The sequence below is a fragment of the Lactuca virosa genome, chromosome 8, assembly GCF_052849685.1.
Source record: "Lactuca virosa cultivar CGN04683 chromosome 8, Lactuca_virosa_CGN04683_v6, whole genome shotgun sequence".
Taxonomy (NCBI): Eukaryota; Viridiplantae; Streptophyta; class Magnoliopsida; order Asterales; family Asteraceae; genus Lactuca; species Lactuca virosa.
The window spans coordinates 120,781,004-120,853,092 of NC_136433.1; the positions used below are offsets into that span (position 1 = coordinate 120,781,004).

General features: G+C 40.6%; 4 protein-coding genes across 8 annotated transcripts; 1 reads left to right on the plus strand and 3 right to left on the minus strand.

Moving 5' to 3' along the window:
- The first annotated feature begins 14,208 nt into the window (after positions 1-14,208).
- LOC145133519 (zinc finger CCCH domain-containing protein 14-like) lies at positions 14,209-16,609 on the plus strand. 2 transcript variants are annotated; one of them, XM_079068455.1, is made up of 3 exons: positions 14,209-14,401; positions 15,080-15,128; positions 15,765-16,609. In XM_079068455.1, the coding sequence occupies exons 1-3, from the start codon at positions 14,335-14,337 to the stop codon at positions 16,513-16,515; spliced, it is 867 nt and encodes a 288-aa protein (XP_078924581.1). In that variant the 5' UTR covers positions 14,209-14,334; the 3' UTR covers positions 16,516-16,609. The 2 variants fall into 2 exon arrangements, with proteins under 2 accessions (XP_078924581.1, XP_078924582.1); XM_079068456.1 differs by lacking the exon at positions 15,080-15,128 and having other exon boundaries at positions 14,219-14,401.
- A 1,381-nt stretch (positions 16,610-17,990) lies between these two features.
- On the minus strand, positions 17,991-18,723 carry LEA4-5 (Late Embryogenesis Abundant 4-5). Its single transcript, XM_079068208.1, has 2 exons — positions 18,591-18,723; positions 17,991-18,514 (listed from the first exon to the last, which is right to left on the minus strand). Exons 1-2 carry the CDS (start codon positions 18,696-18,698, stop codon positions 18,143-18,145), a joined length of 480 nt encoding a protein of 159 aa, XP_078924334.1. The 5' UTR covers positions 18,699-18,723; the 3' UTR covers positions 17,991-18,142.
- Positions 18,724-23,018: 4,295 nt separating this feature from the next.
- On the minus strand, positions 23,019-24,670 carry LOC145128785 (P-loop containing nucleoside triphosphate hydrolases superfamily protein). 4 transcript variants are annotated; one of them, XM_079063586.1, is made up of 4 exons: positions 24,501-24,670; positions 23,928-23,970; positions 23,767-23,846; positions 23,019-23,658 (listed from the first exon to the last, which is right to left on the minus strand). In XM_079063586.1, the coding sequence occupies exons 2-4, from the start codon at positions 23,966-23,968 to the stop codon at positions 23,252-23,254; spliced, it is 528 nt and encodes a 175-aa protein (XP_078919712.1). In that variant the 5' UTR covers positions 23,969-23,970; positions 24,501-24,670; the 3' UTR covers positions 23,019-23,251. The 4 variants fall into 4 exon arrangements, with proteins under 4 accessions (XP_078919712.1, XP_078919714.1, XP_078919713.1 ...); XM_079063588.1 differs by having other exon boundaries at positions 23,019-23,662; XM_079063587.1 differs by lacking the exon at positions 24,501-24,670 and having other exon boundaries at positions 23,928-24,487.
- Positions 24,671-62,288: 37,618 nt separating this feature from the next.
- Positions 62,289-64,151, minus strand: LOC145130794 (uncharacterized). The gene has a single exon (XM_079065558.1). It carries the CDS (start codon positions 64,149-64,151, stop codon positions 62,289-62,291), a length of 1,863 nt encoding a protein of 620 aa, XP_078921684.1.
- Between the last annotated feature and the right edge of the window lie 7,938 nt (positions 64,152-72,089).

A 72,089-nucleotide genomic window follows, 5' to 3' on the forward strand; every position in this document is an offset into this window, starting at 1 on the left:
ATAAAGGTGAATGGTCAATGTTGTAAGTAGAAATACTAATAATATGTAATAAAAGGCAATGGTTATGAAAAATTCAAATCAAAGTTAAAGGGTTGTTTGTGAACAAAAACATAAAGGTGAACGGTCAATGTTGTAAGTAGTGGAGGACCAAAAAAGACAAAAAATGTGTCATTTTACTGTTAAAATTTTTCACAATCTTAATATATATATATAATAATTGGGAAAAATTCTATTTTATTATTTTTTTTCTCTAACCACAAATAGGACGTAGAGTTATCACTCTAACCCATATAACAGGTTTCATGGTTAATTCCGTTATTGTATTATTATTATTATTATTATTTTGCAAAATCAATCATAAAATTGGGTTTAAAGTTCAAATTTGGTCCATGTAGTTTGCAAAAAATTACACCACATGTCAAAAACTTGGTTTTATGTTTTTTAACTTCTTTATTTTCATTTATTTTTATTATTTTTAGTCAAAACTACACTTGGTTTTATATTTATTTTCCATTTTTTTTAATATTTTTCGTATTTTTTTGTTTTTTTTGTTTTTTTTTTGTTTTTCGATTTTTTCTAAAATTTTTTCGTATTTATTTTTTAATTTTTTTGTATTTATTTTCATGAATTTGATAACTTTTTCTTGAAAATAAAAAAGTTAAAAAAACATAAAACCGAAAAAATACAAAACACGTAAAAAAACAAAAAACGTAAAAAAAAATACAAAAAAAAAACAAAATAAATACAAAAAAAACGAAAATAAATACGAAATAAACTTAAAAACCAAAAACGTAAAAAAAACAAAAAAACAAAAAATATTAAAAAAATAAAAGATATATATAAAACCAAGTTTAGTTGACTAAAAAAATAGAAAATAAATAAAAATAAAGAAGTTAAAAAACATAAAACTGAGTTTTAGAAATGTGGTGTAATTTTTTGCAAACTACAGGGACCAAATTTAAACTTTAAACTTAATTTTAGGACTGATTTTGAAAAAAAGATAACGGAGTAAACCATGAAACATGTTAAATGACTAGAGTGACGTCCCATTTGTGGCCAGAGCCAACAAAATAAAAATAATAGGAATTTTTTCAAATATGCACGAATATATTATGGGTTTTATGTATTTGTCATTTCATAAAAACTTTTAGAGATGATAAAACGGGGCAAAGTGAACCGACCCATGGGCTGGTATGAAAGACAGTAGGCCCAAGCTCGTTCCAATATATATATATATATATATATATATATATATATATATATATATATATATATATATATATATATATATATATATATATATATATATATATATATATATTTTGGTTTGCCATACCAACAAATAAAAAAATTTAAATTGGATATAAACGTATAGCAAAGCTATCTTTCATTCTTTTGGCTTAGTGGTTTAGGTGTCTGGTTTAGGTGTCTTCAAGTTTTGTGGAGGAAAATAGATATGGAAAAGGTATAAAATTGAAATTGAACTATAAGTTAATGTGGTTTGATCATTCGATTGATCAAACACAAGTTTTTTTTTTTTTTTTTTTTTTTGGTGTGTGTGCATGAAGTTTTTAACCCTCCTCCCCCTTTTTTTTTCTCACACATAGAGTGTCTTCCTCTTGATTGCTATCGTTTAATTCTACGAAAAAGGAGTGATGCATAACACCAAGGAAGATTTAAGCAATACCCAAACAGTTGACTTAGGTGTTGTTTGTTTTGGAAGTGGTTAAATGTCTTTTGTCTTTTTTCATGTTTGCGGAAGAAGATGTGCACTTGAGAAACGTCTACCCGCCAGAAGGGAAAAGTGCTCAAAAAGTACTTTTGTAGAAAAACAAACGAGGCCTTAGTGTATGGAGATATGTATGTATGTATATTGTTACCCCGTGGCCATAGCCCATTAGACCTTATTGTAATTTGTATATAATTACCATTAATATATCTAGTTTATGGGAAAAGGATTGTTCCGTACGGTATCAAAGCAAAATACATAATTCGTACTCTCTCACTCTCTCTCTTCTTTGTGTCACGATCTCTATATGCACCTACTTCCTATATTCTTTCTGATTATCAATGATCACCATGGGCAACGAAGATGGTCTCTTCAAACCCTCCACCCTCTAAAAAACCATACGAAATAAACCAAAATCAAAGCTTTCATTCCTTTTATCCTTGATCTTAAGTGACTAGATTATGACGCCCGGTGAGAACTATTCGAGACACATTGCATGGAATTTGGCACAATAGATAATGTTGTTGCCTCCATGGATGCTCAAGCAGCGAGACCAACTAACTTAAAGTTGACGAAAATCAATTTTATCGTAAACTCTGGATCTAAAGTACATCCCAATCTCTACTTCATATGAAATTAAATAGTAATGTCACTACCCGAACAATCCAGATAAACCTCAAAAATCTGTTTCGAGACAACAAAGATGTGAAATCAATTCCAATTATAAACAAATTAAGAACATTAGCACTAAAGACTCAAGTAACACAAACTGTGATGACGAGGATTGCACGGACAATGTTTGAAAACTCAAACCTTGAATTAAACACGACAATAGTTGCTAATAAATATTTCAATCAAGTCTGGAGGAACCAGTCAAGCCTTGAAGATGATAACTCAACAAAGTGCTCAAAATATTAAACTAAAGTATGAACAATGAACAAAGACAAAGAAGAATGTTAGAGAAAACGATTGACTGAATGATTCTTTAGTTGATATTCCAAAGGTGAAAGTGATAAATAATTACATGGGGAAGGGTCCTATATATACTATCTTAGGACCAATCATGTGAGGATACATTTATACTAAAAGCTACTTACAGATCAACCACTTGACACATTGGTGTGGTTCACTCTTGTCTCCTACATGCGCTACTGAACTAAAGACAAATTACATAGAGACATAACGGTACAATCATAGAGTCATCAATCTCTAAACATAACTTCAGATTACAGACAATTTCGGACATTCGTCAATCCCAGAATAAATTCGATCGAACAAAACAACAATAAGCTTGGATTATAGAATTCTAGATTGCCAAGGGATCACTTGTTTTGAACTAACAATCTCCCCGTAAGTAAATTTGGCAATCAGAGAGCCTTTATACTTGATCTACAAAAACGAACAGATAAGCAGTCTGCAACCAGTTCTTAACTTCAATCCACCAACTAAGTTGTTTGATCAATTGTTCCTTGACTTGTTTGGAAGCATCAGACTTGGCAATTTTGGAAATAATCTTTCCGAAGCACACTGGTGTGAACCAAGTGCTTTTGTCCAGCTCTGAAGAATTCCTTCTTCTCTGAATTATTCCTCTTGTAGATATATCCAAGTTCTGGTTCTGAAATTGGACCTTCATTCAACAAGTTAATTTCTTCCAGCTTAGTGTCAACTGGAGCAATGAGCTTCTCGGTCTTGAATAATGGAGCAAATTCAACATCTGATCGATTGAATTCAGCAATATAATATTTCAAAAAGTTCATTGTTGCACTATAAGCTCCAATGCTTGTTTCACTATCTTGTTTGTCTTTGAGGTTTGTTGCAGTCATGAGTACATCATTTGGATTGATCGTTGGGAAATTAGAATCCGAGATTATGAGTTGCTTCTCAGTATTCCGAGTGATGTGGTAGCTGCGTAGAAGGCAGTCTTGTCCGAACTTGCTCAGTACCTTCATTCCATATCCACTGATTTAAGTGATTCGTCATTTGGACCACACTTGTTTTTTTGAAAGAGCGTTTGTGGTGTAGAAAGTACTTAGTTGTTCTCTTTCTATTTGGATGAGAATATCCTGATTGTCTTCTGGATGCAGTTCTTGGAGGCGGAACTATTTCGTAGCTGCTTCAAAAGTTGTAACCCTATATGTTGCATGCACGCTATTTATAGACTAAATAATACATCAATTCCGAACATGGACATGCCCTATTTCGGAATCGGAATTAAACATAAATCTGAAATCAACTATTTGACACAACACTAAATTAGACTTAACAAAATGATGTAATCGAATCCTGAGTTCAGACTAAATTAAATCCGTAATGGAAATTGGTTTATAATAAAACATATTCAAACCAAGAATCCGAACAAGACATAAGCATAAATGGGTTTAAATAAAAAAAGGTCAAAATGGATTAAGTTGAGTCCGAACATTGGAGTGAATCCGAACAAAATGGATTCATGTGTTGATTCGTCGGACAAAAGAAAATAGGTGGGGTATTACATCGGATAAGTGGCATTTCAATAATGGAATCCGAGAAACCTATTTGGGTCATCTTTGTTCGGAACAAGAGTGACCTACCCAAAAGGCGACAAATTCAATAAATGTGGCAACATCTTGAAAGCCACATGCAAAAGCCGACAAGAAGGAAGGATGGCAAGCAGTTGGCATGAGGAGACAAGAGTTGGACATAGCAGAGCATTAAATAGGGTAGTCATGATAGTTGTGAAGAGAAAGACAAAAACACCTTTTCTTTGAAGCAAGTGGGACTCGACTGTTGGCAAAAGGTCTCACAATATTGTAAGTGTGTGCTCTACATGAAAAAAGAAGACAAATGGTGTTTGGAGACCTCCTATTCTCGGACGTCCTCACCAGACAATAAATGCACCGCAGTCCCCACACATGGCTATACGTAATGCTCGACAAGAAAGAGTAATCCGCCAAGCCCTCACATGCGGCTGTTAATGCATGTACCATTAGCTCTATCAACTCATACTCCTGGAAAATAATTGCCTAGTCACACTAAAAACCATTTCATCCGAACTCCATACCCTCTCTTCAAATCTTTAACTCCATAACAATATTTTTTCCTTTTCAAAACACTTTTTTTTGTATGGGATAAACAGATCAAACACTATCTTTGTAGCAAGAACTTCATCTTCTTCAGCACAAAATAATATTCTTCATAACTCAGATTTAACAACAACAAAATGCATATGAACCAAACAACATAATTTTTATTTTTCAAGCAACATCACCAACAAAAACAGTAAAAAACTCACATACAAATTTTCAATTGTGAAGGTTAAGAAAATATTCAAGATAATAAACCTATCAGGATCGTTCCCTTGAAATAATCAGTTAGATCTTCAAGTTTAAGCTCTGATACCACTTGTAGGTTCTCATTTTATCGATTGGATTGGTGAAGAATAATAATATGAGGAAGATAATCGTGTATGAATATGAAGAACAAGAACATGTGAGTAAATTGTGATGAATAGATAGAGAGATATAACATATTACATAAAGACACTCATGGCTAAGGAAAATTCCCCAACCAAACTCTCTCTAACTAAATGTCTACATGGGTGCACTCTCATAAAATAAATAACCACTCACCTCCACTCCATATACCAGTGGAGGGAATATGCTCTCATACAAAGAATATTCTATCATAATAAATCACTCATCATTGTAGATCATTTCTTGCTCCAACACAACCTATTATATGTGTATCAAATATTTCTCTGTCCTTCTCAACAATACCAACTCACAAATACCAAAAAAAACTTGGTCACATACATGATCAACAACCTCTCCCATAAGTATGGTATATAACAATTGTCCATGTCGACGCATATATGAATAAATGCTTTATTTTTATGAATTTAGAAAAAATATAGAAAGAAATAGATGAAAAAATGGAATGAATAAATAATAAATAGAATATTGTTTACCTATATCTCAATTGGTCAAATTCGAAGCACATATCTCTTTTCGACGGACGTCTGGAAAAAATTAAAGCATTCTATATTATTCATTTCTTTATGGGTTTCAACCAAAAAAAGAAATATAAATGCACACAACCCCCTCCTAATTGAAACCCTTCCTTTCATGATGGATGGTTTCCATATTCATCTTTCCCTTCCCAATTCTCCATCTTTAATGAAAAGCAGCCAATGTCAGTTACTTATTAATTGATTTTGATGCAACCATGTGTGAAATTCACCACGAGCTCGCAACCCCCTTCACGCAAGTATGAAAAGGATGAATATGCGCATCGGAAGACAGGGCACACAGTTGAGGATCGTCCCCTTACTCACGAGTCAACCCTAAGAAATCGAGGACAACGTCAAGGATCACCCCTCAATCTCTTCTGAATAGGTTCTCCCAATAGTTTCATTCTCTTCTGAATCGATTTTGTCTGCAACAACCTCACCTCATAGCACATATGAGAGCAATTATAATGATAATGAAATCAGCTAATGACGACTTCATCATGCGGTTTTGTAAGTGTTTTAGTAAGTAACCCTAAAAAATCGAGAACGGGCTCAAGGATTGCCCCACATCAGGTTTAGTGTGTCGTGATTGTAGCAACAATTAATCAAATGATTCCCTCCTATAATCGTTGCAACATGCCTTTCTCTTTCCCCTCCTAATATCAATTATTAGTTTAGAAAAATACGAAGAACATGAGATCTAGGATTCCTTGTTGAATTGATTGTTGGTTATGGTCAAGATAATCAAATGGATAAAACCCTTTCTTTCTTCAAGAAAAAAGAACATTAGCACATAATCACTTGGAATTACTTAATTTCGAGTTTTATCCATAACGAGTTTTACATTGATGCATTCAAGCATTTCAAATTAATGCTACAAAATGGTTATAAATCATATAAGGGTCCGTTTGATTTCCCTTCTAATTGGGTCCAAAGGGTGGACTGGGACCAAAAAACTCAATTGGCATGTTTGACACATCCTGTAAAAAGTTGGACTCGGTCCAAAGAAATGTGTTGATTCGGTCCCTTATTCTAGAGTGAAGGACCGGGACATATCAGCTCCAAAATAATCAATTCTTGTTATGCCCTAAACAATCGTCTACATAGAAGCACAGATCGGAAGAAGAAAGTGATTCCATAGCCCCCATCGTATTCCTCCATAGCCTCCGTCCTCTTCCTCCGTCGGTTTCCTCCGATCACGCAGCCTCCGACCAGCCTTCCTCCAACTCAAGTGCGACCTGCAATCATAAAGTTTTATTTCAATTTCACGTTTAGCTTCTAATTTGATCTTACAATCTGTAATGTATCTCTGATAAATATGGATTTGAATAACCCATTGATACAGAATCAGCTTCTAATTTGACCTTACAATCTCTAATTTGCACCTTTTTTTGTCACAACTCATGTTGCGTGGCTCTTTGTTTAACATTACATATATATTTTTTGCTTAGATGTAATAGCTCTACTATATGTTGCCTTCTTACATTCTAATAACATAATCGTTTCTGAATGTATATGACATACTAATTTGACCCTTACGTTTAGCTTCCAATCCCATTGAAATTAGTTGTAAGTTTTGAGTTTTGAGTTTCTAAAGTTCTAATCCCACTGAAATATTGATGTCTTGAACTCTATCATTAAGATCATATTGGAAAACTATTTTTTTTCAATGTGTCTTGGAAGCTAGCTATAGTGTCCTAGGCTGCTAGTTAAGTTTGTGTAACGCCCCATTTCTGGTATGTGATTTAAATAAAGTCATTTTCATTTTCTTAAGGGATACTCGACGAGTCTGTAGCCCAACTCGTCGAGTAGAGACGGGATGATCACGTATTTTAAGTTGGCTACTCGGCGAGTCCATATGAAGGGACTCGGCGAGTCTGCCTGTCTGGATGAAGCCCTAATTTCAAGGGTTTGTACCCTATATAAACGTCATTATAGCCTCCCACCCCAGCCTCCAGCACCTTTAGAGCATTTCCCCTGTAAACCCTAGCCCCCATTGTTGAGCTTGAGTGTGTTTGTGCTAGTTTGGAGGTTTTGGAAGAGAAAGAAAGAAGGAAGGATCCAAAGGAGAAGAAGAAGATCCAGAGTCTCTTGATCATCAGCCTCACATTCTGGTACTAAAGCTTGTACCTTGCTTGTTATTTCCATTTGATAGTCTTGTATGCTTAGATGTGCTTCTTTTTGGGACTTTTTGGATCCAAACTCGAGATTGGGACTCCTATAAGGAAATGGATCTTAGATCTGAGTATATTTGAGCTGTAGGAGCTCAAAGTAGCTGCCTTTATGCACCCAAGGTCGAGTTCCAAACCCTAAGACCCCATTGTTAGCTTATTTTGATGTTCTAGCCTCATTTCTTCATGCATGCACGTAAATTTGGAAACTTTACGTGTAAAACCAACCCTAAGAGCCTAGATCTATGATTTGGAAGCACTGAAATTGATTAGAATCGACTGTATAGTAATAGCATGCTTGGGACTCGGCGAGTTGTTCTTCAGGCTCGACGAGTTGTTCTTGCGACTCGGCGAGTCGCAGCCTGGACATGTTCATATGATGAAGGAGAACTCGACGAGTTGTTCATACAACTCGGCGAGTCGGATGAAGTTAGACTCGATGTATGTATCGAAGAAGAACTCGTCGAGTCTTCACCAAACTCGACGAGTAGAAGCGAGTAGAGGACTAGAACAGATGAAAGGGACTCGGCGAGTTGGCGGCCCAACTCGGCGAGTCCGGTCAACTGGAGATTTACTTTGACCAGGAAGTTGACTTTGACCGGGGGTAAAATAGTCATTTCACCCCCAGTTTAGTTATCAGTATTTGATTGAGTATATTTATGGGAATTGTAGCCGGGGAGATACCGGAGCAGCAGCAGACAGTTCCCGAGTAGCTTTTTCAGCATCCAGCTTACGAGGTGAGTTTCCTTCCAGTAGGAACGGGTCTACGGCCACAATGCCGGCCCGTTTAGTTAGTAGTAGTTCCGGACTTCGGTCCGATGCAGTAGTCCAGTGTGCTTGATATCTTTGTGATTCAAGCATGTCTTTATGTTATGTGTTCCGGACTTCGGTCCGATGCAGTATGCAGTATATGTGCTATGTTAGTATTTATGATTATGCTATGCTATGTTCAGTCAGTTTCCGGACTTCGGTCCGATGCAGAGGGCAAGGCCCTGGTTAGTTCCGGACTTCAGTCCGATGCAGTTTCCGGACTTCGGTTCGATGCAGAGGGCAAGGCCCTGGTTAGTTCCAAACTTCGGTCCGATGCAGAGGGCAAGGCCCTGGTTAGTTTCCGGATTTCGGTCTAATGCAGAGGGCAAGGCCCTGGTTAGTTCCGGACTTTGGTCCGATGCAGTGGGCAAGGCCCATTAGTTTTTTTATATGTTATTGTATGGTATGTGGTAGATTGGGGGAACTCACTAAGCTTTGTGCTTACAGTTTCAGTTTTTGGTTTCAGGTACTTCCGCAAGTAAAAGGAAGAGCTCGGGATGATGGCATGGCACACACCACAGTTTCAGTTTTATCTTGGGAGTTTTATTCAGATATTTCGATATGATTGATACAGTATTTGTTTTGACACAGTTACTTAACTTTTGAGTTACTCACTCTATGGTTCTTAGTATGTATGACATTCGATGATGTGATTTTAGTAATATTAAAACAAAAATTTTTGGGTCGTATTTTGGGATGTTTCAGTTTGAAAATTAAAGGACAATAGAATGAGTTATTTCCATCTAGGGGTAATATGGTAATTTTTCATCTTTTTAAATGTTTTTATAAAAAATGTAATGTTATAAGTTAAATGGTAAATCATAAAAGATTTTTTATAAAAAAATGTTGTTTGAGGGTAATATAGTCATTTTGCACAGTCCGTCAGATGCAAAATCAAACAACAAGTTTCAGTTAGAAGTTAATTCAGTCAGATTTTCTAACACAGTCAACTTCCAACTCATTCAGCTCTAACCCAATTAGCAACTATCAAACGACCCCAAATCTACATTCACTTCAAATTTTATTGGTGTGTGGCCGTGGTGGTTTGGTTGATGAAGGGTTTATTAGGGTTAAAAATGGGAGAGACAAGAGATATGGGGCTATCGGGCTAGGATTATTTTATTTATTTATTTATTTTAATTAAAATGAATTTAGTTAAATAAAAAATATAAAATAAATTAAAAGGATAAGTAAGTCATTTCATGTGGCTCAAAGACCAATCATGCAAGTTTTAGAAACCACTAAGACTATTTCCGTTAAAAAAATTTACCAGGGATTGAAGTTGTGATTTTTGGTAATTTTGTCTTGAAATAGGAAAAATGTTGGGTTGTATGATCAAAATCAAAATATGTCTTGCGAGCTCAAAACATGCCATTAGAAGTTGTGGCTTTGTCATTGCCTTGGTTTCAATTTCTCACTGATGACTCCATGGTAATAAGAAGAAAAACCTAGATTAAGATATAGAAAGAAAGTTGAAAGAGAAGTATGTAAAATATGAAGACAAAAAGAATATTTATATAATTAAAAAATATTGAGGACGAGTGTAAAGCAGCAGGGTTTAAAATTAATTTTGACCCATCTTAAATTTTATGATGAATGACGCTATCTTAGTTTTGTTTCACAACAAAAATTAAATATAAATCAAGACATCTAAGACCCTTCTTTTATATTTCACTAGCCGAAATACTTAGTTCTCTTAAAATTTTACTCATAAAGATATAACCTATAAGATTAAATACTACCTATAAGATTAAATACTAGATAAAAAAAAAACAAATCATGAATAATTCATATGTATTCGTTCTCATCATTAGGTACGCACGCAAACTCATCATGCAAGGTGTAGATCTTTTTTACAATACTTTTTTTTTTGCTTATATTGTCTGATCCGTTTATTAGTAATTTTTTGATCATTTTATTTCTATTCGTTTTGTTTAAATAATAACCATGTCGGTTTCTGTTTTCTAGACTCACAATAAAAAAAAAAAAAAAAATCTAAACTAGCCATAGTTAGAACAATTAGTCACATATCTTGGCGTCCTTTAGATGACATGACGACTACATGCTAGTGTAGCCGGCGTCATGGGTGCTACCAAGGTTCTAAAAAGTTCGTCATGGTTCCGCCATGACGCGTCATGGCTCCAATGCTTGTGTCTGCCGCCAAGCTTTACCAAAACGCCGTCTTAGCTCATATATGTGTATAAAATAGAATAATAGTTGAAAATACATATAAAAATATTAATAATATTCAAAATTGCCGCCTTAAGTCAAACATTACAAACGGCGTGGCTCGCTACGGCTCGGAAAAGCTTGAGGCTTGACATTGCCGCCAAGTCACGCCTTACGTTATTTAGAACCTTGGGTGATACACATCCAATATGCTGATGACATTGAGACTCCACTCCCTTGCACTACACTTAGAGCATTAGGTGTGGCCAACAAGGTGCAACACCAAGTTGTGCCACCTCACATGCCACATAAGCAAATGGTGTTATAACACCAAGAGGGGAAATGAGCAACAAGATGCAACACCAACTTTTTGAAAATAAATATGTTTTATTTTTTATTTTTTTTCGAAATTGCTTTTTTCCTTTTTTTTTTCCTTTTTTGTTTTTTTTCCTTTTTGCGTTTATTTTAATAACTAACATGAATATATTTTTTATAAAACATAAAATTTTAAAAACAAAAAAAAGACATAATATTTAAAATCTAAAATTACGATTACAATTAAAAAAACATAATTTTAAACCTAAAATCATAACTAAAATACCATTCAAATTACTCCAAAAATTACACAACAATCTTAATTAACCCAAATATTTCTCCCTAATTTGTTCTTTTATCGCTTGTAGCACCGCTAGATTAGCAGACACCAAACCCTCCTCGCTAGTCCGAAGAATTGACAATTGTTGTGTCATTAACTCTCTATCTTTTTGCTCATGCTTCTCACGTGCCTGCCTTTCCAGGAACTCCAAATGACGACGTTTCAACTCATTTTTTTCTTTTATTCATAAATTGTGCTCGTCGAATTTCGCTCTCATTTCCGCCGCCTCTTTTGATCTCGACCCCACCTCCTCCGCATGTCTTGCAGCGCGCCTCGCTTTGTCGCGTCCGGGCGGTCATTGTGGTGAGGATATCTCTTAGATATCATCCGTGATCTCATCGTCGTCGGCGTTTAGGTCGATGTGAGTCCGTGCGTCCGACACGTCGACCGAGCTAGAATTGCGAGACCGTTTGGATTGAACCTCCGACGATGTAGGCGTTTTATTCCACTTTGGATCCGCTCACAACAACTCCCATGATTTTTCAAAGTAAAAAACATGACCCATTTCGACCTGATATTGTTCCTTAGCAGATTTGAACAAATCGAAGTCGTTGGTTCCGCTTTGTTGTTGCGCCTCAAACCAGTTGTAAATACCGTTGAATTTGCTGCACCGCTTAGTTATTTGACCCCATTTGCTGCTCAACATGTCATTGTTGCGATACAGATTTTTCTTTAAAATAGCGTGAAACTTGTCGCGCACCGCCCCCAATAAACTCATTTCTTCATTCCATTTCCGCGTAATTCATCTTTTGAAGTAGCACACCAAGCAACCGTCAAAGCATATTCCTCATTCAGTGTCCACCATTGTGGAACGTCTGCATTTTCTGTTTCAACCACTATTGTTTTCCCTTTCGATTTTCCTTTCCCTTTCCCTCTCCTACTACCTCCCGCTTCCACTTCAACCGATTGTTGTGTTGTAGGCGATGGTTGGTTGGTTGTTTGTTGCGTCGAAGTAAAAGTAGGGAAAAGATTTTGTTGTAAATTTGGGTTTTGACCAAATAAATTTTGTTGAACGTAAGGTGAGTTGGGAAACTGCAGTGGCGGTGAAGCGGGATTGAAATCGGCGCCTTGGTATGACACGAGAAGTGCCATAACGAGCTAAAACGAGAGGGGGGGGGGTATTCCCCCGTCATAACGTCGTTATCGACGTCCACGTCAGTCTCCACGAAATCGAGATGCACCCATACCGAGTGCTCTTAGCAATATAGATAATTATTTTATTAAAAACATAAAGTTGGTGAAAATCTTATATTATAGCGCCTTCGGTTTAAATAATTTTGCATTAAAAAAAGGTTGTCAACTTATTCTCCTTTATTATATATAGAAAACAAATATAGGATTTAATAAAATTTCTGAAATAACCACCCATATCGCACGGAAGGGATCACGAAATGCGTTTTTGCCAATACAGCAGTTTTTTTTTTGATCACTGACTTTTTTTTTTTTTTTTTTTTTTTTTTTTTTTTTTTTTCTTGAGCAATATAAATCTCTTTTTGATGTAAATATATTATTTGAAAATTTCTATCGCAACAAAAAATTTAACAAAATATATTTTGTTGAAAATTAATTATAAATTTTGTAAAATATAAGAATAATGTCACGTAGGGATTTTGCAGTAATTAATGACTTGTTTTTATTTTTTTATTTCGTTGTGAACATCAATATTTTTTGCATTACGGATATTTCTTTTTAGGTTTTTGCTTTAACATTTTGAATAGATTTTTTTTTAACTGGTAAATTTGATGAAACTTGAACCTAAGCATGGTAAAGAAATTGCATTTCACCGTGATTAAATCGTACAGGTTAATAAAACATCATTGTGGATGAATCAATTTATTAAGTGAAAATGTCACTTCTCTTGGTTATTAAGTTGGACGGAGCGTTGCGGGAAAGGGGTGTGGGAGGCGTTCCCGCGCATTGAAACACCGCACCGTCCCTGCGGGAAAGGAGATGCGGGAAGGGAGTGGGGGATAGAGACTCCGCATTGTCTCTCCTGTTTTGATTGGTTAGACTTTTTTTTTTTTTTTTTTTTTTTAGTTTTTTAATATTTATTAAATTATATACCTACTAAAAAATTATAAAAAATATATTAAAATTCATGGTTTTTAATTCCCTACAAAATAAGTATAGTATTTGTATGAAATATATTTTAAAAAAAAAATAAAAAAGAGTGAAAGATCATTTCCATACACACTCTTGTGAGGGAAAAAAATAAAGTGATACCACAGACAAAAAGTAAGGAATGTTTCACTTCCTCGGGTGTTAGGAAAATTTTCTTAATTTTAAAAGAAATTAAATTGTCTCCTACTTTTTATGCCTATAAATATTCCTACCTACTAACATTATGACACGTGTCATCATTCCAACATTAAATTTAATTTGATTTGATATATTCCTAATATACTTTTAATGATATAGTTAAAAAATATGGAATGGTGATACTTATAATAATATTAGTGGATAGAAATATTTATAGGTATAAAAGATAGGAATCACTTTAATTTCTTTAATTTTAAATTACTTAAAACTTAATCATCAACGTTATTTTTGTCATTACGGGTAAAACGTGTGTTCCGGACTTCCGGATCCTGGAGGATGCGACCGTTCGCGGAATCCAAACCAAAATAAAAGCAAAAAGAATTCATTAATTTACGTCCGCGATATAATTCCCTCTTTTGCACGGAGATTCCTTTCACCAAGCCGTTCATCCTTGTCGCAAAAACCCTTCCCTAGGGGTTTTCGGAATCGATTGATTCGCAGTCTTTTTAGGTTTCATTTAACACATCAATTTGTTCTATTTGTTAGTCGAGCTATGGATGCTCGTAAGAGAGGGAGGCCTGAAGCTAAAGCCAATGGCGGTGCAAAGAAATTCAAGCCAGGTTGGTTTTTTCTGTTCAATTGCACTCGATTTGTTAATTGATCTATTCGTATATCTAAGTTTGTATCTGAGGTCTTAAATTTGCTACGAGTATTTCTATTCCTTTAGTTTATGCTTAAGCGATCACGTTTTGTGTTTTTATCTCTTCGTTTGAGATTGAATGTTATTGGATTTTTCGTTTTCTCTTTTGCCTTTAATTGTGAAGACGCAGTCTGATCTTGAGAATTTTTTGATCCTGGTGAAAGATGAGCTCAGTCACATGAGATGCGGCAAGATAACAGGGTGTTATTGATTCATAACCGGCCTTATCACTTATGTCCTATCTAAACACTAATTATTCATATCTTGACGCACAATTTTGTATTTATACTAGGTACTTTGGATTTTTAGCGTTATATATTCATTGTTCTTAATGTTAATACAGAAAATATTATACACTTTGAGATTCTAATGTTATGGAAACTAATATAAAATTCATTAAAACTTCAAGTGTTCAACAATCAGAAAGTTGTTTGTGAAAACACAAAAATAGAAACAGGTATATCATTAATGGCTTGGAAAGTTATCACAAAAGATTCAAGAGTGCACCCCACTTCTCTCTTCCCCCTCTATCTAGTATGTAAACAAAAGATTGCAAGTGTAATCTAACTAAAAGAAAACACCTAATGTATTGTAACAGAATTGAAGTTGGTGGGAAGCAAATCAAAGCCTTGCATGAAGTTTTTCAGGTTAAAATCTTCACCCTAAAAATCTATCCAGAAGTAAAATTTCTTAATTCAAGTATACAGTTAAATATCAAATAAGTTCATTAGTGAAGTGACATTTGTAGGTGGTATGCTTTTTATTACATTTGGTATGCGGCAAACAATATACTAATACAAGTATCATATATCATCTTTAATTCTTATGTTTATACTGGATCATACTTTTTTTTTTAAAAAAAGAACAAAAATGAGCTACCAGTGATGCTTACATTGACCACAACAACTACAAAACCCTAATAAAATGAATATCCCTAATCCCTAATAGTAATAAAGGACATAAATATGTATAGGTTGAACATTAAATCCACATATAGATAGTATATATAAGTAACCATGACCTATTAATATGCTGAAGTTTATGTTCTGGTCATTATTGGAGAGACATTTTTTTCTTTTGGCCAAACAAGCTCTCATAATATTTGTTTTTGTTTTTTGGGAATCTTGTTTGTTTTTCCTTTTATTTGTGCTAACATTCCCAATTTGTAAATAACTGCTATTTCTGATATATATATATATATATATATATATATATATATATATATATATATATATATTCTACACCAACCATACAAAATCTGAATTTCTTGATTTTATTTACAGCATGGATGGGTGTCCATTTGGCGAAAACTGTCACTTCCTCCATTTCTTCCCTGGAGGCTACAACGCGGTGGCACAAATGATGAACCTCCCACCCACTTCCACTTCCGCCTCATCCACCACCTCCACCACCCAAAACACCGCCACCAAATCAAAAATCTGCAACAAATACAACACTGCAGAAGGCTGTAAATTCGGCGACAAGTGTCACTTTGCCCATGGTCAATGGGAGCTCGGTAAACCCATCGCCCCATCTAACGATAACCCCCAAACCGCTCTTCCACCCACCACCACGCGCTTCACAGCTCCACCACCACAACAACTACCACCGCCAGGGATTGCCGCCAGCTTTGGTGCCTCTGCCACGGCCAAAATCAGCATCGATGCGTCTCTTGCCGGTACCATTATTGGAAAAGGCGGTGTGAATTCGAAGCAGATATGTTGGAAAACCGGGGCCAAACTTTCGATTAGAGATCATGAGAGTGATATGAGTTTGAAGAATATTGAACTTGAGGGGACTTTTGATCAGATTAAGGAAGCGAGTGCGATGGTTAGCGAGTTGATATTGAGTGCCAGTTTGCAAACTGGTGGTGGTGGTGGCCCACCGCCAGGTGTACACCATGGTCCACCATCATCAGTGGGCAACAAGAAGACTAAATTGTGTGAGAATTTTGCCAAGGGGTCTTGTACCTTTGGTGACAAGTGTCACTTTGCTCATGGGGCTTCTGAGTTGCGGAAAGCAGCAAGGGTGTGATGTTTAGTTTTTGTTTGTTATGGTGTTATTCTTATATTATTGTAGAAGAAGACGTTTGCGTTATACTTATATATTATTTAGTTTTTGTTTGTTATGGTCAATTGTTTGTTTATTTGTGCACATTAAAGTAGATATTACGCTTTGGTGGATATCTCGACGTTAGGACAATAGCCGGAGGTCATATATCTTTCAAAGGAAACTGGGTGGTTGTGCACTTATCAAGTGGTGCATTGCTTGATTTCTGTCATTTCGTCAATTTTATCATTTGAAGAAAATGGTTCTCTAAATATTCATTGATGCATATGGAATTCTATCAGTTGAGTTGAGGAATTTGTGAAGGAAAATCCAAATTTTAGGTGTCTACAAAAAAGAAAAGAAAAAAGATGGATTAAATGTCTATAGTCGGTAAGCAAAATGCTATTTTTTAAAATCTGTAGTAAAAATAATGATTTTTTTAAACTTACGAAAGTTCTTTTAACAATTTTGGTTTTTCCTTGTTTCTAACAACTAATAAAAAACGAATAATGTACAATGATGCTCGTGTAGAATGAATCACATTTGACCAATCCCATACACTAGTTCACAATTTGGAATATAAAGTAAGGCATTTTATGGTGAATCAAGTAAAGTAGGATGAATTATTTAAAAGTATACAACCCCCAATCCATCATCATTCGGAGGTATTTGCTTGGTATATAAAACTCAATAGAACTTGAAATTTAATATTTATTCAAATCAACCAATAGAACTTTGTCAAATGCTCTTTTCTGGGGAAAATCACATTCTCATCGTCGTATTTAACCGGAAGATGCCAATTATTCTAATGGGACAATTTTTTCGTTGGGAATCACATAATCTCTAAAGAAAAAAAAACATAACGTTATTGTTGCACAAATAGTGATCTATTTAGTACATTGCTATTATCTGTAATCACTGGCATTAATGGAATAACATTCCAACCAAAAATGATTATTGTACCAAAATATATGACGTAGTTCTTTCCGGAGAGAATTCCATCATATGTTTAAAAAAACAAGCATTGAATCAACCAAGATTGCATCACTTTTCTTAAAAAAACACAAGCACCGACTGCATCAGTTCCATAAAACACTATAATTGCATCAGATACATTAAAATCACTGGGTTTGCATATATATATATATATATATATATATATATATATATATATATATATATATATATATATATATATATATATATATATATATATATTATAAAATATACGCAAATTTCGATCGTTTATGTTTGTTCAAACACCAAACAAACGAAGATCATAGTGAATGAAAAGAGGGTAGACCACTTAAATAGGGTAAAGGATGACATATAAATTTATGTGGAATGAAAATCCTAATCCAAATCCAACTCTGGGTTTATCTCATCAATTAGCCATTTGGTGGCTACCGGGCCCCTACTTTTTTTTTTTAAATAGATATCGTAAGACGAGATTTCTAGACTTGACATGATAAATAATAACATCAAAACAGAAATACATAATCCATACAGATGAAAAAACACAAGATTTACATTCAAATCTAACTTGAAACTGCAATCTCTTCTTCACAAACAACTATATTTTAAAGCAAATCAAATGCCCACGCTGAGTCTATCAACGGTATGCCCCTCCGGTGCCATATCCGCCAGCGCCTCCACCAGTACTTGGGTTATTCCCGGCAACAGACTGACCGGTGCCGGTATTCCTACCAATAGGGTGAGACCCAACCACCCCTTCCACCACATCTCCAGCCGGTTGTCCAGTTCCATGTCCAGGCAACGCCGACATCTGGTGGCTTCCCATGGGATGACCAGTGGCTCCGGTGGTGGAATATGAGTGAGTTCCGGTGGCCTCCACCGCTTGTCTCTGCACCGCGTTTTGGTCACGCTCTACTTGCTTCTCATACTCGGCTTGATCCTTCCTTGCCTCCTTCTTCTCTGTCGCCATTTCCTTTTGCGTTGGGTCATGTGCAGTCATTCTCTCACCCTATACAAAACTGCAGAGTTTAGTAATCATAGAAACAATAGAACTAAAAAGCAAAGCAAAAATGTTATGAGGGAACCTTTTCTTGCAGGGTGGCTTTGGTCTTTTCCATGCCGGACTTGGCGGAGGCAGCCACGTTTGCCGCTGTCTCCTTGACGGATGCTGCTGCATTCTTCGCTGTCTGCATATTAGGTGTTGTTTTTATGAAGATTGGATAGATATTGTTATTTGAGGAGGTTGAAACAAGGCTTTAAATAGATATTGTGAAGTTGTGGGCTTGCTGCCACGTAGCACAACAAGAATACGTGGCTTACAAAGACTTGCCGACGCCTCTCGTTCTGACATGTTGCACACACGTGTGTTTGATATTTTTCTTGTAATATTAAATCATGTTCCCAATATTTTAAAAAAAATTGCGCATATCTTGCACCGTTAATAGTTACTGCGAAAGACTTCATTTATAAAATAAAGACAAAATTGTGGGATTGGATTTTATGTGGATAGTTTTACTGAATTCATCATGTGTTTACAAACACAAAAACGGGTGTTGTTATTCGCACCATAATGCAGGTCAAAACCATTTTCACCAAGTTAAAACAACAGTCAAAACCACTTTTATTTGTTCTGCGCATCATCATTAGGACCAAACTCAATAATATAAAATAACTTTTACATTTACAGCCCTGTATTATATATTATTTTCAGTTTTAATCTTTTATATTTTAAATAGGACCAAACCCATGATATAAATGAAAATTTATATTTATAGTCCCTTTTATATATATATATATATATATATATATATATATATATATATATATATATATATATATATATATATATATATATATATAATTTTCAATTTCAATCTTTTATATTTTAAATATGAATAATCCATCGTACGTTAACAAATTTTATATAGACAAAATTACGTAAATGGTCGATTTTGTCACAAGGATTATCTCTGCAAAAAATTTAAACCACAAGAACCATCTATATAAAGAATTCGTCATAAGGACCATAATTGGTCGATTTTGTCAACCATGAGGACCATTTATATATATGGTCCTTTATTTTATATCCTAATCATTTATATTATATATATGTATGATCTTTGTTTTAGATATTATTTTCAATATAAGTCACATATTCATGGTTATAAAATTACTATGATTATATATACATATTAGATAAAATTTATTACTTATTAAGATATACATCATTATTTTTTCTTTATTATTGTTTTTTATATTTTATATTCAACCTTGATAAATCAAATTCATTGATCAAATTTCAAATATTATATTTATAACCATCTTATTTATATCATTTATATGTTTTCTGATATATTTTACAACAATATAAATGGTATAATATAAATGCTTAATAATTGTTTGTTTTTTTTTCACAACCAACCGTCTTTTTATATTAATTACAAAGTAGATATTTCACTTTTGCATAAATTCAACAAAATTCAACTAGCAATTTAAGCTGGTGAAATCATTCTCAAAAATCATTTGATATATTTATACGCTAATAACTCATATAAATTTGAGACCAAATATCTTGATTATATCTGTTATAAAGAGCCATTGAATCAAATATGATTCTCCTAGACAATTGAATCAAGTGGTATAGGCTTATTTATTAATATATTGTTTATTTGAACAAGTGGTATAGAATACCTTTATTAAGATATTGTTTATGATCTGCTTTCAGACTAAATGAGATCCTCATAGACATATTGGTCGGTATGATGTTAAAAAACATATGACGTTTTATGATGTATAAAAAAACGTATTTTATAACGGTATAAAAACGTATACGATCATGACACTTGTAAAACTGCATTTTTTTAAAAGTAAATTTTTTTTAAAAACTGCATTTTTTTCAAAAAAAAACTGTAATTTTCTTAAAAAATCTGTATTTAAAAAAAAACTGTAATTTTTTCAAAAAAGGTGCAATTTTTTTTATAAAACTGCATTTTTTTAAAAGTAAATTTTTAAAAATCAATAATTTTAAAAAATAAATCTGGAATATTTAAAAAAAAACTCTAATTTTTTTAACAAAAAAAATCAACGTTTTAGGTGCATATATGTATATTTTTCAAGTACATATATACATCTTTCTTATACTATAATATTCGTAAGTAATCATATAAAAAATCCATTTTTATTAAATAATCTATAAACTCAATAGTACAAGTATTTTATTCAAGAACATACATGATGCGATGTTAATATTCATGGTAACATTCTATAAAAGAAACAATGTTCATGCTTACATGCAATGCATGTGAAAACATGATATGAAGTCTTAACTTTGAAAGCTTAAAACTAAATTACCACAGCAAATCCATGTGAATCAGAGAATCGTATCTGTTTTTATGGCGTTTCAACCGCTTTTTGGAAGACTGATATTGGATCTATGGAGCTGTTTCTCATCAGGCTTACAAGTTACAACCAAAACTTATATATAAAGACATTGTAATCTAATCAAATTGCCATTGGCCAAGATAAGAAGTTTTATTACTGGACAACTTTGTGGATGATATGATATACAATTACCACTATTTGCTAACTTCGGATAACAATTGTTTAGTTCTTGCATATGATGTAGAACTCATCAAATTTAGAAAATTATTCAGATATTCAATACACTCAACTGTCAATTATAACAAGTTCTTAAATCTTTTGTTTTATAACAAAGATTTAAAATAGTGAAAACTGAATTTTAATATCTTTAACATTATGTTATTGAAGTGTGTTATGAATTTAGGGGGATGGTTATACCTTAGGTGGTCTCAAATGAACCTCTACCTATATATATATATATATATATATATATATATATATATATATATATATATATATATATATATATATATATATATATATATATATATATATATATAGGGTGCGGTTCAATAGAGAACCATAATTAACAACGAACCAAAGAACCAATCGTGAGCGTCGGAAATCATAATGATCAACGGTCAAGGAAATCGATGTACACTTTTATATTGGACGCACACACACCGAATTATACCAAAAAATTCATCTCCTTACCCAAAAGCCCACCTCTTTTTTCGTTTAAAAATTTTTTTAGGCCACATTTTTTATCAAAAAAAAAAACTCGAATATACCGTTGTTTTCGATTTTTCGTCCTCTTTCCATAGAGATCCATGTTGATATATAAAAAACGAATTTTTTTTTTCGAAAAAAACTCACTTCATTTTATTAGTTTTTTCAATACTTAAGTTTATTTTTATAAAAAAAAAACTAATTATACCAAAAATATTAATTTTTTGTATTCTATTAATAAACATCAACACCGACTAAAAAAAAACCTCGAACAGTGTAGATTCACACTGTGAATATAAACTGTAAATATTTCAATTTTCAACATTCACAATGTGAAAAAGTTCGATCAGTTCAGATTCACATTGTGAATCTGACTTACTATTATGCTCACTGTGAATCTGAGAATGTTAAAAAAAAACCTCGAATAGTGTAGATTCACACTGTGAATCTAAACTGTAAATATTTCAATTTTTAATATTCACAATATGAAAAAGCTCGATCAATTCAGATTTATACTGTGAATCTGACTTACTATTATGCACACTGTGAATCTGAGAAGGTTCACAATATGAATCTGAACAGGTTCACAATGTGAATCTGAACCGAAATATCGGTTTTTTTTACATGAATATGAATCTATGTTTAAAAAGTACAGAAAACATGAATTTTGATATATTTATTAATTTTTTTTCTAAAAAAAATAGACCTTAATTTTTCAACAAAGAAAATGAAGTGAGTTTTTTTCGAAAAAAAAAGTTCTTTTTTTATATATTATCATGGATCTCTTTGGAAAGAGGACGAAAAATCGTGAACAACGGTATACTCGGTTTTTTTCGATAAAAAACATGGCCTAAAAAAAATTTTAAACGAAAAAAATGAAGTGAGTTTTGTTATAATCCGGTGCACGTGCGCCAATTGTAAAAGTCTACAACCCTTCTTTTTGTCGTTCATTGTTTTAAATTTCGACGTTTTGGATTGGTTCTTGGTTCATTGATTAATATTGAACTTTTCCATATATATATATATATATATATATATATATATATATATATATATATAAAACTTAAAATCCAATATTTGGTTTTGAAGTTATATGATATTCGATAGTGGTTTTAATTAACGTGTACAAAAAGGGACATATACGTAATATTAGTATATTAAAGGATGTGGTATAATTATTTCACAATAAAAAGGATGGAAAATGAAAAATTGATTAGAGCAGCAACTTTATCTTTCTTGTCAAAGAAGTCAACATGGATGGTATAGGGTTATAGGCTATAATTGAATTCTTAGGTGTGCGAATAAAACCAATCACATATTTTTGTTTAAAATAAATAAAAAAAACATGCATTTTGTAAATAAGTATTTAGATGAAAAATAGGATTACAATGGTCTAATGTCGCTCATATTATGCAAAAGAAACATAGCACCAAACTGGTCTACTTTTTTCCATTCAATCTATAAAGATACAATCCTAAGATCGATTTATGCTATAATCCAGTATTATGTTTTTGCCTCCAAATATACAATATTTTCCCTATTATTTAAAGTTACTTTTTGATTAGTGAAACATAAATGGAATATACATGTATTAGAGTAAATAATCGGTGTTGTAGAATTAAAGCAATACAACCACAACCAACATCAATATTCTTAATCAGAATATCAACGCTTTAATCTCATCAACAATATCTTGAGGAATCCTTGAAGCATCAACTTTATGTATCCCTTCAGACACATCAACCTCAAGTAAATCAATTTGCGACTGAAGCAATTCAGCAGGCATAAAATGGTTCCCTTCTGCCACTCTTTTCGCCACTCGATTCATAAGCACCTCCACCCCAACATCCAACAAAACAAACTTCACAACACATTTTTCACACGAATCACCGTTAAAATTCGGGTCAGCAGATCTAAGAATGTCCCTATATTTTTTCTGAAGGGAAGAACACCCAAGAATTACAATCTTGCCACTCACCAAGCTTGCATTCAATAAATCCCGAAGCACTTCAAGCCATGGGATACGATCTTCATCTGATAAAGGGATCCTGTTCTTCATCTTCTCTTTCTTAAGACACCATTTGGGTAATCGTTAGTTTTTGGTAAAAGTGTTATTGAATTTGGTACTAAAAGAACATGATGGAATTGAAGATTTTTAGAGCTTTTTTGTACCTTTGTTTGATTGTGGATGAAAATCATCGGCATCAATGAAGCTACAGTTTAGAGTTTTCGCAAACAATTCTCCTATAGTTCTACATAAATAATGAAAAGTTTAGAGTTTTTACAAAGAATGTTGAAAAAGATCATTGTAAAGATTGAAAGTTTGAACTCACGATTTCCCCACACCGCTTACACCCATTAGTACCACAGCCATCCCTGAAAGGCAGAAAGATTAATTGAAGAAATAGAGATACATTTCAACAATTGAGTCTCTGATAGTCCAATTGACCCCCTGAACTGTCTGTACTCTAAAGATCTTATTGATTTGGGGGAAATGGAGCAATGGAATTAGTAAACGAAGGGTAATAATCTCCTGATCTGCATGTTATTTTGCAATATATTTCATGGTTCAACAGTTCTACTAGCAGATTAAGTGAAGGTGAACCCTAACATCATTGTCGTCTTGAAGGATAGATTTCCAATTTTCACTAGAATTGAACTTTCCTTCAGAACCTAAATCAAATTTGTAACGACTTGATCGAATTGGAAAAGAAACCTACACATAAAATTCGTAAAACAATGCACCAATTTTTAATGCAAACGCATCAAATCGGGAAAAAAGCGATAGATATTTACTCATCAAACAACAAACTACTGCTGGCGAACATCTAAACAATTAACATACTTTCATAGCGGGTTAGTTAGATGATCAGAGACTTTCAATATCAGTTGAAAGAAAATCTCACCAAAATGATCGATCGATGGAACACGAACTCGAGCGATCGACGAAACACGATAAAGTAAGCAGATAGAGTTAAAGAAATGTGCAAGTATAAACTACGACTAACGCCGGCCAAATTGACAAATTCCATTTGGTAATTCTTTTAACACCCAGTTTTAAGGAGAGAAAGGAAAGAACATGTGAAAATGAGAAGAAAATGAAAAAAATTGGTGTTCTCGAGTTATATTAAAGGAGGAAAGTGGAAGGAAGTGGAGAGAAATGAGATGATAACTTTCCCTACTAACTTTCCTTCCGATTTGGGAGGATTTGGAAGAAAAGAACAAAATGATTCATTTTCTTTCGACTTCTCTCCAACCCGGGAACACGAAAGAAAATTTTGTTTTCATTTCCTTTCTCTTCTTTTCTCTCGTGACTTTCTTTTCTCTTCTTTTCTTTTCTTTTGTTAAACTCGGGAACGAGGCGTAAGAGCCGGAAAATCCAACCCCCTAAACAAAAAATTGAGAACTTTTTAACTTTTTTTTTAAGTTAAAAAAGAATAAAAGTTGTTTGGATAATAAAAAAGATATTTTGAAATGACTTTTTATAAAAAAGAAAAAAAACGGTTTCAAAAAGTCACATTTTGTGACTTTACATATAAAAGCTAAACAAAGTCATTTTATTAAATCCAAACACATTTTAAATATCATCTTTTGTATAAAGTTCTTATATCAAAAGTCCTACCAAAAGAACTTTTGATGTTCAAAAGCAATCCCAAACACCCCCTTAAATGACACTGACACATTCAACTTGGTAATTCTAAAGCGTTGGAGAAAGTTTACTTCTTGGCTTTCTATAACTACACTCCAGTCTAATAAACTCCATTCTAATGTTGATCTAATTATATAATTTGACTTAATTTTATTGGTCTATTTTTAGATTTTGTAGCTATTTCCAGCCAGGCTTTAAGTTTTGTTCCATTTCCAAAGTTATGATGAAAAAATGAATTTTATTATTTTTCTAACGTAATTTTGAAAAAGAAAAAACATCATAAATGGTCCGTGTGGTTTTCCCAGATCCCAAGATTAGTCCTCTTGGTTTAAAAACATCATAGATGGTCCCTGTGTTTTTAAAAAATTTGACGATTGGTCCTTATTGCTAATCCCGTTAAGTTTTTTGTCCATTAACTGAAGGGTATTTTCGTCATTTCACTACCACATGGATCATTTATGATGTTTTCTTATATATTTAAAAATAAATAAATAAATATAATCCCTCTCTCTCTCTCTCTCTATATATATATATATATATATATATATATATATATATATATATATATATATATATATATATATATATATATATATATATATATATATATATACTCAGATCTTCACCCACCTTCACCATGAACACACACAAATATAAATATATATATATATATATATATATATATATATATATATATATATATATATATATATATTCACCTTCTCTAGATCAAAGTTTATATATATTAGGCTCTTGATTCATATTCACAACTGAATGGAGTTTTTTTCTTTAGACACACACATACGCATGTATCTACAGACCTAAGTCAGTTTTTTTGATGAAATAGACATGTTTTGTTCTTTAGGCACATGAACAAATACACATAAGACATCATATTTATATATAAACATCGCTTTTGTGTGAGAAACTTGAACCAAAACAAACACCCATATTAATCTATTAACCTCGCTTTTAGTATTCTTATATGGTTTTGCTCAAAAACTACAATCGAGGTAAAATTTGATGTCATGTTTGATTTTCGAGTTAAAAACGAAATTACCAAAACAAATTAAGAACTAAAAAACTTCGAAAAAGGATGAATAATCATAAAACGAAGATGTCAAAATTTGACTTTTTCGCTAATCAAATTCATCAGACGTCAACAAAAAAACAAATTTTCTGATATAATCAATCGTAAAAACCATGTTGTCGACTCCAAAACAAAATTCCAAAAAACCAAAAAGTTGCACTAAGATCAGTAGCCTTCAGTCCCGAAAAAACCAGTCAAAAAAATCCACAACAACCCCATAGATCAACCTAACAAAACCCAAAATCTGAAACACTTTTGAACAGAAAACGAAGAAACTGAATGAAATCTAAATAAATTCCTCTCACCTGTTAGAACTGGAACGTTGAAACAGAGGCTCCTATGGCTTGGGTAATTAGAAAAGGCGAAAAAAGGACGGAAGAAAAAGCAGAGGAAGACGAAGAAGAAAGGAGAGAAGGGTTAAGGTGGGGATGATATATAGGGGCGAAAGGTTGAAACGGGAAAGCAAGAAATTGATTTAAAATGAGAGAGAGAGAGAGAGAGAGAGAGAGAGAGAGAGAGAGAGAGAGAGAGAGAGATTTTATACCTGATAATTATATTTAATTTTTTCTTTAAAAAATATAAGAAAACATCATAAATGGTCCCTGTGGTAGTGAAATGACGAAAATGTCATTCAGTTAACGGATAAAACTTAACGAAGTTAGCAATAAGGACCAATCGTCAAAAGTTTTGAAAGCATAGGGACCATCTATGATGTTTTTAAACCACATGGACTAAACTTAAGATCTGGAGAAACCTGATGGACTATTTATGATGTCTTTTTCCAAAGTTATGATGAAAAATGAATTTTATTATTTTTCCAACTTAATTTTGAAAAATGTGTTTGGAAAAAAGATGTTGTAACCATTGAATAAAAATCAAAATGTGGCTTCTAACCACCACCAGAGCCATCACCGTCTATTTCGCCGGTGACTTACGTCGGCCACCATCTTGAACAAAATGAGATCGAGAGATAGAGAGACAGATAGAGAGAGTCGTTTGGTCTGGTAACAACAAGATTGAGATGGAGAAAGAAAGCAAGAGCGAGACCAAACGATGACGACTTACCTCCGACGAGGCGGTGGCTTGGTCTGGTGCGGTTCCGGTCGAGGTGAGGTCCGACGAGGTGTGGTCTGGTCTGGTCCGGTCGAGGTGTGGTCCGACGAGGCGGTGGCTGTGGTGGTATGGCGGCGATGGTCGTCTGATTCCGGCTACTGATAAAAACAAAAGCTAAAAATTTTGTGAAATTAAACTAAGGTTTTGAGTTAAAAGGAGTAATCAGTTAGGTTTGGGCTAATGGACTCCATGGCACGATCACAACCTTTTTAATTTTTTCTTGATAAATTTTAAATTTTAATCATTTTAATTACATAAATTGTTTTACTCAAATTTAGTTTTTAATAAAAACAAACTAATCTAAAAGATATACATTTTTTTTTTAAATTTGAGTCTTTTTAATAATTAATATTTTTGTTATTAATAAAGTTAGTAATAATAATACAATAATTAAATAATAAAGTTAATGTAATAATTATGTTAAATTAGTGACAAAAACAAATCAAATGATTAGGCTAAATAAAAAAAACTATTAGAGTGGAGTGTCTATAACAACACCCTTACTTCTTTACTGGTCCATATGGTTTGGTCAAATTAGCAAATTTCGTCTAATTTTCAAAATATCGACAAACTGCATCCCTGTGGTTTCCCGATCTTGCACAAATGGTTATTGGGACTTTAAATCTAACATATTAGCTATTAATTTTATAAATAGAACCATTTTTCCCCATTCCAAAATAATTAAATGACTAAAATATAAGGACCAGCTCACTAAAAACTCTAACTAAATAGACCAAATAAATAAAATGTCTAACCTAATATCTATTTCTCTTACCAACAGTTACCTACGACACAATCATTGTCTCTAATCTCCATCGCTACAACACCCTTAACTCCACATCCATCCATGTGAATCCATTCTCCATTTCTCCCCACCTCCATCACTGTCATCAGTTACCACCAATCATCCACAACCACCTCCCTGGCCCTTCCACCACTACTCCTACCTCACACTCACTATTAGAGGCGTTAGTCATTGTATATAAAGATGACAGAATGCCCGTTTCATCTCCATCAACCATCACAACCACCCACAACCACCTTATTGCCCCTTCAACCAATGTTCATACCCCATAAGCATTATCGCCTCAAGCACCATTCTACGACAATGGTCATTGGCTATAAAGATGGCGAAGTACCCTAATTCACTCACTGCCTTTATACTGCCACATCATGTTGGTGATTTTAGTGTTATCAACTTATTTTAATGTAATTATTATTAATAATGAGATAGGTCGAACTCTATTTACTAACTGAGTTTGGAAGTGTGAGGTGCACACTCAGTGTGATAAATGTGAACTTGGGAATATGGGGGTCCACGAGCAGCGCCCTTGGGTGTAGGGTTCTAAGGGGCTGCAGCCCCTTGGTGGGGTCTAGGGGCAACGCCCCTAGCATGGTCCAAATCTATTCATAACTAGTCTGAAAGTTACACTTTAACCCCCCGGTTTCCAAAATTTATAACATTTAACTCCTTGTGCTAATACTATGATAAATTATTACGGATTTAGGGCTATCATAAAAATATAAAAAATTCATCTCGGGATTTTAGGGTTTATTATTTATTTATTTATTTATCTTATTTATTTACTTATTTTATTTTAAATGAGATGTTACAATATGAATCCCACTGACTTCTTTAGATATCAATTGTCTCTCAAGGAACACTCCTCTTCAATCTACAAACTATAACATTCCATTTATTTAATAAATAAATAAATAAAAATTAATATTAATAGTAGCCCTAAATGCGGAATAATTTAGCAAGGCTTTGGTTTCGGGGGTTAAAAAGTCATAATTGAGAGTTTGGGGGTTAAAATGTAATTTCCGGACTAGTTTGTAGAGAATTTGAAGGTTGAGGTTTGTTTGGTAAAGTATGCATTAAATTTGAAAAGAGTTTCAGAAGTCAGAGTATGATTGGTAATTTGTTTGGACTTATTATGAAAGGATTTTCAAGGTAAGGGGTTAAATGGTAAATATTAGAGTTATGTTGCAATGAATTGTGGAGGAGGGTCCGAATGTGTCAGTTTGGGCAAAGTTTTATTATGGGATGGGAATTAAGACCCGTCATTTCCCTACCCGGTTGCTGATGCATCTCCAGGAAAACCCTATACCTATATCGTATTCTCCAGCCGCCACCACCATGGGAGTCCTCCTTCAGCCGCCGCCGTTTTTCCTTGCCGGCGAAGTAGAGAATGGCGAGACCGAAGCCAACCGCCGGTGAAGCTACCGCCAACGACGAAGAGCAACACAACGAGGCCAGCAGTGGGCTACTGCTTCCCTCCTCCGGTGAAGACGCGACCAATATTCTCCGCTGCAACCACCCCCCTTCGCTTCCTGTCTTCATGCCGTTCCAATGCCGGAAGCTCCCGGTAAGCCTCCTTGTTCCTCCCTGTGTGCGCGACATGGTCGTTGCTTTTGCTGCCGGCCTTGGCCGCCGTTTCTATTAACCTCAACAACGTTAGCCACCAAGTGGGTGGCTGAGAATGGTCATTTCAGGTCGTGTTTTTCAAGTGCTGCTGCTAGAACCCGTGAAAAGGGTTGGCCGGAGGTGAGGCGAACCACCACGGCAGCCAACCATGGTGGTTGCCGTTTTCTGCCACCCATTGCCGCCACCAGCCACCGTGGGAAGTGGTTGTGTGTGTATATTATGTGTGAAGTGGTATATGCAATTTTTGGGCAGGAACCACCACCACCACCATTGGAAATGGTGCCTGCCGCCGTGAGCCGCCACCGATCACCACCGCCCGAGGTGGCAGTGGGTGGTGCCCGACCTAGTGGAACCCTAATGGACCTGAACACTTAATCTTGGACTGGGCTGGCTCGTGATTGGGTTAGAAACCCTAATTAGGGTTTAGAAAAACCTAATTTTGGGTTTGTTGGTTTGGACCTATCGGGACCCGCGTTACGGGCCATTAGAATTGAAGTATGAATTACACCCGATCACACCGTATGACTTATCTAGTAGAGTGATGGACTTAATGGATTAATGTAACATCCCAAAAATACCAACTAAAAATTTCATTTTTAAATTAGGTTAATACATAAAACATCGTTATAAAACATTCATAACAAAATATTCAGAGTACATCCCAGAAAATCCACAGTGCGGAAAACATGAGAGTGTGTGATATGCCGCTACCGCGCCGGCTCCTTTCCCCTAGTTGAAGAGGTACCTGAAAACAAAACTATAAAACGTAAGCACGAAGCTTAGTGAGTTCCCCCATAATGCCACATACCATGCAATCATATAATGAACAGCTAAGGGATACGGGCCTCGCCCACACCCATAGAGATACGGGCCTCGCCCACACTCTACTAGTTAGGAGATACAGGCCTCGCCCACACTCTAATTTCTGAGAGATACGGGCCTCGCCCACGCTCTGCTATCCATGGAGATACGGGCCTCACCCACACTCCGCTATCCATGGAGATACGGGCCTCGCCCACACTCCGCTACTAAACCATAACATACAAGTATCACACAGACAACAAGTATAAACAATTCTATCATACTGGCATATAACACAATCAAACTCAGCTATGAGATACGGGCTCCGCCCACACTCCGATACTAACATATCGTCTATACGGGCCGACCTTGGTGCCTTAGACCCGTCCCTACTGGAAGGAAACTCACCTCGAGAGTAGCTGCCGAAAACCTGCTCAGACTACGCCTGGCTGCCGCACCGGTAATCCCTCCGGCTATAAATCCGTAAACATGGATTAGGTACTCATAAATACCCCTAAGGTCAAATGACTGGTCAAAGTCAACTCCTTGGTCAAAGTCAACCTTCTGATTGACTGGACTCGCCGAGTCCATATGGCGACTCGCCGAGTCCTTCTATGTCTAGCCCGACTCTGACTCATCGGGTCCCTGTTCCCACTCACTGAGTCAGCCTGACTCGCTAGACGGGGACAACTAACAAACCCGCGACTGGACTCGCCGAGTCCAAGGGGGTGACTCGCCGAGTCCGACGAACAGATCTCACAAATCGCTCCAATCTTCCATCAGAACATCAACCTTGGAGATTTGGAGATTCTGGGACTATAGCTACACGTTAAATTGCTAATTCCACGTGCGACTACGGAGGGTTGGACCTCCTACACTTAAACCCTTCTTATCCTAGTGACTGATCATATGACTCGCCGAGTTGGAAGAACAACTCGTCGAGTTCAAGGCTATATTCAAGGGACTCGCCGAGTTTGAAGAACGACTCGCTGAGTACCAGGCAATCTTCATAGGACTCGCCGAGTTGTTTATCCAACTCGCCGAGTCTAAGGCCATCTTCATGGAACTCGCCGAGTGCACTTTGGCACTCGCCGAGTACCCTTCGACTCTTCACCCATTCTGGCCAAAACTGAGACATGCAATGGTTCCAAACCATAAATCTAAGCTCCTAGGGCATAAACACACGGAGTTTGGGAGGTTTAAGGGCTTGCAATCCACATATAAGGGACAAAAGGGAATCAATTTTACTAAGGATCAAGAAGGAGCTTTCTTACCTGGTTAGGAGCTTCTCCCAGGGTAGATTTCGGATCTACCACACTTCCTTGCACCCTCCAACTTCCTCCTTCTTCTTCTAAGCTTCAAACTTCCTTCACCAAGCCAAAATCACTCACAAGGATCAAAATGGGCTAGGGTTTCGCTCTACAGTTCTTCTGGAAGAGAATGGGACGAAATGGGTGTTTTAGAATGGGTAAAATAGGGTGCAATGTCTGAAAATAGAGTTTCATCCAGACAGGTGGACTCGCCGAGTCCATGCATCGACTCGCCGAGTTCACCGCTCAAATCCTGTGTCCACCCTGCTGCTACTCGGCGAGTCGGGACGCAGACTCGCCGAGTTCGTGGCAAAATTAAGATAAAAACTTAAATAAAATCATACCATGAACCCGGTGTTACAAATCTCCCCCACTTATTTTAGACTTCGTCCTCGAAGTCTGCCGCTCCCTTCCGGAACAGCTCCGGATAATGCTCCATCATCTCATCCGCGGGCTCCCAAGTCCATTCCGAGCCCTTCCGATGCTGCCATTACACCTTTACCAGCTCCACCCTTTTGTTCCTCAGTTCCTTCGACTTCCGGTCTAGGATAGCCACAGGCCGCTCGATATAATTCAGGCTGTCATCAACCTGGATGTCCTCCAAAGGTACCACTGCTGAATCGTCCACCATGCACTTCCGCAGCTGGGAGACGTGGAAAGTGCTGTGGATCTGACTGAGTTCGGCTGGCAGGTCCAGCTGATATGCCACCTTGCCCACTCGGGCTGCAACCCTAAACGGTCCAATATACCTGGGACCCAACTTGCCCCGTTTCCTGAATCGAATGACGCCCTTCCACGGCGACACTTTCAGGAGAACCATATCCCCGACCTGGAACTCCAGGTCTGATCGGCGCCTATCGACATAACTCTTCTGCCGACTCTGAGCAGTCTGAAGCCTGCTCCGGACCTGCTGAATCTTCTCTGTCGTCTTGAGCACTACTTCGGTGCTCCCCATGACTCTCTGTCCAACCTCGCCCCAACATATCGGGGTCCTGCACTTCCTCCCGTACAACATCTCGAAGGGAGGACAGTCAATACTCGCGTGATAGCTGTTATTGTATGAAAACTCGGCTAAAGGAAGATAGGTATCCCAGCTACCACCGAAGTCTAAAACACACGCCCGCAGCATGTCCTCCAGAGTCTGGATGGTCCGCTCGCTCTGGCCATCCGTCTGCGGGTGAAAGGCTGTACTAAAATGCCGACGAGTACCCAGCTCGTCATGAAACTTCTTCCAGAACCTGGAAGTAAACCGCACATCCCTATCCGAAATCACTGAAACTGGCACCCCGTGCCGTGCCACCACCTCTCTGATGTAGATATCGGCCAATTTCTCGGCCGAGATGCTCTCCTGAATCGGGATAAAGTGGGCGCTCTTGGTCAATCGATCGACGATGACCCATATCGAATCCACTCCCCGCGCGGTCCTGGGAAGCTTGGTGATGAAATCCATCGTGATGTCTTCCCATTTCCACAGCGGGATATCCAACGGCTGCATCTTGCTGTGCGGCCTCTGGTGTTCGGCCTTGACCTTCCTGTAGGTCAGGCACCGCTCAACGTACCATGCTACATCCCGCTTCATGCAGGGCCACCAATAGTCCAGACGAAGATCCCTATACATCTTCGTTGCCCCTGGATGAATGGAGAATCGGGATTTGTGCGCCTCCTCCATCAGAACCTGGCGCACGCCTCCGAGGTATGGAACCCACACCCTGCGGTGTAATGTCAATAATCCCCTGCTGTCATGGTCGAAGGAGGAAACCTGTCCCACAATCCGCTCACTCTTCCGATGTTCCTCCTTTATAGCCTCCTGCTGAGCCTCCCGGATCCGCTCCAAAAGCGGAGTCACCACTGTCATCCGCATGCAAATATCCCTGATCGGCGCCGCCTTGCGGCTAAGCGCATCGGCCACCACGTTGGCCTTCCCCGGGTGATAAAGGATTTCACAATTATAATCCTTTACCACATCAAGCCACCGACGCTGCCTCATATTCAGATTTGGCTGGTCCATGAGGTACCTCAAACTCTTGTGGTCCGTGTAAATCATACAGCGAACCCCATAGAGGTAATGACGCCAAATCTTGAGGGCGAACACAACAACCCCCAACTCCAAATCATGCGTCGGGTAGTTCGCCTCGTGAGGATTCAGCTGCCTCGACGCGTAGGCGATGACATGCCCTCTCTGCATCAATACCGCGCCCAAACCTGAGATGGACGCATCGCAGTATACAACAAAATCCTCCATGCCCTCTGGCAAGGCTAAGATTGGCGCCTCGCACAATCTCTGTCTCAGTGTCTCGAATGCTGCCTGCTGCTCAGGCCCCCAACGAAAGACCACAGCCTTCCTCGTTAACCTAGTCAGGGGTAATGCTATCTTGGAGAAATCCTGGATGAATCTCCGAGAGTAGCCAGCTAATCCTAGGAAACTCCGAATCTCAGATGGAGACTTCGGAACCTCCCATCTCATCACGGCCTCCACCTTGGCCGGATCCACCGAAATCCCGTTCTGGTTGACAAGGTGCCCAAGAAACTGCACCTCGCGCAACCAGAACTCACACTTGGAGAACTTAGCATACAAGTTCTCCCTTCTCAAGGTCTCCAAAACCTCCCGCAAATGCTCCTCATGCTGCTCTCGCGTCTTGGAGTAAACCAAGATATCATCAATAAATACTATCACCGACCGGTCTAACATCGGTCTACACACGCGGTTCATGAGGTCCATGAACGCGGCAGGAGCATTGGTGAGCCCGAAAGGCATCACCACGAACTCATAGTGGCCATAACGTGTCCGAAATGCCGTCTTCTGCACATCCTCCTCTCTGACCCTCACCTGGTGATACCCTGAACGCAAGTCTATCTTGGAGAACCAAGATGCTCCCTGAAGCTGGTCAAAGAGGTCGTCAATCCTCGGGAGTGGGTATCGGTTCTTCACCGTTACCTTATTCAGCTCCCTATAATCGATACACATCCGATGCGACCCGTCCTTCTTCTTCACAAACAGAATCGGGGCTCCCCAGGGTGAACTGCTCGGTCTAATGAAACCCTTGTCTAACAGCTCCTGAAGCTGTATAGACAACTCCTGCATCTCAGGAGGAGCCAACCGATATGGTGCCTTGGCTATCGGAGCCGCACCAGGGACTAGGTCGATCCTGAACTCCACCTGTCGCTCTGGAGGTATCCCAGACAGCTCCTCGGGGAATACATTCGCAAACTCTCGTACTACGGGCACATCGCCCACCGTCGCCTTACCCGCCTCCCGGATGTCCATGACATATGCGACATATCCTGCGCAACCCTGCTGAAGGTAACGCCTTGCCCTCGCTGCCGAACAGAAGGCTGGCCCTCGCTGTGATCTCTCACCCTGAATTACTAACTCTCCCCCACTTGGGGCTCTGACTCGTACTAACTGTTGCGCGCAATCTATCACTGCCCCATTGGGACTCAGTCAATCCATACCAATAATGACCTTGTTTCCCCGCAATGGAATGGGAACTAGGTCAACCAAATACTCCTCTTCGAACAACCTCAATACACAATCTCGGAAGACCTCTGATGCTCGCACCGACCGGTCGTCCGCAATCTCGACCTCTAAAGGGCAATCCAACATGCCCGAGGACTCAGGAAACTTCTTGCTAAGTGCAAGAGAAACAAAGGATCGGGTAGCCCCCGAATCAAACAACACCTGGACTAGAATACCTTTCACATGGAACGATCCTAAACGTATATACACAGAGCACATATCAATATCATAAATCTCATATAAATAGGTCAGAGGGAAAGAATCATACCCGTCACCACATCGGGTGCAGCGCGTGCCTCCTCGGCTGTCAGCTGAAATGCCCGGCTCCTCACCACCGGAGCCTCTGCCTTGCCCTGCCGGCCATCTGTAATCCGCAGGGTCGCTGGAGCTGGCGCCTGTACTGGCGCTGCTGCTGTCAACTGGGGGCAGTTGGCCCTCTTGTGGCCCCTCTGGTTGCAGTGGAAACACAGCAACTAAGATGTCTGAATAACCGGAGCAGGGGCAGTACAATCCCTGCTGAAGTGTCCCGTCTTGCCGCACCTGTAGCAGCCTGTCGATCCTAATCTACACGCTCCCTCGTGCGACCTGCCGCACTTCCTGCAGCGGCCCGGTCCTGAATGGCCTTTCGGCCTACCATCTGATCCCTTGGGCTTCTTTCCCGAAGCCCCTATCGTCTGTCCCTCCTCTGCCTTCCTCTTCCGGATGTGCTCTAGATCTATCTCCCTCTCCCTCGCCCTAGCAATCATAGAATCCAGGGTAGGGCAAGCTGAAAAACTGACATGCTCCCGAATGTCGGCTCACAGCTTGTCATGGTAGCGGGTCCTCCTCATATCCTCATCACCTGCATACTGGGGCACCAGTAACGCCCTCTCCCGGAACTTGGCGGTGATCTCCGCCACCGTCTCCGTCGTCTGTCTCATATCCAAAAACTCTCTGGCTAACTGCTGGAGTTCCACTGCAGGTGCGAACTCCGCTCTGAACCGGGTCACAAAGTCCGGCCACGTCATAGCCTCAACAGCCGATGCTCCCAATGAGTCACCAACAGACTCCCACCAATCCCTAGCTCGGTCTCTCAAACATCCTGCTGCATACCTCACCTTCGACCCCTCGGGGCAGAAGCTGGTCAGCTGCGCAGACTCAATGTCTGCGATCCATCGTCTGGCCACAATGGGGTCCTTCGCCCCATGGAAATCCGTCGCACCGCTGCTCCTGAAGTCCTTGAAGGACAGTGTGCGAGATCCTGACTGGCTAGCCGCCATATCACTCCTGAATGCCCTGAGGCGATCCTCCATCAACTCAACAATACCCTCCTTGATCGACCCGAAGATGAGGGGAGTCGACTCAAGGATGCCCCTGGTAATCTCTGACGCGATGAACTCGCGTAGACCCTCATCAATTGGTTCGGACCCTGAACCCGAACCCGATCCCGATCCTGAGCCTCCCGCTCCCTGTCGTGTGGTCACCATACTGAAAAACATAGCATAACCACCATCAAACGATATTCCACTAACGAGGCTCACATACATACCACTAGTCCCCGGTCTCGCCTCGGCCCTTTTTGAATCGAGTACGGATCCTCCGCTTTCAGTAGTACGGGCCCATACTACCTTCCACGTCTATCCGTACTTTCCTTAAGAATTGCCTCAACTCAACCAAGTCCTTTCTACTAATACTGCGGTTCTCGTGCTACTCTCGCCCTAGGCTTGCCCTAAGTAATCGCCATCCCACTCTCTGCCATCAGCTGCACAAGAAGTCCCTGCTTTCTTTCCCTAACTAGCTCGCGAATACTATTACATATTACTCAGACTAGATAATTATTCGAATGAGAGGTCCTACCCTACAACGGTTGGACTCAAACAAGAGCTGCGAAATAGGGCTAGACCCAACCTTCTGAAATTATTTAATCCTTGCAATATGTAACTTAGCATATTCGTTCACTAGTTAGTGAAAGACGACTAGAACTCTTAATAGCACAAAGCAAGCAGCATTCGGGCATTGAATACACATAATCAAGTATATACTACTCTGGCTATCATACTGACTGATCTGTACTAGCATGCAATTCTCAAAAAGCCGAAACACATAAAGCAGGCACATAAGGCATCATTCCTAGATCCTTAGTCCTATTCTAGCATGCTGTTCTACTGAAACTAAAACTGATAACGTAAACTTGTATGGGTACTTTGGGGAAAACTTACTTGAGCTCGGCCGGTCGCGCACATCACACACCTTTTTCTTTTTAGAAACCCCTTTTACTTAGTCTTTAGAAAATCATTTCTTTATAAAAATCTTTTAATCCCTCGATTTGAGTCCAGACACCCCCGAAGGTGTGTCCGAATCCCTCAAACCAGGGCTCTGATACCAACTTGTAACATCCCAAAAATACCAACTAAAAATTTCATTTTTAAATTAGGTTAATACATAAAACATCGTTATAAAACGTTCATAACAAAATATTCAGAGTACATCCCAGAAAATCCACAGTGCGGAAAATATGAGAGTGTGTGATATGCCGCTACCGCGCCGGCTCCTTTCCCCTAGTTGAAGAGGTACCTGAAAACAAAACTATAAAACGTAAGCACGAAGCTTAGTGAGTTCCCCCATAATGCCACATACCATGCAATCATATAATGAACAGCTAAGGGATACGGGCCTCGCCCACACCCATAGAGATACGGGCCTCGCCCACACTCTACTAGCTAGGAGATACGGGCCTCGCCCACACTCTACTTTCTGAGAGATACGGGCCTCGCCCACGCTCTGCTATCCATGGAGATACGGGCCTCGCCCACACTCCGCTATCCATGGAGATACGGGCCTCGCCCACACTCCGCTACTAAACCATAACATACAAGTATCACACAGACAACAAGTATAAACAATTCTATCATACTGGCATATAACACAATCAAACTCAGCTATGAGATACGGGCTCCGCCCACACTCCGATACTAACATATCGTCTATACGGGCCGGCCTTGGTGCCTTAGACCCGTCCCTACTGGAAGGAAACTCACCTCGAGAGTAGCTGCCGAAAACCTGCTCAGACTACGCCTGGCTGCCGCACCGGTAATCCCTCCGGCTATAAATCCGTAAACATGGATTAGGTACTCATAAATACCCCTAAGGTCAAATGACTGGTCAAAGTCAACTCCTTGGTCAAAGTCAACCTTCTGATTGACTGGACTCGCCGAGTCCATATGGCGACTCGCCGAGTCCTTCTATGTCTAGCCCGACTCTGACTCATCGGGTCCCTGTTCCCACTCACTGAGTCAGCCTGACTCGCTAGACGGGGACAACTAACAAACCCGCGACTGGACTCGCCGAGTCCAAGGGGGTGACTCGCCGAGTCCGACGAACAGATCTCACAAATCGCTCCAATCTTCCATCAGAACATCAACCTTGGAGATTTGGAGATTCTGGGACTATAGCTACACGTTAAATTGCTAATTCCACGTGCGACTACGGAGGGTTGGACCTCCTACACTTAAACCCTTCTTATCCTAGTGACTGATCATATGACTCGCCGAGTTGGAAGAACAACTCGTCGAGTTCAAGGCTATATTCAAGGGACTCGCCGAGTTTGAAGAACGACTCGCCGAGTACCAGGCAATCTTCATAGGACTCGCCGAGTTGTTTATCCAACTCGCCGAGTCTAAGGCCATCTTCATGGAACTCGCCGAGTGCACTTTGGCACTCGCCGAGTACCCTTCGACTCTTCACCCATTCTGGCCAAAACTGAGACATGCAATGGTTCCAAACCATAAATCTAAGCTCCTAGGGCATAAACACACGGAGTTTGGGAGGTTTAAGGGCTTGCAATCCACATATAAGGGACAAAAGGGAATCTATTTTACTAAGGATCAAGAAGGAGCTTTCTTACCTGGTTAGGAGCTTCTCCCAGGGTAGATTTCGGATCTACCACACTTCCTTGCACCCTCCAACTTCCTCCTTCTTCTTCTAAGCTTCAAACTTCCTTCACCAAGCCAAAATCACTCACAAGGATCAAAATGGGCTAGGGTTTCGCTCTACAGTTCTTCTGGAAGAGAATGAGACGAAATGGGTGTTTTAGAATGGGTAAAATAGGGTGCAATGTCTGAAAATAGAGTTTCATCCAGACAGGTGGACTCGCCGAGTCAATGCATCGACTCGCCGAGTTCACCGCTCAAATCCCGCGTCCACCCTGCTGCTACTCGGCGAGTCGGGACGCAGATTAGCCGAGTTCGTGGCAAAATTAAGATAAAAACTTAAATAAAATCATACCATGAACCCGGTGTTACAATTAAGTCCTTAATGGTTTAAGTAAGAATCACTTAACCCTAATCGTCATTTGATGTGAGAAACCCTAATTTTGGTTGGGCTTCGAGTTAGGCCTTTTCTGTTGGGTTTTAGTGGTTGGGCTCTTGATGGGCCATCCAAGAACAAATATATGGACTAGATTATTTGGATTGGGCTTTAGGATAAGGCCCATTGGACAGGCTTGGGCCCAATTGGGAAAATTGGGCCATATATGGACCATAACTAGGCCTTGACGATTATGAGATATTGGATCAGTGGACTGCCAAGTGTTTGGACCAGAATAAATGGTTGGGCCTTAAGGTTAGACCCTGTAGAGATTTGGGCCCAATTCGGAAAATTGGGCCATATGTTGGGCTTTGGTTCATTGTTTGATTTTTTGGGCCTTTGGATTGGGCCTTGGGCTTTAATCAAGCTAAGTTGGGGGTAAAGTAGTCTTTTACCCCAAGTATGGATTTATGGTTGTGCAGTGGGACCCGATTGTTAATTGGGTTTACTTTGATGTTGACAGTTTAGGAATCTGTCAGCCAGCAGCCAGCAGCCAGGGATCGTCTGCAACGCGAGGTGAGTTTCCTCCTGGATTGAATGGGTCTAAGGCACCAATGCCGACCCGTGTAGTTTATATGTTCTTGATAGGAACACGGAGTGTGGGCGGGGCCCGTATCACATTATTACCAGAGTATATATATCAGTCAGATTGTTGGATTTCTATACTTGTTTGTGTGATACTTGTATGTGTTGGTTTATGCATGTGAGTGTAGGTGGGGCCCGTATCTCATTATTATTCGAGTGTGGGCGGGGCCCGTATCTCATCATTAGCTGAGTGTGGGCGGGGCCCGTATCTCATCATTAGTTGAGTGTGGGCGGGGCCCGTATCTCATCATTACTTGAGTATGGTTATTGGTATAATGGTAGGTTGTGTATTTGTTGTCTTTGTGATACTTGTATGTGTTTGTTTATGTATGTGAGTGTGGGCGGGGCCCGTATTCCATTATTATTCGAGTGTGGGTGGGGCCCGTATCTCACCCTTTTCATTATCAAACAAAAACTGATAACCTTGTCTATACAATGCATGGAAAGAAATAATGTTTCTAGACATCTACGATGAGTAACAACAATTAACTAAATTAATCAAAACTCTACTACTAAGCTTCAACTCGAACACTCTAACCATCGAGATAGGCGACGTTCGTCTATTCCTTATGATTAGATTCAAATCCCCATTAGGGATGTCAACGGGGGCAAAAGGGACGGGAAGTGCATCCCCCGCCCCCGCCCCCGAAATTTCCCCGTTCCCCCACCCTACCCCCGCCTTTGAATCCCCCTTACTACCCCCACCCCCGCCCCCGATTAATTTTGGGCTACCTTTTTTTGGGCTGAAAGAAGTTGTTGTTTGGGATAAAAGAAGCTATTTTTTAGGTAACAAATATTTATTTATAGCAAAATTTTACATGTTAAAAACAAAAAAAAAGTTATGACATCTTAAAAACATTATACTAACAACTTAAAAACATGTTTTTTGTTGAATTTTGGAAGCTCAAAATCATGTTATTGTTTATTATATTTATATAATTAATATATGTAAATATATGTATAATTTATTAACGGGGGCCCCATGGGGTTTCGGGACGGGACTGCCCACCCCCGCCCCCACCCCCAAAATTAAAACGGGGATTAATCTTGTCCCCGCCTTTGATTTTTTTAATAAATACCCCCAAACGGGATGGGCCCCCATGAGAATTTTTGACATCCCTAATCCCTATGCTTAAGCTTCCTTTTTTCCTTTAGTCCTTGCAATACACTGTGTATGTAAGTACCACATCCCGTATCAAGAACCCATGAATTAGAGGTAGTAATATTATGAAGTTCGATCATATAAGTACTTGAACTGGAGCGGGTCGATTGAACCTGGCCATCCTTGAGATCTTTCAAGTACTTTGGGCAACTTCGTTTCCAATACCCCTTAACGCCACAGTAGAAGCACAATGCTTCTTTAGGATCACTCAAAGGTGGAACATACACTTTTCCCTTTTGGGAATGTGAAGCCACAACTTTCCTTTTCCACTTTGTATTATAACTCTTTCTCTTGTGTCTACCACCATTCTGAATGGTGAGTACTTTAGCTTGAGGTGTACCATGAGTTTTCTTTACACCACTTTAAGTGTCTGGAGGAGGCCATATAGCTCCATCAATGTCTTGTACACACTATTCATGTAACATCCATAAAAATCATGCTAATTTAAAACTTTTTCAACCATTCAAAATCGTTAATAATTACAAAACGTTTTTGATGCGACCAGGTCCCGAACCACCAGCTATGTGGAAGAGCTCCTTCACGACGGAACCTGAGAGGTCACACAAGAGAAAAGGATGTCAGCCGTCGTCCGGGAGGAGCTCCCTGAAAGACGCTCCGACGGTCAAGTTAGTCTAGAGAGTATGAGAGAATATGGTAATACGTGACTGGAGTTGTGTTCACTTACCTCGGCTGAACCGAGTGTTAGTCCTTTTATAGTGAGGATCCTCCTCGGTCCGTACGGGGACAGGGACTGTGGTCCCGAAAGGATCCGTCGTCCTCATTGGAGGCTCTGCTCCTCGTCCGTGTCCCGACATCTAATTGGTTCAGGCGATTGTGCTCTGTCTGGACGCTTTGTCGCCTGAAGCCGTTGTCTTTGAACTGTAGCTAAAAGACAATTCTTGGAGAGGGCGAGCTTTCTACGCGATTGCTGCGCGGGGGCTTGGAGCTACCCAGGTCGCTGGGCCGACTCCTTCGCTAGAGGCGCTCTGCTGCGACTCGCTTGTTTCTGGCCCGCTCTGAGGGGCGCGTCATCAAGTCCCCCAGTCCAGTAGTCATAGCGTATGCTAGCTAGCTATGATGTTCTGGACTTAGCTACTGACACGCGTCGTGCTCTTACTCGGTTGACGCTTCATTTTCGGCGACGTGACGTTTCGACGCGTGTGCGGCGGTTACATCAGCTGTGTCAGGGATTTTCGCAGATCCCGCCTTTTTTCCCTTTTTATTACCCTGAACGGTTTCTCCTTTTAGCTTCTATCTTGCCTTTTCGTTCTCCTTTTTCTTCTCGCTTTCTGTTTTGCTATGGCTTCTACTCCAAGCTTGATCCCTACTGCTGCCGAATTCGACACTCTTCTGGAGGCTTATGGCCTCACCCCTGCTGATGGAGTGGAATTTCCTGTTCCAGGTTCGTTGATCACCCGTCCTCCTGCCGGGAAGGTGGGTGTTTATCTGAAAACCTTCGACGCTGGTCTCCGTCTTCCATTGACCGACTTTCAGGAAGAAATACTCCGGCGCTGTGGGTGTAGCGTGCAGATGTTGACTCCCGGCGCCGTTCACAAAGTGGTCGCTTTTCAGATGATATGTCGTGCTAACGACATCATCCCCGATTACTTTGTTTTTAAGTATTTTTTCCGGTTTGCCGCCACTAATGACAAGTATACCTTCTCTGCTCGCCGCGGTGGGCATAACCTTGTTCTTGATAACAAGCCTCCAAAAAACTGGCAGGAAAACTGGCTGTGGGTTAATCAAGAATTGCTCGGCCGTGACCATCCTCGAGCGGTCATGCCCTCTGATCCCATCCCTAAGTTGTTTTCTCATAACCAAGCAACTGCAGATCTCCTGCGTTCTCTTCAAGTGGATGTTGATGTTATGTCGGAGGTTATCCTCGTCGAAGTCGGTATGAGCCCCAGCTGGCGTTCCCGGGGAGAAATGCCTGTGTTCTACTCTGTTTCCGATGGTAAGTTGTTGTTATTTTCCCTCCGCTTTCTTCTTTTCCTTCCTCTTCCCCCCTTTTTTTTTCTTTTTAAAAAGGGAAGGAGGGAGGGGGTTACTCATTTATTGCTGCTTTTTTATGTGTTTACCCTTTTCCTTTTGCCTGTAGGTGTCGAGTATTCTATCTCCATGGATTCTGTACTTCGAGGTCGTTATCATGGTAAGCTGGAGCACCGTGTGGTGCCATTGTACGAAACTCTTCCTCCCCCCATCGCTTGGTTGCTGCTGTTCCGGTACCTCCACAACCCGCAGGGAGTTCCACCGCGTCGGGGAGTCGGCCGAGCTCCCGTACTATCGTGACTCCTGCGACCATGTCTGCTGCTTTTGCTGGGTCGACTGTGATGGGTTTGAGCCATAAGAACTTTCCTATGTGCACATGAAAACCCTAATGCTTGGATCTAGGTTTCTCTAATTGAAAATGCATTGTATCCAAGACTTACAATTCTAGATCTAGTGAATACAATAGAAACTTGACATATGAAATCAGATCTAGATGAATGTCTTTGATTGCTTGCTTGAATCTTCTTGTTCTTGGAGCTTAGAGTCACAATTGTCACTCCTCTGATGGCTTACAAACACCTACTAGCAAGATGTTGATTTGGAGAGAGAGAGAAGAGATGTAGAAATCGGCTCTAGGGTTTCCAAGGAAGCAAGGTGGCCGATTTCTCCAACCCATGGGGTTTATTTATACTGTGAGCTTCTAGGGTTTCAGCCAAAAACCTAATGGACAACTTAATCACCAAGCAGCCCATGGAACCTTCTGGATTAAGGCCCTTGGACGAAATCTTGATGGGATCCTCCCATAATTTCGTCCACCCCTTTCTCCATAGGGTTTCCTAGCCCAAAATATAACTATCACACATTTGACAGTTTAAGCCCCTTTATTCAATTAACCTCTTTTAGTCACCTAATTAATTCTTAATTAATCTATGACTAATATTAATCAAATAACATTATTATTTCTTTAATATATTATTCTCATAATATATTAATAATATCTCTTCTCTCTTTATAAATCACCCTGTCAAGTTGCTATGGTGAAGGCAACCCAAAAGGACCATGCACAACCGGGTCAAGTACTTACCAAATATAGTTACGGGCTTAGACACTAATCCAACAGTCTCCCACTTGGATAAGTCTAGTAACTATAAATACAAGCACTATCCGATTAGCAATCATAGCTCTCAAAGACGCTGTCAAACTCTGATCTTATCAGTAAACTGTCCTTCAGATAAGGGATCGTATAATCTTCTGTTCTAGATATCGTGCAGACAATTACATGGAACATTGTCATACTTATTTTCCAGCAATTGGTTTTCAATCTCAGATTCATTTGACATAGAACTTAATTGAACACATCAATTCAGTCCTGACCGGGCCCGACACATAAGTCAAATCAAATCATCGAGGGGCCCTGATATCGCTTTTACCCTCTTAGGATAAAAGGAACATATAAACTTTGACTTATATGCATTTACTATTCACTAATCAAATCATACACAACAATACGTTTTATAACATCAAGTTACTGATGCGTTTACGCATTATCAATGCACAACCAATTAGCAAACAATAAACCATATATCTAGGTTTTAAGACCATATGATATTACCATCTTGCGATCACTCGTGATAAATTCCATGAAGTGATTCCAGCAAGTGTGGGTTTATTCCAATGCTCAAATCAAGTTCATAAGCACTCATGAACGTTGTAGCAAACCTTTGCTATGCCTAATACACTTTAGACAATCTACACACCAATTCATGACAGTCTTCATTCATATCTACTTCCAACATATGAACGACTGTGGACCGTTTGAATAATTCGATTATTATCAAATAATTCAATCATTCAGGAAGTCAAAACATGCAAAATGAAACAATAGGTAAAAGATTAACATAAGACAGTAACATTACTAATAAATAATACTCCTTTATTTAATCATCAAATGTTAATAACAACTTATCTATTATACGTTTCCAAACTATCTAATCTAAACTAATATCGTCTTTCAGCCCAATGCTCCTAGCGTGCTGCAAGTGCTTAACCCTGCTCAGTCCCTTCGTAAGCGGATCTGCTGGGTTATCCTCTGACGATACCCTCTTCACTACGAGGAGTCCTTCTTCCACCCGATGTCGAATAAAGTGATATTTTCTGTCGATATGTCAAGATCTACCGTGATCTCTTGGTTCCTTGGTCAAGGCAACCGCTCCTTCATTATCACAGAAAATCTCCATAGGCTCCTTTATGGCTGGCACAACTCCAAGGTCTCCAATGAAGTTCTTCAACCATATTGCCTCCTTTGACACTTCGCTTGCTGCAATGTACTCTGATTCGCACGTTGAATTAGCTACGGTTTCCTGCTTGGAACTCTTCCAAGTTACTGCTCCTCCATTGAGGGTAAAGACCCAGCCCGACTGCGAACGATAGTTGTCCCTGTAGATCTGAAAACTGGCGTCACTATACCCTCGCACCTTTAAGTCATCACTCCTACCGAGGACTAGAAACCATTCCTTGGTCCTCCGAAGGTACTTAAGAATGTTCTTAACCGCGATCCAATGCGCTCTGCCAGGGTTCCCTTGATATCTGCTGACCATGCTCAAAGCGAAGGCCACATCAGGACGAGTACAAGTCATAGCGTACATGATCGAGCCGTCTGCGGAAGCGTAAGGTACTCGGCTCATCTCTGCTATCTCGACTTCAGTAATCGGACTCTGAGTCTTACTCAGCTTGGCATTACTCTGGATTGGTAACTCCCCTTTCTTTGAATTCTCCATACTAAAACGTTTTAGTACCTTGTCCAAGTAAGTATTCTGACTAAGTCCTATTAGTCTCTTACTTCTGTCTCTCACTATCTGTTAGGCGTGTCAGACCCAACAAATAATAAGGGTACGATGTACTCCAAAATAATCCCACTATATTGCACTAGAAAGGTAGTACAAGGCAAGTAGGGTCGATCCACAGAGACACAGGACAATCAGTCTATACCTGTTTTGCGTATGATATTTGTTCACAAAAGATTAAGAGGGGGGTTTGAATGCAATGATTAAACAGACAAATTTAAAACACGAGTAAACAACTAAACGAATGAATTAAGTTCAGATTTTTGTAAGGACTCCAACTTCATGTATGACAATCCAACAATATGAATCAAAGATGACAAGACATTTGTTTCATTCTATCTAAGTTGGTACTTGAAAGTGTTAACAAGCTCTAACACTTTCCATTCACCACATTAATCAATCAAAACAAGCTCTTGATTAATCCTAACCTTGCTAACCTAATCTAAACAAGCTCTTAGAAGTAGATTAAAAGATTGCATTAAGCTTATTGTGAATGTTCCCAACAACACCCAATACTCCTCACAAGCTCGGGAGCGTAAGAATGTGTGAAAAGATTTACACTAAATTCATTCATAAGAAATCAATTTAATGCTTGTTACTTAGTTCAATTCACAAAACAATTACGGATTTTGCAAAATGAATAACTTGAATGACCTAACCCTAATTCAAATGGCCAATAAGAATCATTATTAGAATCAAACATTCGATTGAAATAAAATCAGTTTCATTAGATAGAAATTAAACACAAACATCAGGTCATATGATTTGATTCACAACCAAAAAGTCAAAACATGAAATTGGAGAAGTTAGGGTTCTAGTCACACATGGCTAGAACAAGATTAACAAGTTTAAAAGATGAAATTAAGTGCTAAAGTGCTTACAAAGAAGAAATTAAAATGTTTCCCAATGATTAACGGACAAACCCTTGCTAAAACCCTTGAATTCTCCTCTCCAAAAGTGCTATGGTATGTTCTAATCCCCCCCAAAATGAACCAATTTCCGACATATGAAAAATGGAAAAAACTGCCAAAAGGCAGTTTTTAAGTCGAACACGGCCCGTGTTAAAATAGAGTAAATCAACACGGGTCGTGTTGACTGAAAATATAGCCATCAATCCTCGATTCCAGCTCCAAAGTACGATGCTCAAAAGTGTTCATCTCGGCCAACACGCCCCGTGTCCAAGTAGGCTAACTGAACACGGGTCGTGTTCAGTGAAGTCAAAGTGCCTGGAATGGTCAAACACGCCCCGTGTTCGATTTCTAGGCCAAACCCAACACGCCCCGTGTATCCCTCTGACTCCGAATCCAAACTTGATTTTCTTAATTCTTCCGTTCTACGCCCGATCATCCCGCAATCTTCACCAATGCTCACCGGCACCTCCAAAAGCGCGCTCCAACCTTCGGTTTACCTGAAAGAGACATGAAAGTGTGCAAATAAGGTCGTTCTAGAGACTAACATGAATATGATAATAATGCAAGAATAATGAAATATAACTAAGCTAAATACATGCATAAAAGGGACTAAAAGTTGTGCAAAAAGGTGCACAAAATTCACCTAACATTATCCTTATTCCCAAAATATAGGAAGCCTCTCCGAGGTCCTTCATAGCGAAGCACTTCCCGAGCCAGGACTTAACCTCCTGCAATGTCGGGATGTCATTTCTTATGAGTAGTATGTCATCAACATACAATACGAGAAAGCTTACTACACTCCCACTGGCTTTGACATATACACACAATTCATCTTCGCTTCGCAAAAAACCAAACTCTTTGACCTTCTCGCCAAAACAAAGATTCCATCTGCGAGACGCTTGCTTAAGTCCATAAATGGACTTCTCAAGCTTACACACTCTATTGGGATGCTTCAAATTGACAAAACCCTCTGGCTGAGCCATGTAAACATCCTCAGCTAACTTCCCATTAAGGAAAGCGGTTTTGACATCCATTTGCCATATTTCATAGTCATGAAATGCAGCAATGGCCAACATCACCTTGATAGACTTTATCTTCGCAACTGGTGAGAAGGTTTCGTCGTAGTCAACTCCAGGAGTTTGAGTGAAACCCTTCGCAACGAATCGCGCCTTATAAGTGTGCACATTTCCATCCATGCCAGTCTTCTTATTGAAGATCCACTTGCACCCGACCGTCTTACGACCTGGTACATTGTCAACCAAATTCCAAACTTGGTTGTCATACATGGACTGAATCTCGCTGTCCATAGCCTCTTTCCATTTCGCAGACTCTGGGCCTACCATGGCTTCCTTATAACTGTTAGGTTCGTGCATATTCACTAGTGTACTATCACTAAGGAACGTATCCCCTTCCATAGTAATATGAAAACCATAAAACTGGGGTGGAACACTAACCCTTTCGGAACGTCTAAGAGGTAAGGACTCGTTAATCGGTTCAACCGGAGTTTCCTACTCGGGTTGAGCGCCAGTGTTAGAGGTTCCTTCATCGCTCGATTCTTGAAGCTCTTCAAGATCGATTTGCCTCCCACTGTCTCCTTGGCTTATGAGTTCTCGCTCTCGGAAAACCCATCTCCTCGCAACGAAGACTACATTGTCACTCGGTCTGTAGAAGAGATATCCAAAGGATTTCTGTGGGTAGCCGATGAAAATACATCACTCACTACGAGGTTCGCGCTTGTCGTGAGTTTCTCGTCTTACGAAAACCTCGCAACCCCAAACCTTGATATGTGCCAACGAGGGAGCCTTCCCTGTCCACATCTCGTGAGGTGTTTTGGCAACCTTCTTCGTAGGGACTAAGTTAAGGATATGGGTGGCAGTCTCTAAGGCATACCCCCAGAATGAGATAGGTAGTGAAGCACGACTCATCATGGAACGAACCATGTCTAGCAAGGTTCGATTACGCCTCTCAGCTACACCATTCAATTGTGGTGTCCTAGGTGGCGTCGATTGTGAAACTATTCCACATTCCTTGAGGTAGTCGTGGAATTCAAGACTTAGGTACTCTCCCCCTCGATCAGATCAAAGCATCTTCATTTTCCTGCCCAACTGATTCTCCACTTCTTGTTTAAACTCTTTGAACTTTTCAAAGGTTTCTGACTTGTGCTTGATCAAGTAGATATACCCATATCTGCTATAATCATCTGTGAAGGTCACATAGAAGCGATTCGCATCCCTTGTGGTGGATCTAAAGGGTCCACATACATCTGTATGTATGAGATCCAATAAACACTCACCCCTCGCACAAGTGCCAGTGAAGGGTGACTTGGTCATCTTTCCAAGTAAACAAGACTCGCACACGTCATCGTCCCTAAGGTCGAATGACTCCAACACTCCATCCTTTTGGAGTTGGGCTATGCGTTTCTTGTTGACATGTCCAAGACGACAATGCCACAAGCATGCTTTATCCATACTATTGGAAGAATCCACACACAACACATCATTTCCTAAGTTGTCTACAACCATCACAGTTTCATATATTCCATTACAAGGCAATGCTTCAAAATATAAAACATTATTAAAATAAGCATAAATAGAACCCTTTTCATTTTCAAATGAATATCTAAAACCTTGTTTATATAAACCATGAAATGAAATGATGTTTCTAGCCATATCTGGCGAATAGCAACAATTATTCAAATTTAAATCTAAACCATTACTAAGCACTAAGGAATAAACTCCAATCTTGGTCACAGGCGACGATCTTCTGTTTTCCATGATCAGGTTCATCCTTCCACGCTCCACATCCCTATTTCTTTTTAGTCCCTGCAAATCAGAACATATGTGGAAACCACATCCGGTATCAAGAACCCAAGAAGTAGCATGTGATAAATTATTAGATTTAATTGTGTAAATACCTGCGAAAGATGTCTTGATCTTTCCATCATTGATGGCCTGCAGATATTATGGGCAGCTTCTCTTCCAATGCCCTATCTTGTGGCAGTAGTGCACTCTGCCTCTTTAGGGTTTGAGTTGGGCTTAGCAGAACCAACTTTGGTTCCACTAGAAGAGGTGCCATCATGGGACTTTCCCTTGTGGTGGCCCTTTGAGGGAGCCTTCCTCTTCTTACCCTTCCCTTGCCCTATTGCCAAGACAGGGGTAGCAGCTGGAGTTGGAGATGATGCAACAAATTTATCCTTGAGGTTGCTCTCAGCAGTCCTCAACAAGCCCTGAAGCTTGCTCAAGGAGACCTCTTCCTTATTCATGTGATAGGTCATGCAGAACTGGCTATAGCAGGAAGGCAATGAGTGAAGGATGATGTCAATTGCCAGCTCTTCATCGAAGTTCACATTCAACTTCAGCAGGCGATCAACATATCTCTGCATCTTTTGCAGATGGGCGGTAAGGGACTCTCCATTACCCATTTTGATAGTGATCATCGAAGTGATGATCTCATACCTCTCTTGCCTAGCGCTCTGGTGGTAACGTTCTAGCAGATCCTGATGCATCTCATAGGGGTACTTGTCCTCATAGGACTTTTTGAGCTCAGCAGTCATAGTCGCGAGCATGATGCAATGGACTTTCGTGGCATCACGCTCGTGGGCCGCGATCTCATCGGCGGTAGCAGTTTCGATATCAATCTCATTTAGCTTCTCGTCGAGGACATATTCTTTGTCCTCGTAGCGAGTGACCATGCGAATGTTGCGGATCCACTTACTGAAATTGGTCCCATCGAAGATCACTTTCCCACACAAGTCCATGAGTAAGAATGAACCAGAGGAGTTTGACCCAGAAGCGTTGTTGTTTGCGTTCGACATCTGAAAAAGGAAAAAGAACAAAGTTGATTAGAAATGAATTTCCCCAATTAATCACCCAAATGAGAAATTAGGGCTAGGAACCAACAACATTATTTACAAATTAGAAAAGGGATGCCGTAATCTAACAAGTAAATAATTTGAAGGCAAGTGAATGTCGATTCACTAATTCTCCACCATGAAAAACGAAAAAGGAAATTAGGTTTTAAATGTATTGAAAACTCCTAGATACTTTGAGATTCATTGAACCTTTCAATGGCATGTTTAAATCTCGATATGCCCCTCAAGTTTGTGACTGGGATGCCGAGGATCACAAAGTGGGTGTGAATAACCATGCAAATATACATGGTGCCATTATTGTTACAATCACCTATTCAATGTGCCGGTTAGCCACACACGCTCCATCGAACTATGACAAACAATGAGTCACCCTTTGCCACATTTGCTTAGAACCCAATTAATGTGCCGGTTAACCACACGCACTCCATTAATGCCTTAGCAAGGGTACAAAGTGTAATTTCATGGAATTGCATCAAATTCACTTTTGCCTAAAGTAACTAAGATTGGGAATTTTGTAAAAACATTTAGTTACTTTATATAGATTCATTATACTTTTAATGAGGAAAGGTTTGCCCGATCCTACCCGTTCGGCTAACGACCATCCACCAATCAATGAAGTGGTGGTTGAGAATGGACACCCATTAAACAGCCATTTTATAGGCCATAACCTTATACCCCCCTTATAGATCGGCTTCGTGAATGAGGCCTACTAACGGTAAGAGTAACATTTAAGTTATACATGTATATATATATATATATATATATATATATATATATATATATATATATATATATATATATATATATATATATATTAATCTTATAATATTATAAGTATAAGGTTGAATTTTAAAACTTGTAAAATTCTAAGGTTTGAAATTTAAATAAATCAAATCAAACTTTTAATCACAAAACATAAATTTCAAAACCTGAGGACAAGTTTTGAACTTTTCAAAACATAAGGATCAAACAGCAAATAATATAAATTAACTAATTAATTTAATGATTATCTAAATTTGATCTAGTCAATATTACTTGCAAGACAATTCACCAATTAAGTCAAATAATCAATTATTATCAAATAAGGAAATTATTATTTAAACAAATGGTAACTATCTTTTGTTTTGTCAAGGATATAGTCAAACATATGATAAAATTCGGATTTTATGGACCCAAAACGATTTAGGCAAGTATCCTCAAGCAAAACAGCAAGAAATCCCGAAAATCACTCTGACAGACGCTCCGACTCGCCAAGTCCCATTATGGACTCGCCGAGTTCCACAATGGGACTCGCCGAGTCTGTCAGTCAGAGGCAGAAAAAACGATTTTTCATGGCAAGAACAATCAAACAATGCATCAATTCAATAGAAATCAATCTAAGCTCTGATACCACTGATGGGTTTGAGCCATAAGAACTTTCCTATGTGCACATGCAAACCCTAATGCTTGGATCTAGGTTTCTCTAATTGAACATGCATTGTATCCAAGACTTACAATTCTAGATCTAGTGAATACAATAGAAACTTGACATATGAAATCAGATCTAGATGAATACCTTTGATTGCTTGCTTGAATCTTCTTGTTCTTGGAGCTTAGAGTCACAATTGTCACTCCTCTGATGGCTTACAAACACCTACTAGCAAGAGGTTGATTTGGAGAGAGAGAAGAGATGTAGAAATCGGCTCCAGGGTTTCCAAGTAAGCAAGGTGGCCGATTTCTCCAACCCATGGGGTTTATTTATACTGTGAGCTTCTAGGATTTCAGCCAAAACCCTAATGGACAACTTAATCACCAAGCAGCCCATGGAACCTTCTGGATTAAGGCTCTTGGACGAACTCTTGATGGGATCCTCCCATAATTTCGTCCACCCCTTGCTCCATAGGGTTTCCTAGCCCAAAATATAACCATCACACATTTGACAGTTTAATCCCCTTTATTTAATTAACCTCTTTTAGTCACCTAATTAATTCTTAATTAATCTATGACTAATATTAATCAAATAATATTATTATTTCTTTAATATATTATTCTCATAATATATTAATAATATCTCTTCTCTCTTCATAAATCACCTTGTCAAGTTGCTATGGTGAAGGCAACCCAAAAGGACCATGCACAACCGGGTCAAGTACTTACCAAATATAGTTACGGGCTTAGACACTAATCCAACAGGCTGTTGATAGTCCTGTGGACAGCAAGGTTGGGGTTTTGGCTGGTGCTCGTCGGGTTGCTGAGAAGAGGAAAGCTGTGCAAGCGATGAGTGGTCCGACACCTGATTGTAGCTCGGGACACATTGGGCGGCGCGTGATGCAGCGTCGTGGCCTCATGCGCTTGTTGTCGGCTACTCCATCCGGTCTAGGGGATGTGTTGGTGATACCCGACGATGACACGCAATAGTCGGAGGGTCTTAAGGGGGCGTTTCATCAGCCCGTTGTTCCTATTTCTTCAGATGTTAATGCTAGTTCTCCGACTTCGGGGGGTAGTCCTACTGCTGTGGCGCCTGTGTTTACGCCGGGATGGAGTCTGGGGCCGGACTCGCGCCTGTCTGTGCGGACAGTGGCATTGGATTTCACGCGTCATGCTCTTCCTCAGGCCACCGTGAATGGCATGGATGCTATGAGCAACGCTGTTCTGGCTCATAATCTTGCATATGCCGCTGCACAGGCCATGACGTATCTGGCCGCTGGATCTCGTCGCGTGCAGCGGTTTGATGAACTAGAGCACCTTCATTCATCCCTTATTGAGAGTGAGGCTGATTTGAAAGGTAAAGTGTCAGATCTGAGTGCTACCGTTAGTCGGTTGGAATGCGAGAACAAGTCTTTGGTGTCAGGGAAAATGATATTGGAGGATGTGCGTGGTGTTTTGGAGGGGCAGGTGGAGTCTCTAACTCAGGCCAATGAAGGCTTGATGATTCAGAATGAGAGTTTGGAGCGGGATCTTGCTGATCGTGAACGGGAATTGGAGGTGTTGAGGGGAGATCGTAGTTGGCTCCTTCAAGTTGGTTTTGTGCGCATAATGGATAAACTTCTTGAGCATCCCGAATTTACAGGTGGCATCAGTCGAATCCGCCATGCTGCCTTCGTCGCTGGGGAGGAGTCTGGCTAGGTGAATTTGAAGGCTCAAGTTGATGTCGGGACGTATGATCCTTCGGCCAGCGATTCCCGGTCTAGTCATTCTTCAGCGTTGGAGGACGCTTTATTGGCTTTCGCGACTCTTGACTTTGCAGGTTTGCTTGGGCTAGGTCAGTTGGGTATGGATGAAGTAAGGGCATTGTGTTCCTTTGATGAGGATGAAGAGGTTGCAGGTGTGTTGGGTGTGGGGGCAGGCGGTGTTGTTGAAGGCAGTGCTGGCGGTGGTGATGTTGGCGGTGGCGGTGGTGGTGATGTTGGCGGTGTCGTGTAAGGTTGTTTGTGGCTGAAGCACATTCCAACAATTACCTAGCCCGGTAGGTGGAGGAAAAGTGTTAGTTGTATTATGGCCTTTAGGGCTCCTGTGTTGTTTTATGGCCTTTGAGGCTTTTGGTGTACCGAACAATGTGACTTGTTTTGGGGTGCTTTTGCGTTAATGCTTTTATGTCGATTATTGCAAACCTGCTATGTAGGTTGACTTTCTTTTCCTTTTTCATATATATATATATATATATATATATATATATATATATATATATATATATATATATATATATATATATATATATATGTCCGTGCATGCGTGTGTGTTGTGCATCTTGGATTCACTAAGTATCCTCTATGCTATGCATTTCATACTAAAGAAAATGCGTGTTTTCATATATTTGCAACTTTAATACATAGTTGTTTCATACAACGATTCCCTATTGGACTGCTCTAAGGGTCCATCTGTTGACCCGGGTGATCAGCCCGGCCACAAGGTATCTTTCACTTCCTCCCTGCTGTTTAGGGTGCTTCGAGTTTGCTCGTGGTGTGCCTCTGTCTTCCCTTCTGCATAGGGACTCTTTCTTTCTTCAGATGTGAAACTTCCTCAAATTTCTTGCGTTCTACGTCCTGGGAATCTGCCTTCCTTCTGTAGTTTCGAGGGAGTATAATCCGTTGCGGTGTGCTTCGATTATTTTGTATGGGCCTTCCCATGCTTGGCCTAATTTCCCCCGGGGTTGCGCATGGCTGACTTTGTTCCTTCGCAGGACGTAATCTCCAACCCAAAACGCCTTATTTTTCACGCGTTGGTTGTAATATCTCTCTGTCACCTTTTTGTAGGCGCCCTGGCGCATGCTCGAGCGCTCGTGCCGCTCTTCTAAGAGATCCAAATTTTCCCTTAGTCCTTCGCTATTTTCTTGTTCATGGCAGCACTCCGTCCTATCACCATTTCTGCCGGTAGCATTGCTTCTGCTTCGTAAGCCAAGCAGAACGACGTCTCTTTTGTACTAGTCCTTGGTGTGGTCCGGTATGACCAGAGGACTTCCGGTAATTCGTCTACCCAGTTGCCTTTCGTTGTGCCTAGCCGTTTTTTGATTCCCTGGAGCAAGGTTTTGTTGGATACTTCCGTTTGTCCGTTGGCTTGGGGGTGTGCCACGGATGTGAATCTCTGCTCTATTCCCCTTTCTCGGCACCAATCCTTAAAGGGATTCTCGGCAAACTGTAAGCCGTTATCGCTAATTAGGACCCTAGGCGTCCCGAATCTCGTTAAGATGTTCTTCCATACGAACTTGATTATCTGCCTTCCTGTGATACAGGCCAACAGTTCTGCTTCTATCCACTTGGTGAAGTAGTCGACTGCCACGACTAGAAATTTTACTTTCCCCGGTGCTTCTGGGAAGGGGCCCACTATGTCGATTCCCCATTGATAGAAAGGCCAAGGGCTAAGTATGCTAGTCATCTTGGATTGTGGCGCCTCTTGTGTTGGTGCGAAGGTCTGGCATTCTACACAAGTTCGCGTTAACTCGATGGCGTCTTGGTGTATTCCTGGCCAGTAAAAGCCCATTCGCAGTACTTTGCCTGTGAGTGCCCACACTCCTTCGTGAGCTCCAGCCGACCCTGCATGGGCTTCCTTCAGCGCTAGTTTCCCCGCTGTGCCGTCGATGCATTTGAGCCATGGGGCTGTGTAGCCTTTCCTATACAACGTTCCCTTGAGCATCGCGTACTGGGGGGCTCGCACCCTTGTCTTCCGAGCTTCTCCGTGGTCATACGGGAGTATGCCGTGCTGGAGATAGTCCATGATGGGCGTCATCCGATTTGGTTGGGCCACTGATAGGGAATCAACTTGCCGCTCGTCAATGCTCCTCTCTTTTAGCACTTCCACCAGCACCTCCTTTGATAGGTGCCCAAAGCATGTTGATGCCAACTTGCTGAGAGCGTCTGCTCGCCTATTGTTTCCTCTTGAGATTTGCTTTATCGTGAAGCTTTTTAGAGTACCAGTGATCTGTTGTACCGCTTTGACATACCTCTCCATTCATTTGTCTTTTTGTAAGTCCCCAAAATGCTTGTGTATCAATCAGATCCGTTTGATGGTGCGGAATCCCAATCAAACGGATGATGCCAGATCAAAATAGAAGAGAAGGAGGAGAAGAATAACTTGAATCTTGAATGTATTGATGATATGATTGAAGTTCCTTACACAAGATTCACTTTCTCTCTCTAGAAAACACCTTAGAATGCACACACATAAGCTCCTCTCTCTCTCTATTATCTTTCCTTCCTCACACCCCTCACCCTATATATATACATGAGAAACATGGGCCGTAAATGGGTTTACGGCCGTAAACACCTCCCTGGCCGTAAACCTGACCGTAAACTCATAAAACATTACAGAAAAATACAGTTGCCTAGAAAAGCAAAGTATAAACCATAATTTTGACCCAACACTGTTGCTTCAAACTCTCCTGATACTTGGTTGGCTACTAGGCGTGAGTCGGTCAAGGGCACGACTCTTTCTGCTCCCATCTTTACTGCTAGCCTGAGACCGGCCAGCAGAGCTTCATATTCTGCCTCGTTGTTAGATGTGTGGAAGTCGAAACGCAAGGCATACGTGACTTCCTCTCCTGTGGGGCTGGTTAAGATTAGTCCGGCGCCCGACCCCTCTTTGTTGGAGGCCCCATCCGTATAGAGAGTCCATTGTTGGTCGGGCGCTCTTCCTGAGTGTTCCTGCCTGTCCGAGTCAGTCATTTCTCGCTGAAGTTCTCCCGGGATTTCGAGTAAGAAATCCACTAAGGCTTGTCCTTTGATGCTTAACCTGGGGTGGTATGTGATATCGTGTTCTCCTAGCTCTATGGCCATTTCGCGAGTCGCCCCGACGTCTCCGGCTTTAGGAGTACTTGTTTGATCGGGCAGTTGGTCAAGACTTGTATTTGGTGGGCCTGGAAGTATCGACGGAGCCTTCGCGCTGCGTATACTAGGGCGAGTACCAGTTTTTCAATGGTAGGGTAATTCATCTCTGTACCCTGCAGGGCCCGACTCACAAAGTAGACTGGTAGTTGGCGCCCCTCTCTGTCGACTGCTAGTGCTGACGAGATTGCGTCTCTTGACGTGGACAAATATACTTGCAGCACCTCCCCGGGTATCGGGCTAGACAGGATTGGTAATGTATGGAGTACCTTTTTTATTCTTTGTAGAGCCTCCTCGGCCTGTGTCGTCCATCTGAAGTTGTTGTTCTCTATGTAGCCTTTGAGCGTGTTGAAAAACGGCATAATTTTTTCGGCTGACTTGGAAATGAATCGACTGAGTGCCGTTAGCTTCCCGTTTGGACCCTGCGCGTCTCTCATCGTGCCGGGCGAGGGTGTTTCTTCGAGCTCGTTCACCTTGTTGGATAAGGTGTCTAAGTCCATAACTTATTTGGTATATACTTGACCCGACCCGACATGGTCCATTTGGGTTGCACTTCACCCAAACTAGTTATGGATAATTTTATGAGAGTTGTATACTTACGATTTATTAATATATTATAAGTTATAATATATTAATATAAAGTCATGTTACTTAATTAGTTTTAATCTTGAATTAATTATGAATTAATTTAGTGATTAAAAGGAAGACTAATTAAATCATGGGCTATTATATTTATATGGTGTGGGCTAACACTCATTTGGGAATGGGCTAAGCTTATATGGAAGTCCATGGATGATCCATGGAGCTTTTACCCATGGATCCTTGGAAGAGGAAAAGACATGGGTTATTAGGGTTTCACCCTAACCATGAACACTATATAAACAAGCTTATATTGCATGAAAAAGACACCTATGTGTGTGTAAGTGTGGTGGCCAAAATCAAGAGTTAGTATACTCTCTCATACATTTTTCCAAGTTTGTGGTGATTTATGATTTCCATTTGAGGCATTCACATTATTGGTGCTTGGCTCTCAAACTCCAAGGAATCAACAATCAACAAAAGGTATGTAATTCATCTAGTTCTTTTATGGTTAAAAGTACCCCATGCCATGCTAGATAGGTTATAAACCTTGGAAAATAATATTTTGCATGTATCTTAGACAAACATAGATCCAAGATTTAATAGGGTTGCATGTACACTTAGGAAGTGTTAGAATGCTCAAAACCCAACAGTGGTATCAGAGCCTAGGCTTGTTTGTTTGATACTTGATGCAAAATAGTGAAAAAAGTCGAATTTTTGCTGTCTGCCTGATGAACTCGCCGAGTCCATGGGGGGACTCGCCGAGTTCATGAGTAAACTCATCCTACTCGGCGACTAGGTTCGTGCACTCGGCGAGTAGGAGCCTCAGAATGCAGATTTTCGACTTTTGCTGCTGGAAATGGACTAGAAACATTACCCTAAACTGTTTTGGTGTTTTAAAACTTGTTTTAGTTGGTGTAATGGTTGTTCTAATCCATTTACAATAGCTTATATCAAAATTTCATGCTTTGTATGTGTTCATATAATTCTTGAAACTTTGATGATCATGTTCATGTTCTTATGAATTTAGAAGATGATAGGAATTATTTGCTGAATTGTTTAGGATTAATTCTTGATCATTTATGTGTTTTAATGGAGTCCATAATTTGTCCTCAAGTTATAGATATCCAAAGGTCACTTCTTTTAAACACACACTTAAAACACATAAGTTACATGGAAATGAAGAGTCTTCATTTTTATGAACCTTTAATTCATAAGTTATGAAATGAAAAGTTTTGAATAGTTTCAAAACTTGTCCTCAAGTTTTGGAATTTGTAAAGTTACACACACTTTAATATACTTTAATTCCAAACCCTTAGAGTTTTAAAAGTTAAAATTCAACTCTTATACTATTTATAACATTAATGGTTAATTATTATATATATGTATAAGATCAAAGTCGTCTTACCGCTAGTACGCCTCATTCACGAAGCCAGTCTATAAGGTAGGTATAAGGTTGTTGCCTATAAAATGACAACTTAATGGGTGTCCACTCTCACCCACCGCTTGCTTGACTGGTGGAGGGTCGTTAGCCGAACGGGTAGGACAAAGACTTATAAATTCTCATTAAAAGTATGATGAATATTATAAAGTAACTAAACCTTTTATAAATTCCCAATCTTAGTTACTTTAGGAAAATGTGAATATGGTGCTAACCCATGAAATTCACACTTTGTACCTTACCAAGTCGTTGGTGGAGCGTGTGTAGTTAACCGGCACACTAACTTGGACTAGTAAGGATCACGAAGGGTGACTTAATGTTTATCATAGATCGGTGGAGCGTGTGTGGTTAACCGGCACATTGATTAGGTGATAATATTAAGGGTACCAAGTGAATTTGCATGGTTATTCACACCTTGTTTTGTGATCCTCGGCATCCCAGTCACAAAACGTGAAGGGCACAATCGAGATTGAAACATGCCATTGAAAAGTTCAATGAATCTCAAAAGAATCTAGGAATTTCAAAAAACCAATTAAACCTAATAATTCATTTCGTTTTCATGGTGGAAATTGGTGAATCGTCATTCACCTACCTTCAAATATATTATAGCTTAGATTACGGCATCCCTCTTCTAAGTTATAATATATTGTGTTGGATCCTAGCCTTAATATTACATTTGGGTGTATTATTAAGGATTCGATATATCTAATCTAAACTTGTTTTCTTCTTTTCAGATGTCTTCCAACAACAAAGCTTCGGGCTCTAACCCTACTGGCTCCTTTTCCCTCATGAACCTTTGTGGGAGGGTCATCTTTGATGGTTCCAACTTCATGGATTGGATCCGGAACATCAGGATGGTTACTCGTTACGAGGACGAGGAATATGTCATCGATAAGGAGCTAAAGGAGCTTGATGAGTCCACTGCTACTCCTGAGGAGGTCGCTGAGTATCAGGCACATGAAAGAGATGCCACCAAGGTGGCATGCATCATGATGGCCACCATGACAGCTGAACTCCAAAAGTCCTATGAGGACTATTACCCTTTTGAGATGCATCAGAATCTGATGGAAAGGTACCATCAGAGTGCTCGTCAAGAGCGGTATGAAATAATCTCCTCCATGATCACTACCCGTATGAAGGATAGCGAACCAATCACGAGCCACATGCAGAAAATGCAAAGGTATGTGGACCGTCTAATGAAACTGAATGTGAACTTCCCTGAGGAGTTGGCAATTGATATCATTTTGCACTCCTTGCCATCGTGTTATGATCAATTTCGTATGACATACCACATGAACAAGGAGGAAGTCACACTCAGTAAGCTTCAAGGACTTCTGAAGAGTGCCGAAAGTGGTCTTAAGAGTAAGTCGGTTGCTACTCCTACTCCTACTACTACCCCTGTTTTGGCTATTGGGCAAGGCAAAGGGAAGAAGAGGAAGCACCCTTCGAAGGGTACCAAGGGAAAGTCCCTTGAAGGCTCCTCATCTGGAACCAAAGGTGGTTCTATCACTCCTTCTGCCATCCCTAAGGATGCTGAATGCTTCTACTGTCAAAATAAGGGGCACTGGAAGCAAAACTGCCCAAAGTACTTGCAGGATGTCAAGGATGGAAAAGTGAAACCATCCCATGCAGGTATTTACACTATATTGTCTAATAACTCACCATATTCTAATTCTTGGGTTCTTGATACAGGTTGTGGTATTCACATCTGTTGTGACTTGCAGGGCCTAAGAAGAAGTGAGGATGTGGAGCACGGAAAGATAAACTTAATCATGGGGAACAAGAAGGTTGCACCTATTACCAAGATTGGAGTTTATACTTTGTTGCTAGATAGTGGGTTAAAGTTAGATTTGAATAAATGTGTGTACTCGTCTGAAATGGCGAGGAATATTATTTCCTTTCATGCTTTGTACAAACAAGGTTTTACCTTTTCTTTTGATAATGAAGTTGGTAGTATTAATGCTTTCTTTAATAATGTTCTTTATTTTAAAGCATTACCTTGTGATGGTGTGTATGAAGCTGTATCGGTTGTAGATAATTTAGGAAATAATGTATTATGTATTGATTCTTCTACTAGCTTGGATAAAGCATCTTTGTGGAATTGTCGTCTTGGAAATGTAAGCAAGAAACGCATAGGCCAGCTCCAAAAGGATGGAGTCTTGGAGTCGTTCGTCCTCAAGTCGGATGATAGTTGTGAGTCTTGTCTACTTGGAAAAATGACAAAATCACCCTTCACTGGTACTTGTGCAAGGGGTGAGGGTTTGTTGGACCTTATACATACTGATGTATGTGGACCATTCAAAACCGCCACAAGGGATGCTAATCGCTATTATGTGACTTTTATTGATGATTTTAGTAGATATGGTTATGTCTACTTAATCAAACATAAGTCAGAAACTTTTGAAAGGTTTAAAGAGTTTAAACAGGAAGTAGAAAATCAATTGGGCAGGAACATTAAGATGCTTCGATCCGATCGAGGTGGTGAGTATCTTAGTACTGAGTTCCTCGACTATCTTAAGGAGTGTGGGATTGTCTCACAATTGACACCTCCCAGGACACCACAACTGAATGGTGTAGCTGAGAGGCGCAATCGAACTTTGTTGGACATGGTTCGCTCTATGATGAGTCGAGCTTCGCTACCAATCTCTTTTTGGGGGTATGCCTTAGAGACTGCCGCCCACATCCTTAGAGACTTCGCTACCAATCTCTTTTTGGGGGTATGGCCACTCCTACCATCACTCATTGGTTTGGATGCTCCCTGTTGATCACTTCCCCTCCGTCTGACAGGTCTGGCTTTGGTCTTTTGGCTTCGGTTGAGATGTCTCTTGGTTGCATAATCTCGTAACATTAAGGTCCTTCAGGGGTGTGGCCAAGATCGTTCCTGGTCCTTGACTGGTGCTAAACTTAACCACCCCATGGACTGTTGATGGGACTGCTCCAAATCTTAATAGGACCGGTCTCCCCAGTATGATGTTGTGTTCCGACGGGTGTCGTACAACTACAAAGTCTACCAGGGCGGTTCGCTTCCTAGTTTTGTCCTGGCTGACTAGTGTGAATGGTAAATGGATCGTACCTAATGGCCATAGGCTGTGCCCCGTGAACCCTGTGAGTTGGCCTGTGGCGGGCTTCAGTCCTTCTTTCCACTCGCTCGGCAGGCGTTGGAAACAGTGTTCGTAAATGATGTCTGCCGAGCTCCCGGTGTCGATGTATACCCGGTGAACTATCACGTTCCGGATAGACCCTTGAATGACGAGGGGGTTGTCCCCGTTCCACCCAGCTGGGATTGGGTCGTTCCTGGAGAATGTTAATCCTTGTGCCATTTCTGGGACGCCGTGCGTTTGTTCCCCGTGCTCCACTCTCCCCCTTTTGTGGTGGATTGCCAATATCTCCAACTTGGGTTCTGGTTTCCTGGCAGCGTCTTTGGGGTTATCTGCGTCGAACTTAGCTCTCAAGCTTTTGGCGATCTCTATTACGTTGCATTTTAACTGTTTCTCTTCGATTTCCCGTTTTAAGACCGCACAGTTGATCGTATCGTGTGTCCTACTCTTATGGTACTTGCAGTATCGTGTTTTAGTACCTTTCGCTGCTGGCTTTTTGTCGACTGCGTAGACTTCTGTCTGTCTCCCTCGCCTATCGTCTCTAGTGAAGGGTCTGAAGCGTCCTGTCGGTCGTCTGTCTCGTCCCGTAAACCTATTGTTTCCCCGAAAACCGGGGTGGGTTGTGTTGTAGTTATTCCACCTCCCCGTGGAGGCTGTCATGGCATTGAGGTACGCCTGCTTCGATGCTTCACCTTCCTCCTGGCGTAAGAAGCGCTCCACTATTTCTTTCAACTCAACCCTTGTCTTGGGTTGCTTGCCCATGAGTTTTTGGGACAACGATCCTGGTAACAGGCCCCAGGTGAATGCCCCTGCGATTAGGCCTTCGTCGTGCCCTGGAACATCTAGTGTTGCCTTTGTGAACCTAGCGAAGTAATCTTTAAGTGTCTCCCCTTCTCGTTGTTTGCACCCAATGATTGTGTGGCAGTCACCTTTGTATTTCTGAAGTTGCATGAAGTTTGTTAGGAATAGGTATTTCAACTGGTTGAAATTGCTGATGCTGCCCGGTTTCAACGTTTTGAACCATGTTCCTGGGTTACCGTCCAAGGTAGTGGGAAAATATGTGCACCATAATCGCTCATCTAGTTTCAGATACGTCATCATCCATTCATACGTGTCGATATGGCTGTCCGGGTCAGTAGTTCCGTTGTATGTCTTAAGGTGAGGTAATTTAGCGGTGTTAGGGATTTCGTACTCCAGGAGTTCTTTGACAAACGGTGACGTGACACTTCGTGATGAGCAGTATTGGGTTGGGATATGTTGGCTAAGGTAGCACCCTGGTTGTTGTGCCGTCAGAAATGGTTGTACCAGCATGTTGTTGTAGGCGGTTAGATCTGGTATTGGTATGTCGTAAGGGTTGAACGGTTGGGTTATAGCAGGGGAATTGTATGGTGTGGGTTGAACGGTTGGGACATAATAGGGGGTGTACGGCGTAGGTGTTAGTTGCTGAGCCGGGGGAGGGGGGGTCTGTTGGTGGGCTATGGTTGGCTGTTGGTAGAACAAGAGTGGCGGACTTGGTATGGCACCTGCCATCGACAACTGGTGGCTATGTGGATGTGATGCGATGCCTGCGCCGATCATAGTCCCGTTGAGATGTCCACTGCTTGCGAGGGGTGTGACAGTTGTCGTTTGGGTATTATGGGGATTGACAATAGCGGGGAGAAGAGGTAGTGTGGTGTATATTGGTCGGTTCTGGGGTGGGGTTAAGTGTGTAATGGTTGGTATTGGTCGGGATTGAGGCGAGGCGGTTTGCACAGCCGTGGTGATGGGGTTTAATAGCGAGTCTGGTGGTACAGTCACCGGAGCTTACGGCAGCGGACCACTTGGAGCTGGTGTTGCATTGAGATTTGGCCTTGGATTTCCGATTAATGGCGGTGCACCGGAGATTGGTGTTTGGTTGCCAGGAAATAGGGCTGCCGGAGTGTCTTCCATCCCCAAAGGTCCCATCGGGCGTATGGGGCTGTGCGGTTGTTCCTACGGCTCGCCCGTCGCTTTCTCCGCCATGCGTGGTTGTGGAAGGTAGTAAAATGGGAAAGGGTTTGCGTATCTGATGTCACACAAACGGATGGTGCCAATTGATGCGACCAGGTCCCGAACCACCAGCTATGTGGAAGAGCTCCTTCACGGCGGAACCTGAGAGGTCACACAAGAGAAAAGGATGTCAGCCGTCGTCCGGGAGGAGCTCCCGGAAAGACGCTCCGACGGTCAAGTTAGTCTAGAGAGTATGAGAGAATATGGTAATATGTGACTGGAGTTGTGTTCACTTACCTCGGCTGAACCGAGTGTTAGTCCTTTTATAGTGAGGATCCTCCTCGGTCCGTACGGGGACAGGGACTGTGGTCCCGACAGGATCTGTCGTGTTCATTGGAGGCTCTGCTCCACGTTCGTGTCCCGGCCTCCAATTGGTTCAGGCGATTGTGCTCTGTCTGGACGCTTTGTCACCTGAAGCCGTTGTCTTTGGACTGTAGCTAAAAGACAATTCTTGGCGAGGGCGAGCTTTCTACGCGATCGCTGCGTGGGGGCTTGGAGCTACCCAGGTCGCTGGGTCAACTCCTTCGCTAGAGGCGCTCTGCCGCGACTCACTTGTTTCTGGCCCGCTCTGAGGGGAGCGTCATTAGTTCTCAAAATAGTTTAGACATCAGAGTTTTCCCAGAAATCACAATCATAAATTGAGGAAGTGTACGGTCACGCCTTCGCCTTCCCGCGGTCATCCGAAGTACCTGAAACAATAATCGATAAATGTAAGCTCAAAGGCTTAGTGAGTTACCCCCAAAATACCCATACACACAATATATATACAATATTAAACAACATACTATGGGTCTAATCAACCATCAGGTTGGAATGCCAACATACTATGAGTCCAATCAACCATCGGGTTGGAATACCCCAAGCCCTCAACCATCGGGTTGGAATGCCAATATACTACGAGCCCAATCATCCTCAGGATGGAATGCTCTCGGCCCACAACCATCGAGTTGGAATGCCCACATACTATGAGTCCAATCATCCTCGGGATAGAATACTCTCGGCCTACAACCATCGGGTTGGAATGCCCACATACTATGAAACATGTGCACATATATCAGATAATCATATTACAGTCTACAGAGACAACATACTAGGGTCCAATCATCCTTGGGATGGAATACCCTCACTACTAATCAAGCATGTGCACATATAACATGTAATCACCTAGCCATATACCGCCATTCAAGCCGAACTACAGATCACTAGACATAGCATCATCCTATCTACCAGGATACCGATCTAACAGATCATAACAACATATAACCATCCTATCTACCAGGACACCGATATAACATATCATAGCAACATATAACCATCCTATCTACCAGGATATCGATCTAATCATATCACAACAGCAACAAATCCGGATAACAATCAAAAGGGCCGACCTTGGTGCCTTAGACCCTTGAGTATAGTGAGGATAACTCACCTCACAATGTCGAACTGAACTGAAAGAATCAAGCTCCCGAATCACCGTAACGAAATCAACCACCTATAACCACCATGGACCAAGTCCATCAAAATCCTAAATTACCAAAATACCCTCAAAAGTCCAACTGGTCAACCCTTGGTTAAAGTCAAAGTCAACGGTCTAAGTCAACAGTCCGTGTGACCCAACTCGTTGAGTGCAGCTAGCAACTCGTCGAGTTTCTTAAGAACTCAGGAAATAATAAAAACCCTAATTGACGCGCCGAGTTTCCAACCAACTCGCCGAGTCCATGCGTGTCCAATTGTCGGGGAAAACCCTAACCGACTCATCGAGTCCTCTTACTGACTCGCCGAGTTCATGCAAAATCAATATAGGTAATCTTCATCCGACTCGTCGAGTCCCTTCAGTCCATTTCTCATCCAAACGTTTTTAAGCCACCCCAAAGCTCCATATTGCAGATCTAACTTCCTAGAGTGGAGTTACCATGTAAAGTTGCCAACTTTACGTGCATGCAAGGCCTTAAGAGGCTTAAAAGTCAAAATCCAATGAAACATCCCAAAAATACGGTCCAAAAATTTCGTTTTAAAATCATTATTTAAACCATAAACATCCATCATCATAATAAAACAAGAACCATGTATCTAAAAAACATCATGTCAAATACTGTATCAAATCATATAAGTAATCATCAGAGTCTAAAACAATACCAGGCTGAAACTGTGGTGTGTGCCATGCGATCATCCCGAGCCCTTCCCCTTGCTAGTGGAAGTACCTGTAACCAAAACTGAAAACTGTAAGCACAAAGCTTAGTGAGTTCCCCAAACTACCACATTCCATACAAATATCAAGCAACTAGGAGATACGGGCCCCGCCCACTCTCATGGAGATTCGGGCCCCGCCCACACTCCGCTGTCTAGGAGACTCGGGCCCCGCCCACACTCCGCTGGCTAGGAGATTCGGGCCCCGCCCACACTCCGCTATCTAAGAGATTTGGGCCCCACCCACACTCCGCTGTCTAGGAGATTCGGGCCCCGCCCACACTCCGCTGTCTAGGAGATTCGGGCCCCGCCCACGCTCCGCTACTAACATGCATACAAGTATCACACCTACAACAAGTACACCTACCAATCAATCACATTTCTATACTCAAATAATGCTATAAGCATCGGGCCCCGCCCACTCTAACTATTATGAGATTTGGGCCCCGCCCACTCTAACTACTATGAGATTTGCGGCTCAGGGCATCGGCCACTACGTCGGCCTTGCCCGGGTGGTAAATGATCTCACAATCATAGTCCTTCACCACATCTAACCACCAACGCTGCCTCATGTTCAGATTCGGCTGATCCATGAGGTACCTCAAACTCTTGTGATTCGTGTAAATGGGACACCGGACCCCATAGAGGTAATGCCGCCAAATCTTGAGGGCGAATAGCACTGCCCCCAGCTCTAAATCGTGCGTCGGATAGTTAGCCTCGTGAGGCTTCAACTGTCTCGAGGCATAAGCTATCACATGACCCCGATGCATCAACACTGCTCCCATGCCTGTGATCAAAGCATCACAGTAAACTACGAAGTCATCTACACCCTCTGGAAGAGTGAGAATCGGTGCCTCGCACAATCGCTGCCTGAGCGTCTCAAAGGGTGCCTGCTGCTCAGGTCCCCAGCGAAAAACTACCGACTTCTTGGTCAGTCGGGTCAACGGAACTGCAATCTTGGAGAAGTCCTGAATAAATCTCCTGTAATACCTTGCCAGACCCAGGAAACTCCGAATCTCAGTTGGTGACCTCGGAATCTCCCACTGCATCATGGCCTCTATCTTGGCCGGATCGACCAGAATACCCTTCTGGTTGACAAGATGCCCAACGAACTGCACCTCGCGCAACCAGAACTCACACTTGGAGAACTTCGCATAGAGTCTCTCCCTCCTCAGTGTCTCCAGCACCTCCCTCAGGTGCTCCTCATGCTGCTCCTGAGTCTTGGAGTAAACCAAGATGTCATCAATGAAGACTATTACAGAACGATCCAACATCGGTATGCACACGCGGTTCATGAGGTCCATGAACACGGCTGGAGAATTGGTGAGCCCAAACGGCATCACCACAAACTCATAATGACCATAGCGAGTCCTAAAAGCTGTCTTCTGCACATCATCAGCCCTGACTCGCATCTGGTGATAACCTGACCGTAGATCAATCTTAGAGAACCAAGATGCTCCCTGAAGCTGATCAAACAAATCATCTATCCTCGGAAGTGGGTAACGGTTCTTCACTGTTACCTTGTTTAGCTCCTGGTAATCGATACACATGCGATGTGACCCGTCCTTCTTCTTCACAAACAGGATCGGGGCTCCCCATGGTGAACTGCTCGGCCTGATGAAACCCTTGTCTAGCAGCTCCTGCAGCTGCGTAGACAACTCCTGCATCTCGTGAGGAGCCAACTGATATGGTGCCTTGGCTATCGGAGCCGCACCAGGGACCAGGTCAATCCTAAACTCAACCTGTCTCTCCGGAGGTACTCCAGGTAAATCCTCCGGAAATACGTCCGGGTACTCTCGCACTACCGGTACATCATCAACGGTCGCCTTACCCTTATCCCGGGTATCCATGACATAGGCGACGTACCCTGCGCAACCCTGCTGGAGGTGACGCCTCGCCCTCGCTGCTGAACATAAGATCGGTCTGCGCTGTGGCCTCTCGCCCTAAATCACCAGCTCTTCCCCACTAGGAGTACGAACCCTCACTAGCTGTTGCTCACAATCAATCACTGCCCAATTGGAGCTCAACCAATCCATACCCAATATTACCTTATTCCTACGCAGGGTAATAGGAACCAGATCCACTGAAAAAGGCTGATTGAATAACCATAGCATACATCCTCTATGAACCCTCGCAACCCTGACGGTCCTATCATCGACTATCTCTACATCAAGTGGGCAATCTAGCTCCCCCGGAGATCTACTAAATCGCTTGCTAAGTGCGAGCGACACAAAAGATCGGGTAGCCTCCGAGTCAAACAATACCATAGCTGATATGTCGTTCATTAAGAACGATCCTATACACAAACACACAAATATGAGTAATAATCAGAAATAATAAAGAGATAATGGAGAAGATACATACCCGTAACCACATCAGGTAGGGGTGTTCAAAAATATCCGTATCCGAAAACCCGATCCGAGAAATCCGAAAATCCGATGCGAATTTATCCGAAATTTCGGATATCCGGATTTTCGGATATCCGAAATTCGGATATCCGGTTTTTCGGATTCGGATACGGATAGTCATTTTAAAGCTTTCGGATATTTCGGATATCCGATATCCGAAAAAATATATATATATATTTTTTAATTTTGAAAAAAGTTATAGTATTGTTTTTAAACGTTAAACAGGAACAATTAGGAACAAAGTTAGTTTTAATGTACGTTTTCTCTACAATAACTATTATTTACATGCCAAAAGATGCTCACTTAATAGTTAGATATATGAATAGAAAATATTATTTAAAATAAAATTGTACTTCATTACTTCATGTAAAATTCTATAGTTTCATATATATACTTAACATAATGCAATGAGTATATAGACTTAGAATTTATCGGTAAATGTTTATTTCACAAACTAATTATCTTGTGTTAGTTCCCATCTTTTTGTTTAAATTGAACCATTGTCATTATGAAAGTAATAAGAATAACTTGACCATCGTAATGCTATAGTGTTATATAACCCATTCGTTTTAATATCTTATATCTAAATTATTTAATATATGTATCATGCACGTATGGAGACTATAATTTTCATGTTGAAAAAATTGAATAACTTGTAGGCATTAAAAATACGAAGTAGATAAAAGCCAAAAAAAAGTTTTTTTTTCTTTAATCGGATATCCGTTTTTGTTATCCGAATTCGTATCCGAACTTTCGGATATCCGAAATTCCGGATACGGATACCAAAATCCACTATCCGAAATTTTCGGATATCCGAAATTCGGATATCCGAATTTTCGGATATCCGGTTTTGAACACCCCTAACATCAGGGGCTGCACGTGCCTCCTCTGCTGTCAACTGGAAGACTCTGCTCTTCGCCGTTGGCGCCTTTGCACGGCCCTGACGGCCGTCTGTAATCCTCAAAGTGGTAGGAGCGGGTGCCACCACCTGTCATGCTGATGCTAGACTCGGACACTGGGACTTCTTGTGTCCCCTTTGATTGCAATGAAAGCAAATCAGATCAAATGCTGTAGTGGTGGTGGTAGTAGCAGTACAATCCCTGCTGACGTGTCCAGTTCGGCTGCACTTGAAGCAGCCCGAACTACCCGCCCTACACGGCCCCTCATGTCCGCTACCACACTTGCCACAGCGGCCTCGGCCCTGCTGGCCCTTCCCTCGGGAATCTACCTTGGGCCTCTTGCCCGAACCCTCTGTGCCAGACACTGCCTCTGGCTTCATTTTCCTCTCCATCTCCAATTCAATCTCCCTCTCACGAGCCCTTGCTATCATATCCTCCAGCGTCCTGGAGGTGGACCGGCTCACAAACTGTCTGATATCACTCCTCAACATCTCATGGTATCGGGCCTTTTTCATCTCATCGTCCTCCACGTACTGCGGAACGAGAAGGGCCCTCTCCCTGAACTTGGCGGTAATCTTCGCCACTGTGTCGGTCGTCTGTCGGAGATCCTGGAACTCCCTAGCAAGCTGCTGCACCTCAATAATAGGTGCGAACTCGGCCCTGAACCTGGTCGTGAAATCACCCCAGGTCATCGCGTCCAACACTGTTACCTCACCAATAGCTGTCCCTACCTCCTCCCACCAGTCATGTGCCCTGTCCTTCAGAAGACAGGACGCAAGCCTAACCTTGTCCCCCTCGGGACATCTGCTGGTGCGGAACGCATTGGCAACATCTACCAACCATCTGCTGCTAGCAATGGGGTCCCGAGCCCCATGATAGTCGGGAGCTCCACATGCTCTAAACTCCTGGAAGGTAAGTGTGCGCGACCCCATCATGGCCGCTATCTTAGTGCGGAAAGCGCTTAGCTTCTCATCCAGAAGCTCTAAAATACTCTCCTTGACCGATCCAAAGATCACAAGAGACTGCTCTAGAATGCTGCGTGTAACCTCAGACGAAAGAAACTCCCTGTCTGCTCATCCATATGCTCGGATCCAGAGCCCGAGCCTGATCCCTCACCTGAAGTACCTGTCGGCCTAGGACGTAGAACCACCATACTGAAAATACACCATAACAAACATTAGTATACTCATAAAATCTCGAGGGATCTAACATGCTACAAGTTTCATGGATTCATCTCAGCCTTCCTTGATTCGAGTACGGATCCTATGCTTTCAGTAGTATGTGCCCCTACTACCTTCCACATCTATCCATACTTTCCTCAATAATTTCCTCGACTCCACCAAGTCCCTTCTACAACTACTGCTGATCTCATGCTAAGCGCATCTTAGGTTGCCCTAGGGTAATCACCAACCCACTCTCCGCTATCAGCTGCATAAGAATTCCCTGCTACCTCCCCCTAACTAGCTCGTGAATACTATTACATATCACTAAGACTAGATACATCTTTGAATGAGAGATCCTACCCTACAACGGTTGGACTCAAACAAGAGCTGCGCAATAGAGCTAGACCTAGCCTTCTGAAATTATTTAGTCCTCGCAATATGTAACGTAACATATTCACTTTCTAGTTAGTAAACGATAACTAGAACTCCTAAAAGCACAAAGCAAGCAACATTCGAGCATTGAGTAAACATAATCAAGCATATCTCTCTCAGGCTATCCCTGACTAGTCTGTACTAGTATGCAGTTCATAAAGATGAGATACATATAACAGGCACATAAGGCATCCTTCCTAGATACTTAGTCCTAACTAACATGCAATTCTCATAAGCTGATACACATATAATAGGCTCATAAGGCATCCGTCCTAGATCCTTAGTCCTAAACTAGCATGCAATTCTCATAAGCTGATAATCATAACATAACATAAACTTGTATGGGTAGTT

What these genes read in the sequence shown, in the direction of transcription:
- LOC145130794 (XM_079065558.1), bottom strand. Translation starts at nt 64,151, where the DNA reads ATGGCAGGTGCCATACCAAGTCCGCCACTCTTGTTCTACCAACAGCCA.
- LOC145133519 (XM_079068455.1), top strand. Translation starts at nt 14,335, where the DNA reads ATGGATGCTCGTAAGAGAGGGAGGCCTGAAGCTAAAGCCAATGGCGGT. An exon ending in TGCAAAGAAATTCAAGCCAG is followed by an intron (nt 14,402 to 15,079) that starts GTTGGTTTTTTC and finishes GTATTGTAACAG; the next exon opens with AATTGAAGTTGGTGGGAAGC. An exon ending in CCTTGCATGAAGTTTTTCAG is followed by an intron (nt 15,129 to 15,764) that starts GTTAAAATCTTC and finishes TTTTATTTACAG; the next exon opens with CATGGATGGGTGTCCATTTG.
- LOC145128785 (XM_079063586.1), bottom strand. Translation starts at nt 23,968, where the DNA reads ATGGCTGTGGTACTAATGGGTGTAAGCGGTGTGGGGAAATC. An exon ending in GTAAGCGGTGTGGGGAAATC is followed by an intron (nt 23,847 to 23,927) that starts GTGAGTTCAAAC and finishes TTATTTATGTAG; the next exon opens with AACTATAGGAGAATTGTTTG. An exon ending in TCATCCACAATCAAACAAAG is followed by an intron (nt 23,659 to 23,766) that starts GTACAAAAAAGC and finishes GTCTTAAGAAAG; the next exon opens with AGAAGATGAAGAACAGGATC.
- LEA4-5 (XM_079068208.1), bottom strand. Translation starts at nt 18,698, where the DNA reads ATGCAGACAGCGAAGAATGCAGCAGCATCCGTCAAGGAGACAGCGGCA. An exon ending in AAGCCACCCTGCAAGAAAAG is followed by an intron (nt 18,515 to 18,590) that starts GTTCCCTCATAA and finishes AGTTTTGTATAG; the next exon opens with GGTGAGAGAATGACTGCACA.